This window comes from Arachis duranensis, chromosome 4 (assembly GCF_000817695.3).
Source record: "Arachis duranensis cultivar V14167 chromosome 4, aradu.V14167.gnm2.J7QH, whole genome shotgun sequence".
In the NCBI taxonomy this organism is placed as follows: Eukaryota; Viridiplantae; Streptophyta; class Magnoliopsida; order Fabales; family Fabaceae; genus Arachis; species Arachis duranensis.
The window spans coordinates 11,786,393-11,858,481 of record NC_029775.3 but is presented as its reverse complement, the minus strand read 5'-3'; the positions used below and the strand labels follow the sequence as shown (position 1 = coordinate 11,858,481).

Genomic DNA, 72,089 nt, shown 5'->3' with positions numbered 1-72,089 from the left:
GTTGAACCTGTGCCAATTTAACCTATCAAACTCTACCATGGTGTATACATCAACCAAATATTGTTAGAAAAGTATTCTCGACTTCAAAAGAATAGGAGACTCATGAATTCGATGTTGAATTTTGTAAGCAAAGAACCGTCGCATGGATATGTCATCGTCTTCAGGATTTCTTCTACCTGGCACCTTACGTGAGAGAGGAATCCCTTTCCTAAAATCATCTTCTCCATATGAAAAAAGTAAAGGATACTAAAGAGCCAAATATTGTGGATGTAGGACATCTATCCTTTGTAGTCTTTTCGTCTTTGTCTCAATAACTATGTATGTATCTTGTGCCAGTTGTTCAACATCACCCACAATTAGTGCAGTAACCTCAGAAGAAGTTGGCAAATCGTATTTCCTGCCAGCTCAATTTTGCCTAACTTCAACTTTAAATATGGTATTCTTCCATTACCATACCTGTCTCTTGCGTACCTAAATGTCCGTGCCAAATGTTGTGAGAGTCCATCATTTGCTTTATTTGTGTGACTATTTTAGTATCATCCGAATTGATTTCATTCATGTTCTTGTTTCAAAAAGCATATATCATAATGAGATATTGAAAATTTATCAAACATAGAATGGGATGATGTACTGTATATAAAGAATAATACCTTATAGTTGATAGTCTATTATTGATCTCATTTTCTGTATTATATATATACAACTATGCAAATCTTTGCTTACGATTTTTCGGTGGCAATAAACTTCCAATTAAATGGTAATTCTCACCACCCAACTTGAAAACAGGGAGTGTTGTTCCCCTATTAATCTGATGATCTACTTTTCTAGCCATAGACGTGAAGTTGAACATTGCATTAAATGACCTAATGTTCTTCAAAAAGTGTTGACTTATAATATCTTTACCACTATGGAGTTGTGCCAATTCTGGTGGTGGATGTCGTAATTGTGGAAGCTCCACTTTTTTCTCCATACAACATAAAACAAACTTCGGTTGTCTGTACTTATTCGTTTTGGCCAACTGTTCATCCGACCACATTCGTGCTTTACAAGATGAACACTCTAAATCAGGATCTTCAATGTCAAAAGCTGTAAGTATAAATTTAAACATATTTATTGTAGTATATTGTCATATTAATTATAATTGTTAACTTATCAAGTAGTATGAATTTTAACCAAAACTTATTTTGCATTGAAACAGCGCCAAGAACACCTGAGTAGAAAAATAATTTTGTTGAATGAATACATACATGGACTAGCTACTTTGGTAAATTTACAAATTTCATGGTATAATGTCGAATAAATGACTAACAAATTAATAGAAGTGATTATTAATATGCATACCAGTAATTTTATCATTATCATTGAGTGCATTATTATCGATATCTTTATCCAAATTAGAATCATCATAGCCATTAACACCTATAGTCAATAACGGATGGTGTTAGTACATTGTTATAGCCACATGGTCGCTGAACAAATACAAAAATAATACATGTTACATTCGTAATCAATTAATCAATCATAAACATGATTTCTATGCACTTCCATAGATGTGGTAATGAGTCGATAATTTTCATCGCACACACTTTTACCAACCTGTGATAAATGAGCTCCCATGGTATTCACTGTTGTGGATGATCTGACATCACGCACTACCAAAAATGGTCTGTCGATGGTAAATGAAACACGAAGTAATTTATAATGCAATAAATTTGAATACACTCTAAATTGAAAATATTTTGGCCAACATGTATCTCATTTGTATGTTTATCTGATATAATCTCCACGTAAATATCAATCAGTAAATGTCAAAAATATAAATTCAAATATTATCAAAGGTATTGTTTAGAAAAGTCTCATAGGTTAAAAAGACCCCTCTTTCAAGTTGCATAGGTTGAGTAGTTGAACCGTCTTGATGATTGTAAAACCCGGTTAATTAACGGCTAATTAACTCATAAATGAGAATTTGTTCTAGGAAGCCCAAAATATGATTTTTATGGCTAAAAGTGATAGAGGAGATTGAGACGACAATTTTGGTACCAATTTTATAGAATTCGGACCAAGATTGGACCGAACGGGCCAAACCGGGCCAACCGGACCCAAAATGGGCCCTTGGCCCAACATAACTAAACCAAAATCCTAGTTTTCAGCATTCTCTCTCCTCATTAAACACATACACACGCTGAAATGGTGGAGAGGAAGGGAAGAACACTCTCTCAAGTTCTCTCCCTTGGTTGATCTTCAAACCACCATAACTTTTGATCTAGAGCTCCGATTGCCGCACCGTTTGCGGCCACGCATTCACCGTAGAGAGCTCTACAAAACCCATAAAATCAATCTTGAGGTAAACCACGTTTTTCTCTTCGAATTTCCAGCCTTATTTTCGAGTTTCATGAGCAAAAATGTTGAGATTTTAGGCTCTTTGATATTATAGGACCCAACTCTCTTGAAGGAGAAGGTTAATCTTATCTCCTTGGACCTTGGGTGTGGTTAGATTCTCAACCCTAGTGTAATTTGTTGTTCTATGATGTTTGGGTATTGAGATGTTGTGTATGGGTATGATGATTGTGGCTTAGGTTGTGTATGTGTGAATATTGGAGCTTGATTGGTGATTTTGAAAAGCTTGAAAAAGGGATTTGGTGGTGAAAAATCTGTTCTTGGAGGTTTTGAGGCCTTGAGAGCTTGAGGAAAAGTGGTTTGGACGTACTCCAGGTTGAGACTCGAAGCTCTTTTGACCCTATGTCGTAAGGGTGGCCGGGCACTGTGAAAGCCCCAGATTTGCTCGCCCCCGTAAATATTCACCAGTGAAGGTGATGGATATAGATCATGATTATGATCAAGTTTATGATGAGTATAACTCGAGTTGGGGATGCGCGACAGAGGGACAGTCCAATGGTTAGCTACCAGGACTTATCGGGTTGGCTTTATAACCGACAGATGATATCATCAGCCACTAAGGACAGGCATTCATCATATGCATACTATATGAATTGTTTGAGATTACCTAATTGACTGCATATTATTTGCTAATTGTCTAAATGCCTTAATTGTTCCTATTTGTATATTTCTTGTTTGATATAATTGTGTTTGCTACATTATACTCCTGCTGGTGGTTGGGAGGTTTGAAGAAATTGGAAAGGGAAGTATTAGTTAGACTGAAGAATCTTTAGTCAGTTGCCATATATGGTTTAGCTTGTTTATAAGCTTTGATATTATCTAGAGGAAGTTCTAGGATTGCCTTTGGCTTTCCTCTATTATTATGTATTATATATGTGGAAGCTGTTACCATGCTGGGGACCTCTGGTTCTCACCTATGTGGATTTTGTGATTTTCAGATGTAGGACGTGAGGTTTCCCACTGAGGCATGTTGGAGACTTCTAGATTTGTGAAGATCCTTTGTTCTCGGGACTCTGTTTTAGTCTATATGTTTTGCTTAGATACCTTTATCTCCATTAAATAATACAAACTGTGATGGCTCCTCTTATAGGAGATTTTGGAGAATAGGTTTTATGTATTTGTGTCCCTTTGGGTTTCCTTTGGGGTTTTCCTTATTTTATCATATGTATATATTGCTATGCTCGGACCGGTTATCTTCGCAGCCGGATTTTGAGTCTTGATATTCCTGTTTTTGACACTCTTTTGTATATATATAATCTCGCATTTGTTATCCTTGTTCGTTACGTTATCGATCGATGTGTTGTGCTTTCGAGTTGCGATTTTTGTTTACCCTTTTTTCTATAAAGGCTCCTAGTTATAATCAATCATTCATACTACTATACGTACTAAATTTTTATTTTAGAGGTCGTAATACCTTGCCATCTCTGAATTATGACTTAAGCATAAGACTCTGTATGGTAGGGTGTTATATTATGGTATCAGAGCAGTTCGTTCCTATAGAGCCTGAGGGACGGACTGACTATGCTTCTGTGCATTCTCTGTATGTGTGTTATGTGCTATTAGTATATCTGCTTGATATAATTGGCATAAACATTCATGAGCATGCATTTGGGACCTTGAAGTACTAGACTTCCGATATTGAGACTGATCAACTTAATATCGATTGTTTGGTGTGTATGGGAACCAGATGGGGCCTCGTGGACACGGTAGAGGTCGTACTAATGCTCGTGCGCCAGAGAATAACCCTAATGATCCGGTGAACTTTATGACTGCGTTGGAGAATATGGCTGCTGCTATGCAAGCCACTGCTGAGGCTCTTGGTCAACATATGAACAACCATGGTAATGATGGAGGTGGAGTTCAGGCCCCGATGACACTGGCAAACTTTTTAAAGGTTAATCCACCTAAGTTCAAGGGAACTACTAGCCTGACTAAGGCCGATACATGATTTCAGGCTATAGAGCGAGCACTGCAAGCACAAGTGGTACCTGAAGGACAGCGTGTCGAGTTTGCTACCTATATGCTCACCGGTGAAGCGTCGCATTGGTGGCAAGGTATCCGACGTCTTCTGCAGCAGGGTGATGACTATATCACCTGGAATGTCTTCCAAGAGGAGTTCTATAAGAAGTACTTTCCGACTTCTGCTAAGACGGCCAAGGAGCTTGAATTATTACAGCTGAAGCAGGGTACTATGTCCGTATCTGAGTATACTAACAAGTTTGAAGAGCTGTTCAAGTTCTCTCGTATGTGTCAAGAGACTCCGGTGGAATATGAGGAATGGAAGTGTGTTAAGTATGAAAGAGGACTCCGGAGCGATATCTTCAGCTCAGTGGGACCAATGGAGATCAGAACTTTCTCCGAATTGATGAACAAGTGTAGGGTTGCTGAAGAGTGTGTAAAAAGGGCAATCGTTGAGAAAGGGAGTCACAAAGGATCATTCCCACAGAACCGAGGGAAGAGCTTTGCACCTAGAGGTCCGCCTTTTAAGAGGAGAGGTTCTTTTAGGAGGCACAACAACAACAACTCCCAAGGAAAGAAGTTTGGGAAGCAGCCTCAGAATGATCAAGCTTGTACTAGATGTGGGAGTCACCATCTGGGAGCACCATGCAAGGCCGGATGGGGCTTGTGCTACAATTGTGGAAAAGTGGGGCATAAAGCCGCAAGCTGTCCAGAGAAGCAGAAACAAGGTGCTGGGAAAGTAGAACAGACTGGTCAGGTGTTCACCACCTCAGCTATAGGTGCCGAGGGATCCGAGACACTCATTCGAGGTAACTGTGAAATGGCTGGTCAAACTTTAAATGCTTTATTTGATTCGGGAGCATCACATTCATTCATTGCATTTAAGAAAGCCCATGAGTTAGGATTGAAGATCGTAACCTTAGGTTATGACCTAAAAGTGTATAATGCTACCCATGAAGCCATGGTAACTAGGCTAGGATGCCCGAAAGTTTCGCTTTGGTTCAAGCAGCGTGATTTTGTCCATAATTTAATCTGCTTACCGATGATCGGTCTTGATCTTATCTTGGGATTGGACTGGTTATCTAAGAACCATCCTGCTTGATTGTTCTACAAAGTCAGTGTACTTTATGCCGGAAGATACAGAAGGGCCGGTCGTGATGAATAATTATTACTTGAATTCGATGATGGTGAACTATTCCGGAACCGAATGTCAGGGTATCCTGTTGTTAACCGCGGGTGTTTCGGGTGATGATCAAAGGCTGGAACAGATTCCGGTAGTGTGTGAGTTTTCGGAAGTGTTTCCCGATGATATTGATGAGTTTCCACCTAACCGAGAGGTTGAGTTTGCTATTGAATTAGTGCATGGGGCTGGACCAATCTCAAGTGCTCCTTATAGGATGTCACCGTTAGAGATGGACGAGCTAAAGTCTCAGTTAGAGGATTTGTTGGGTAAGAATTTTATACGATCAAGTGTCTCTCCATGGGGTGCGCCAATGCTACTGGTAAAGAAGAAGGATGGGAGTATGCTGCTCTGTGTGGATTACAGGCAGCTGAACAAGGTTACAATAAAGAATAAGTACCCATTGCCGAGAATTGATGATCTCATGGATCAGTTATAAGGAGCTAGAGTTTTCTCCAAGATCGATTTGCGATCCGGTTATCACCAGATAGGGTGAGGGGTGAGGATATCCCTAAGACCGCTTTCAGGACTCGTTATGGTCATTACGAGTACACTGTGATGTCTTTTGGATTGACGAATGCTCCTGCCGTGTTTATGGATTACATGAATAGAGTGTTCCGTCCGTTTCTGGATGAATTTGTTGTTGTCTTCATTGATGACATACTGATTTACTCCAAGACTAAAGAAGAGCATGCGGAACACTTGAGGACCGTGTTGCAGATTCTAAAGGAGAAGAAACTCTATGCAAAACTGTCTAAGTGTGAGTTTTGGAAGAGTGATGTGAAGTTTTTGGGCCACGTGGTGAGTAAGAAGGGAATAGCCGTAGATCCAACTAAGGTGGAGGCTGTGATGGATTGGAAGCAACCAACCACCGTAACGGAGATAAGGAGTTTTCTGGGCTTAGCTGGCTATTACCGAAGGTTTATCAAGGGCTTTTCACAAATAGCCTTGCCAATGACAAAGTTAACCCGCAAAGACACTCCGTTTGTTTGGACCCCTGAGTGCGAGGAGAGCTTTCAGGCATTGAAGAAAAAGTTGACCACTGGACCTGTGTTAGTGTTACCTGCACCGAACGAGCCTTTTAAGGTGTACTGTGATGCCTCATTAAAGGGTCTAGGGTGCGTGCTGATGCAGCATCATAATGTGGTGGCATATGCCTCACGACAGTTGAGACCTCATGAAGTTAGTTACCCTACGCACGATTTGGAACTCGCTGCGATTGTGTTTGCCTTGAAGGTGGGAGGCATTATCTCTATGGGGTTAAGTTCCAAGTTTTCTTCGATCACAAAAGTTTGAAATATCTTTTTGATCAGAAAGAGCTTAATATGAGGCAGAGGAGGTGGATGGAATTATTGAAGGACTACGACTTTGAGTTGCATTACCATCCGGGAAAGGCGAATGTAGTGGCAGATGCGTTAAGTCGGAAGTCATTATATGCGGCTTGGATGATGCTTCAAGAGGAGAAGTTACTCAAGGGATTCGAGAGTCTGAAAATTGGTGCTCGAGAAGTATCCGGAACTTTGTGTTTGAGCCGATTAGAAATCTCAAGTGATTTTAAGTCCGAACTCCTAAAGGCTCATCAAAATGATGAAGCGTTATGGAAGGTGTTACCGGCTATTGAGCAAGGGAAACAGTGGAGAGTGTCGGAAGAAAAAGATGGGTTATGGAGATTTAAAGGTAGGATCATTGTGCCAGATGTTGGCACTTTGAGGCAGGATATCTTAAAGCAGGCACACAAAAGCGGATTCTCCATTCACCCGGGAAGTACTAAGATGTAGCATGATTTAAAGGCGATGTTTTGGTGGCCGGATATGAAGAATGATGTAGTGGAATATGTTTCAAAGTGCTTAACTTGTCAAAAGGTAAAGATTAAACATCAAAGACCTTCCGGGATGTTGCAACCTTTAGAGATTCCACAATGGGAGTGGGAAAGTATTGCAATGGACTTCGTGTCAGGATTGCCAAGGACTAGGGCTGGTTTTGATGCTATTTGGGTGATTGTGGACCGACTGACGAAGTCAGCTCACTTTTTGCCCATTTGTATGACCTACACCCTTGAGGAGCTAGCGCGGTTGTACATAAAGGAGATTGTGAGACTTCATGGTGTACCTGCTACTATAATCTCTGATAGAGATCCTCGTTTCACTTCAAGGTTTTGAGGTGCATTTTAGAAAGCTTTTGGAACCCGATTAAGCTTGAGCACGGCTTACCATCCTCAAACAGATGGTCAATCCGAGAGGACGATCCAAATACTAGAGGATATGTTGAGAGCTTGTGTTTTGGACCAACCGACGAGTTGGGATCGGTATATGCCATTAGTGGAGTTTGCATACAATAATAGTTATCATGCGAGCATCGGAATGGCTCCGTATGAGGCCTTGTATGGGAAGAAATGTCAATCTCCACTATGTTGGTATGAAGCTGGGGAGAAAGGGTTGTTGGGGCCGGAGATGATAGCTAAGACCACTGAACAAGTTAAGAAAATCCGAGATAGGATGCTTACGGCGCAGAGTCGTCAAAAGAGTTACGCCGATCAGAGGCGAAAGCCCTTAGAATTTGAGGAAGGAGACCATGTTTTCCTCAAGGTTACTCCGACTACGGGAGTAGGTAGGGCGATTAAAGTAAAGAAGTTGAATCCTCGATACATTGGTCCATTTCAAATCTTGGAGAGGGTTGGACCGGTGGCGTATCGGATGGCTCTACCACCTCATCTTTCAAACCTGCACGACGTGTTTCACGTGTCGCAGCTTCGGAAGTACAATCCTGATACTAGCCATGTGTTGGAACCTGAATCGGTTCAGTTAAGAGAAGATTTGACGCTTCCAGTGGCTCCGGTCAGAATTGATGATACTAGTATCAAACGGTTGCGTAGAAAGGAGGTTTCATTAGTCAAAGTAGCATGGAGTCGAGGTTGTGTTGAGAAACACACTTGGGAACTTGAGTCGGAGATGCGAACGGATTATCTGCATTTATTCTCAGGTAATTGCATTTGAATTTTGTGGGCAAAATTCCCAATTAGGTGGGTAAAATGTAAAATCCGGTTAATTAATGACTAATTAACCCATAAATGAGAATTTGTTCTAGGAAGCCCAAAATGTGATTTTTATGGCTAAAAGTGATAGAGGAGATTGAGATGAGAATTTTGGTATTTCATAGAATTCGGACCAAGATTGGATCGAACATGCCAAACCAGGCCAACCGGACCCAAAGTGGGCCCTTGGCCCAACATAACTAAACCAAAATCCTAATTTTCAGCATTCTCTCTCCTCATTAAACACACACACACACACTGAAATGGTGGAGCTTGGTTGATCTTCAAACCACCATAACTTTTGATCTAGAGCTCCGATTGCCGCACCGTTTGCGGCCACGCATTCACCGTAGAGAGCTCTACAAAACCCATAAAATCAATCTTGAGGTAAGCCACGTTTTTCTCTTCGAATTTCCAGCCTTGTTTTCGAGTTTCATGAGCAAAAATGTTGAGATTTTGGGCTCTTTGATGTTATAGGACCCAACTCTCTTGAAAGAGAAGGTTAATCTTATCTCCTTGGACCTTGGGTGTGATAAGATTCTCAACCCTAGTGTAATTTGTTGTTCTATGATGTTTGGGTATTGAGATGTTGTGTATGGGTATGATGATTGTGGCTTAGGTTGTGTATGTGTAAATATTGGAGCTTGATTAGTGATATTAAAAAGCTTGAAAAGAGATTTGGTGGTGAAAAATCTGTTCTTGGAGGTGTTGAGGTCTTGAGAGCTTGAGGAAAAGTGGTTTGGAAGTGCTCCGGTTGACCTTGGGAAGTCGGCTAAGGTATGGTCTCGGTTTCTCGTATCTAATATGTAATGTGGTAGGAAATACTTAGGCTAGAGGCCCTAAGATAGGCATTGAATTGTTGATGTTGTTGAATAGTTGAAATATATGATGTGGTCATATATGTGATGATGATTATTGATGCCTTAATGGTATGATGTATGAGAAATATGCATATTTTGATATATGCTTAATGATTGATTATGGTTGAATTGTGGGTGGAACCATGTTGATGGTGAGTATGATATTGATTGTGTACAATGATGATTTATTGGAATTGGTGTTGTTGAAAATTGGCATGAGGAAGAGTATATGATATGTCAATGTGTTTGAGTTTGAGCCACTTGGGTGAAGTGGGTTAAAATGATGGGATAGTGATTTTGGTAATTTGTGGTAAAGTGTCAATGTGTGAGTTGAGGAGGCTTGATGTTGAATTTGATATATTTTGATTGATTTCAAAGAAAAGGGATGAAATTGGCATGTTTTGATTGATTTTGAAAAGAGTTGAAAATGGCTTATTTTGCAAATGGCACTTTGTGATTTTGTATGAAAAACATGATTTTTGGGCATACTTTGACGGGACATAACTTGGACTATGGATCTCCGTTTCGTGCCAAATCTGTTTAGAAATGAAATTGGATCTGTGATGTCCATTCCGTTCGACAAACGGGTGAAAAACGATTTAAAATGAGAAAATTATGTCCGTTGGAAGATTGGGGTTTGAATATGTGAATTCTGCAACTTTTAACTTAGAAAATTTTTAGCAGAATGACCCCTCGCGCGTAGGCGCACTTGGCATGTACGCACCGTTCTTCCAGAAAATGCCATCCAGGCATGCGCATGGTGTGCGCGGGCGCGCCGATGTGCTGCACCCAATGCCCAGCCATTTTCCAAAGAGTTGTGCCAGAACTGTGCCAGGTTTGTGCCTGGGGCACGAGAGCACCCACGCGTACGTGTGGCTGACGCGTGCGCGTCGCTTGGCTATTTTTCAATCCACGTGTTAGCGTGCATGACGCATACGCGTCGATGAATTTTGTGGCCATCCACGCGTACGCGTGGAGTGCGCGTACGCGTGGCTCTGTTTTCATCCCAAAGTTGATTTTTGAGTTTTAAAAGCCAAATCTCATACTTCTAAGCCTCCGATCTCACCACTTATGTCTTAAATCATTATGATATGTCTAGCTATGAGAAAAAGGGCTAGTGAATGTGGTAACTTGCGAGTAAAGCAAGGGAAAAATGAATGATCAATGAGGATCAAAGATGATTACGTGAGATGCAGAGAATGGTGGTGGAAGTGCTTGTTATGCCATGGGCTGAAGGGTCGTACTTGTTAATGAATTGGTTGGTTATGGATTTAACCGTGAGTCGGATGGCTAGATTATTGTCGTGTTACGGTGGAGCCATGATTATGGCTAAGTATAAATGCATATATGCTGTTGAATGAATTGTGAATATTGCACTTCCACTGTTGGAGATGAGAGTTTCCCTGGAAGGAAGCAGTGGCTAGCCACCACGTGCTCCAGGTTGAGACTCGAAGCTCTTTTGACCCTATGTCGTAAGGGTGGCCGGCCACTGTGAAAGCCCCGGATGAGCTCGCCCCCGTAAATATTCACCAGTGAAGGTGATGGATATAGATCATGATTATGATCAAGTTTATGATGAGTATAACTCGAGTTGGGGATGCGCGACAGAGGGACAGTCCAATGGTTAGCTACCAGGACTTGTCGGGTTGGCCTATAACCGACAGATGATATCATCAGCCATTAGGGACATGCATTCATCATATGCATACTATATGAATTATTTGAGATTGCCTAATTGACTGCATATTATTTGCTAATTGTCTAAATGCCTTAATTGTTCCTATTTGTATATTTCTTGTTTGATATAATTGTGTTTGCTACATTATACTCTTGCTGGTGGTTGGAAGGTTTGAAGGAATTGGAAAGGGAAGTATTAGTTAGACTGAAGAATCTTTAGTCAGTCACCACATATGGTTTAGCTTGTTTATAAGCTTTGATATTATCTGGAGGAAGTTCTAGGATTGCCTTTGGCTTTCCTCTTTTATTATGTATTATATATGTGGAAGCCGTTACCATGCTGGGGACCTCTGGTTCTCACCCATGCGGATTTTGTGGTTTTCAGATGCAAGATGTGAGGTTTCCCGCTGAGGCATGCTGGAGACTTCTAGATTTGCGAAGATCCTTTGTTCTCGGGACTCTGTTTTAGTCTATATGTTTTGCTTAGATACCTTTATCTCCATTAAATAATACAAACTGTGATGGATCCTCTTATAGGAGATTTTGGAGAATAGGTTTTATGTATTTGTGTCCCTTTGGGTTTCCTTTGGGGTTTTCCTTATTTTATCATATGTATATATTGCTATGCTCGGACCGGTTATCTTCGCAGCCGGATTTTGAGTCTTGATATTCCTGTTTTTGACACTTCTTTGTATATATATAATCTCGCGTTGGTTATCCTTGTTCGTGACGTTATCGATCGGAGTGTTGCACTTTCGAGTTGCGATTTTTGTTTACCCCTTTTTCTATAAAGGCTCCTAGTTATAATCAATCATTCATACTACTATACGTACTAAATTTTTATTTTAGAGATCGTAATACCTTGCCATCTCTGAATTATGACTTAAACATAAGACTCTGTATGATAGAGTGTTACAATGATCATTGACCTCTACATTTGAGAATAGGATCATAGGATTTCTTACTACCATTTTTACTATGCGAGCTCCTTGAATCACGTTTTTTCCAGGCATAATTTTGTTGCTGTTTTTGAAAGTAAAATGTCAAATGCAAATATATTTGTTAGAATATTGAAACAATTGAAATAAAACACACATTTATATATAAGTCATTACTGACTTAAAAATTCCATCTTTTGGATCACATATAACCTTCTTTTGATATCTAAATCCTTTGAATTGCCATTAATCACGGTGCTGCCAAAAGTTGACCTATCTCGTATGAAAGGTCCTAGGCAAATACTCCCTTACGATAGACCTATCATACAATTTTTGAAAGACCTCATATTTTATACACAAATAGATTTCCTCTTTTTTCTCATTTTTGTAGAACTTGATAGTTGGCTTAACATGAATAATGCCAAAGAAATTAAACACCAATTAATATCACATATCTTATAGGATATATAATTACTCACAATTGGTCTAAGTTGACAAAGGAGTCCTAATGGTAGCACCATGTCTCCCTGCAAGATCTTTGGACGTACAATGCAAAAAAATATTTTCACTTCATATCACTTTATGATTTATGATTCTTGTCAATACAACCAGTGCTATTCGAACAAACTATCACAAACAACATTAAATATATTAAAAAATAAAAAATAAACAACACATATGGATAATGTAGACTAAATCATGGTTTCTTATATGATATATCTAAGGGTTAAGTACTTTTTTCATCCTTAACGTCTTGTGTCAAAATTAAAATCGTCCCCGACCTTTTTTTCTTATTAAAATCATCCTCAATGTTACAAAACGTTATAAAATTATCCTTTAACAGAAATTTCAAATTAAACAATAATTCAACAATCATTAATTTCATATCCAAAATCAGCAACAACAGAAATTAAAAAATTAAAAAGAAAAAAATGATGTTTATATTCTTCAAAAATTGAAAAAACATAAAAAAAAGGAAGAACGAAACCCTTGCCAGCGACAATAAAGATAGAGCAGGTGTACAGCAATGATGGGGGAGCAACGAAACCCTTGCCCAACGACAACGGAGCAGTTGAAACTCTAACGATGGTGGCGCAGCAGAACATAGCGTGACAGGAGAGGAACCAGAGCCCAGGTCCCGCGATGGCGAAGAGAAAGCCCGCGGATGCATAGAGAAGATGAGGGGAGCAGTAAAGGGTTGGCCTAGTAGCGACGGAGCAGCTGAACCCCAGCATCGGCAACGATGGAAAACACCAGCGACGGCAGCGTGACAAGTCCCAGCAAAGAGAAAGAGAGATGAAGAATGACAAGGCCATCGCAACAAATCCTACAGCCATAATGCGACGGCGGCGGCCGCCCTCTTCCCTGCCGTCACCTCCCTCTTCTTCCTTTTCTTTTCTTTTCTTTCTTCTCCCTCTTTTGTTCCTTTTCTTCATTTTGATTTTTCTGTTTTAGGTAGAAAGGGGTGGGGGTAATGGGTGGGGTGGGGTGGGATGGGTAGTGATAATAGGAAAGGATTTTTATGTCATTTCAAAAATTATTATAGACAAAAGGATGTTTTTATAACGTTTTATAACGTTAAAAATAATTTTAATAAAAAAATAGGTCGGAGACAATTTTTATTTTTATCCAAAATGTTAAGGACGAAAAAAGTAGTTAATCTTATCTCTAATTTACTATTAGTTAAATCTAGCAAAGGTGTCCTAGTGGTAGCATCATTTCTCGCTGGTAGGGCATTCCGGCATGTGATACGGAGAAATATTTTCATTTCTCATGATTTTACCACTCTTATTATGAACAATGTTGCTCGAACAAACTATCCCAAACAACAACAAATATATTTAAAAAAATAAAAAAAAGAAACATATAATTATATTGTCGATTGAAAAGTTATAATTATTTCATTTCAAATGTAATATAATATTGTATTATTACATTTAAGCCGTGTTTATTTTCTTATTTGTTAAAATTTTTGTATACAGAGTCCTAATATTGGAAGATGAATTTATGATTTTTTTAATTACAAATAAATAAATATCTTTAATATTCTATCTTAATTTTAATAAATTTCAGTATTTTAGTCGAATTTGTATGTGATAAAAATTACCTATAACTAATACTGGAAATAAAAATATTGTTATGATTGAAATTAAATTTACTAAATATAAATGGTATCTCAATTTTCTAATTGTATCCATAGTTGTAACACTAAATTATATCATTATACCATGCTGATCAATTGGAGAGGTTTAGTAACCCGTAAACAATATTATGGATTGAAAAGATAATAATTAAAAAACGAATGCCTGGTTCAAGTTATTACGCAAACATCATACTTAGTTATATTATATTTAGAACCAATTTGAATTGATCAAATAGTCAATTTATTCATCTGTTTAAGTAAATGTTTAGAGTTTAAATCATTAGAAAATACTAAATATTTCAATTGAAATAATATCGGGATATGTATTTTTTGGCTCACCTACGTCACGATTTGCACGGAAAATTGTTAATCCTTTGTCAAGAATTCATCTGAAATGATCGTCCACATATATTGACGAAGACCAGTTGTCATCTCCAATTTGCTTATTTGGAGTTGCTGGTCATATATGATAGATTTTAATATTTTTAAATCTCAAAATAAAATGAAAAAAAAATTTAAGTATATAGAATTGTTTCAAATCTTTAGAATACATTAATGTGAAATTAGAATCCGATTTCCTCTTTCTTTTTCGTTCAATAATCAAATTTTTTTAACCATATTTAATTTGTTTAGGAGTAATACCCCAAATAGGTCCCCAAGAAATTGGCCGTACGACAGATTTATCTCCCAAGAAAATTAACTAAGTCCCCAGTCCCCAAAATTATTAAATATGTGCCATATATGTCTCTGCTCCAGGTTTAGCCGGTTAACTAAACACTCTCTCTCCTACGTGGAGGTGTTTAGTGTGACGTGTCAGGTTAAAGGCTTCCAGGACACGTTGGTCCCTGTACACGTGGCCAAAACGACGTCGTTTAAGGCCTTATCAAAATGACGTCGTTTTTAATTGGACAGATTAGTCCCCAAGCTTAATGAAATGAATGTGTTAAAACGCAGCGTTTGAATAGGGACAAGACATCGCTGTTTTAAAGGGAATGATCATGAAATTAGGTCTTCACTTTTTACCCACTGTGCCTCCAACCCATGTATGTTAATATGTGAGAGAGAGTTTTTGGCTTCGAAGAAGATGATGTCAGGGGAAGGCAGCACGTCAGTTGCAAGTCGGAGACGCGGTCGGAGAACTATGGATGATGTCTTCAGTGTTGACAGCGGTTCGACTGGCATCCGAAGGGGGCGACTTAGAAGAAGAGAACATCCTAAGTGTAAGTGCAAGACATATGCCATAATATCCAGGTCTCGCACAGCAGAAAACTCAAATAGGCTATTCTTTGGCTGTCCTCACTTCAAGGTACTTTAGAGTGGTGGATTTTTGTGGTGCTGTAGTTTTGATAATTGGGGACTAAGACTAATGTGATGATTTATGTTCTTTTATTCTGATTGCAGGAAAAGCAAGGATATTGTGATTTTTTTTGTATGGTTTGATGAGATCTTTGGGTATTTAATGGATGATGTAGTTGATAGGCGTAGATTGGCCTCTGTGGAGACATGCGTGGGTGAAGAATTTGGTACAGGTTTGGATTATTGCTTGGAGGAGAGAGTGAAACAATTGGAGGAGATGTTAATAAAGAGGAATGAAGATAGTTCGAAAGTCAAGAAGGACAGTGTTTTAAGCTTGTTTAGTAGTGTAATAATAGGTGCACTTGTAGTTGTGATTATGTTTTGTATTTATGTGGTGGTTATTTAAGCAATTGGCATTGTATCTTTGTTGGAAAAATATTGTATTTGAATGTCTCATTTTAGTTAAATGAATATTAGAAGTTGATAATGATGCTAACTTGAAGCTAGTCTATATCGAATTCAAAGTATGCAAAGTAATTTGGCAAAGTGCACTAAACCAAAAATAGTATATAATCCAGAGAGGATTATTCAAATAACATGCATCAGAATGTTAACATAAAGTAGCATCAACATAGAGGATGTACATAAGTTGTTTCAAAATGATAGCAAAATAAAGAAGGTCTATTTCCTTCTACACACACTGATGTAAAGTGGTGCTCAAAAGTATTATAAGTGCAAGTTTATTTTCTTCAAATAACAAGAGTAAACACTAGCAGGTCCATTTCACAATAAGTTTCTTCCAGAGCATCATTTCTTCTTAGAGTGGTTCATTCCAGGCGTTTGGAATGAATTTGAACATTCTGGAGGTTATGCCACTACTTGCAGCTACCATTGTCTCAACACTCACACTTTCCTGTCTCTTGGGCCTAATTATTGTCTGCTTTGGATGTCTACTAGGCTACTGAGGTTGAGTTTGTCTTCCCTGATTGAATTGTAAATTAAATAATTATGAGTATTCTAAAATAAGATATTAGTTAGTAATGTTTAGGAATTAATAATGAAACATATTATGAAGCATACTTACAGTTGCAGCATTCACATTCATTCCTATGTCTGGTATAGTATGATTTGTTGGTGCCTCAGACTGGGTAACCTCATAAGTAAGCAAATTTATTAGGACAATTAAACCCTTGACGATGTATTTTATAAGTCAAATAGGTCCTTTAGAAATGCTACTATAAGTCAAACAGGTTCCTAATAACTAATTTATATGTCAAGTTGGTCTCTATAACACAACAACTAATTCATGTCAAAAACCTGAATCCTAAGCATGTTATCACACATATTAAGCTGCACAATGTAATTCATTTAGCAGAAGAATGTAAGTATCATTCATGTATACCTCAGTTACTGGTGCCGATTGAGAAACCTGAACCTCTTCTTGTGTTGCAGTTGACTTTTCCTTGGATTTTCCTTTGACCTTTCCTTTAGGATTAGTTCCAACCTTAGGAGCTCCCTTGCAGGTCTTAGCATTGTGGCCAGTCTCTCCATATTTTCCGCATGTGACTCGGAAGGTCTTTTTTGCCTTATTACCCTCTGCTCCGTCTTCTACTGGATCTTATCTCCTTCTCTTTACTGGACGCCCTATTGGCCTCTTAATCTTGGGAGGGATTGAGCTTATTTCTCCAGACTTCTCCCAATACTCTTCACTGTTGACGGGGCTAATGGAATGACCATATGTTGCTCTGAAGGCATCCATCTTCAGCCACTTGTGCACATATGTGTCTGCTCTGTCTCCCCTCTTAGCAATAGCAGCCATGGCATGCACACATGAAATTCCTATAAGTGATTGTAAACAACAATTAGATATACAGTTTGTAAGAATATTAACTAAAAATGCATAAGTTGGAGTGTTATACCTGTAAGTTGCCACATGTTACATGTACATGTGTTATTACCTAAGTGCACCCCCAGCTTCTTCATGTGCATTTGCACCTCAAATACCTGTCTAGTATCGTCGCCAGTCCATTGAGCAGTCCAGTGCTTGGTGTCCTTCATAATGACTTCCATCCTTTTTTGTTGTACAGGAGCAACTACACTAGTGTACATGCTTAGGGCCTTTTTGTGTTGTGCCATCCTTCGCATAATGTAACATATGAGCTCCTCTAGCATTGTGAGTATAGGTTTTTTCCTATAGTGTACTATTTTGGCATTCCACACCTCTGTCATGTTATTGGTGATATTGTCCAATTTAGGGTAGTGGCTGAATTTTGACTTAGTCCAGCATCCTGGATCCAATTTTGCAAGGTAAGCCCACGCGTCCTCATTCATTCTCTTCAGCCTTTGCATATTATCATTAAACTCTGCAACGGTTGAACTTTTGGCACAAGCCCAGACCACATTCTTAAGTTGTGTATCCTTGTATTTGTTTGTGAAATTCTTCCAGATGTGCCTAACGCAGTTTCTGTGATGGGCGTTAGGCATAACCTCCTTCAGTGCTGGCAGAAGACCCTGCATTACAGTTCCAATAGACCAGAAAATAATAGGCATTAAAATGCTTGTTATGATAACAAAAAATATAGATAACAGTCATTAAACCATGAAGAATACAATGCATTTAGTTAGTTAACATAACAAACACTAACACATATTTAGGGATACCTTCTGTTAATCGCTGATGAAGTTCCAACCATCAGTAGTGCATTGCCCAAGATCATCTTGTAACAACTGCAGAAACCATTTTCAACTTGCCTTCGTCTCACTGTCAGCTACTGCATACGCAATCACATAAAAATGATTGTTTGCGTCTTGTCCTACAGCTGACAATAATTGTCCCCCATAAAAACCCTTCAGGAAGCATCCATCTAAACCTATCAAGGGGCGACATCCAGCCTTGAACCCCCTTTTACAGGCGTTTAAGCAAATATACAATTTATCAAATAATAGAGAAGATTGAGGTATAGGCTCCACTGCCAACAGTGCAGATGAACCTTCATTACGCCTGTGTAAACCAGAATTACACCAGAATTCACTAAGATCACTAACAATATTCTAATGTATTTTCATATCACAGCAAGTTATTTTATCAAACAAGAATTAACATAAAATATAAAAAAATATTATTCTTTATCAATTCACTAACAATATTTTAATGTTTGTCTTTGAAATAAAATAACCTCATACCGGTGTATCTCGTTCAGATAGTCACGCAGCTTGCCATATTGCGCCTTCTCGTTACCAACATACTTTTTCCTGGCCATTTGAAGTCCTCTGTACAGCATTTTATCACTGAGTATCACATTGTAATCAACCTTCATGTGATCCCATGCCTCTGCATGTGTCAACCATGGCTGACTCAACAATCTCTTTTCTAGCTTCCTTGCTACCCAATGTTGATCTGCCATATTGCTGCCAAACTCTCTTCCACAGGTGTGAGTTGGATTGTAGGTCTTTATTTGGTATCCACCTGATCGTGAGTTCTTTGCATAGTATATAAGTCAGGGACAGTCATGCTTCTCTGTTTCACCATTTTTCTCACCTTCATTTCCATATTTTGCATTTTCTGCTGCATTAGCTTGTGCTTCTACCTCATTGGTAGTATTTCCCTTATTGTTTTTCTCACCTTCAAGATGAGCCTCATTCATTTCCACCACCCCTTTAGCTTTCTCGCTTTCATTAGCTTCTTTAGCAGCCTGTACCTTTGCCTTTTCCTTAGCTGCTTTTCTTGCCTTTGCCTTGGCTTTTTGCACTTCTTTTTCAGGCATGAAGCTTCCATGTATACAAGCAGCTCTAACCCTTCTCTTATCATTCTTCATGTAAAATATCCTTCTACCCTCTGATATGGTAAAGTCCTTCAGAGCCTGCTTAAATTGTTCAAGTGACTCAAACTCCATGTTCAGCTGAAATTGGACCTCCCCAAATTCTGCACTCGGATTAAATTGAGGCCAATCAAACCCATCTCCTCCATCATCACTTGAGTCATTCGGGGTCAAAAATTGTTCAGACTCATACTCAAATTCAATGTCTGACTCAGGTAACAACTCCACACCAAGTTCTTCATCAAATGTAGCAGGTTTTTTGGACTTCGATGGTCCTTCATTGGCACTAGCAGGTGTAGTTTTGTTTTTGTTGCCACTAGAAGGCCCATTAACTACTTTGTCTTTTTCAGCAGGCCCATAATCACTCTTATTGGGCCTGCCAGGCCCACCATGACTCTTTCTCTGAATAGATACTCCAGCTACCTCTTCTCTTCCAATGGCTGCCCTTTTTGCTTGCCATTGCCCTTGCCAACTGGCCCATTAACAGGCTTACTAACTTTGGATTTCTTCTTCCCATTATTCTTTCCTTTCTTACCAGCTCCAACTAACTCTTCCTCTGAACTTGAATCCGAAAAACCATATCCTGAAGGTGGGGGCTTGTATAATGCATCTTCTGTTGACTCATACCCATCATCACTATCTGAACTCTCAACATCTGCATAATTGTCAACACCATCATCCTCAGCTCTAGCCTCTTGCACTTCCACTTCCTCAACACTATCACCATCATCATCAATGAACTCTGTATCTTCCATGATTGGATGGTCAAAGTAGATGTAGAATTCATCAGTGTCCTCATTTAGCATTTTATTCTTTTGAAGATCTCTGATCTCTTTGTCTCCATGAATTGGGTGAAGACCAGACTCCAGGTCAGTAGCAGTCGAATCATACCAAAACATTGCCTTATAGTCATGGTAACCCAAGTACAAAAATGTTTCTTCAGGTCAAAGAAACATATCAGATCAATGTCCATTGGGGGAAACTTCTTGACTTCTCCATTAACGTACACAAGTACTCCCTTGTTGTCTCTCACAAAGCTTCCACCGTGGTGAAATACGGGTATCACGTCTTCACTCATCTAAACTAACAAAATAAAAATCTATCACAACTTAAACAAGCAACGAAGCCATTACAAGAACATTAAAACAGAATTCAATTTTTTAACACATCAGCAATGTTACTATGAAACGTCACAGACTAAATCAATTTAGAACTCTGACTTAACCAACACTAACAAAACAATATCTTTAATCTACCCTACACATGACATGCATGTTCATCATACATGAATCTTCGCCTCTGAATTAATTCAGAAAAGAAATTAGAAGACTTACCTCCAACAATGGCGATATGCACGACAGTCCACCGCCACCACACAGTCGCCGTCAGCCTCGTCAAACGACTGTTACAGACTACAGTAAATGTTAACGGAGTTGAGGAAGATGAAAGGTTGCCTTGTAATATTTGGGTAAGGGTTTGGGGTTTCAGGTCATTTAACAGAGCCAAGGGAGAAGGACTTGCGTTTTTATCCTAGGTCCCTATTCAAACGCTGCGTTTTAACACATTCATTTCATTAAGCTTGGGGACTAATCTGTCCAATTAAAACGACGTCGTTTTGATAAGGCCTTAAACGACGTCGTTTTGGCCACGTGTACAGGGACCAACGTGTCCTGGAAGCCTTTAACCTGACACGTCACATTCAACACCTCCACGTAGGAGAGAGAGTGTTCAATTAACCGGCTAAACCTGGAGCAGGGACGTATATGGCACATATTTAATAATTTTGGGGACTGGGGACTTAGTTAATTTTTCTAGAAGACAAATCTGTCGTACGGCCAATTTCTTGGGGACCTATTTAGAGTATTACTCATTTGTTTAGTATCGTATCTAACTATCTATTTACGTCACTCATTATACTTCTAAAATTCTCTTGTAATACAGTTGGAGTTAATTCTTTATATAAACCAAAACAAAATTGAACAAATCAAAATATTATCTAACTCATAAATATATATAACCATTAATTATAAAATTTAAAATTTCCTATTTTATGCCCTGTAGTTATTTCCTTTTATATATAAATTTATATTCTTGAATTAATTATAATTTTTAAATTTTCATATTTTACACCTGTATGTAATTATATCCTATTTAATTTTAGCTTTGATGTTTATTTTCATACACGTTAGAATACATTTAATGATTATTTCTATACATTTTAGAAATATCTTTTATTCATATATATTTTATATTATTATAGTTAGACAACTATCATTAGCAAAAGGTAATTATAGATTTGTCTCAACCTATTATTTTATATTTACATATTTTTAAGACAATTTTTCAAATTTTAAAATCAAGCTTAAACCTATAAAACAAAACAAAAAAAAGTAAGGCTCAGTATATTTATAAAGTAAAAGAAGAATCGATAAAACGAAAGAAACCTGTTACGTCGGGTAACCAGAAATTAACGGGTTGGCCTTGTTAGGTTGGTCCAATCGTCTGAAGGAGGAAGTCTTCGACTAGGTTCGTGTTAGGGAGCCGTCATCCAACTTATGTGCGTGAAAGAATAGGAGGCGGTACCTACAAAGACACTCCGATGCCTAAGTCAGTAAGGGACTAAGCAGTTTTTGAGAGTATTGGAACTTAGAGATATCTGAGGGGTATCAGTGTATTTATAGTCGTGAACCAATAACCACCGTTGGAGTAGTTCCACCTTTTAAGGAGGATTTCTAAAAAAGCAAAACGTATTTTATAAAGGATTAAGATAACAATAATAAAAAATTAAAAATTAAAAATAAATTTGTAATTGTAACTGCTATAAATTTAAATCGATATCAATAATTAATTTTTATTTATTAAAAGCTATATATAGTGTTTCTTTTGTGATTTATGAGTCTAGATCTGAGAGCTAGAGTATTTTTTTAATTTGTTATTTTTCCTTGATTACTTCATAAAATAAGAATGTATTTTTCGTTTTTCATTGAAGTTGATCTTTTTAAGGTACAAGTTATAATTTTTTACGATGTTTTTTTATGTAGTTATTCTATTATATTATTCTTTTGATAATTTGATGATTGTTTTTACTCCAACTTATTCCTTTCGTCTAATGTTCCAGTGCTATTGTCTTTTACCGCAATTATTTACAATACACCACATCTATCAAATATCTTCTCGAGTTGTATTCACTGATTTGGGTTCCAATTATATAGATGTAGACGTTCAACCATCTTTCAGTAAAATAGAGTTTAGCGTCCCTTTGTTGAAGGCTTACATTCATGTAATTGGAACTCGAATCATAATATAACTCGAGATAGTATTTGATGGATGTGCTGCATTGTAAACGATTGCGACAAAAGACAATGGCGCTGGAACATTAGACGAAAGGAATAAGTTGGAGAAAGAACAATCATCAAATTATCAAAACAATAATATAATAGAATGACTACATAAAAAACACCATAAAAAATTGTAAATTGTACTTTAAAAGAATTAATTTTGATTAAAAACGAAAAATACATTCTTATTCTATGAAGTAGTCAAAAAAGAATAACAAATTAAAAAAAATATTTTGCCTCTGATATCAAAACTCACAAACCATAATAGAAACACTATATATAGCCTTTAGTAGATAAGAATTAATTATTGATATCACTTTAAATTTAAATTTATGGCAATTAGAATTACAACTTTGTTTAATTTTTTATTATTTTTATCTTAATCCTTTGTAAAATACGTTTTGCGTTTTAGAATATAATGTGTGCCGTCAAATTCTTTATTATTATTATTATTATTATTATTATTATTATTATTATTATTATTATTATTAATTTGTCATTCTTAATATTGTATTATTTTTAAATTCTTGTATAATGAATGAGAATTAGAATTATATCAATTAATATAATTAAAATGATTAAAAATATTCATGATTAAATTAGTATAATCATGTATTATTTACTAAATGTTAATTATAATATAATTATAATAAAAATATTTTTTAAAATAAATTTAGGAGAGATAAACATGCATACTGGCATTAGTATGTGTCACACCAGTATTTTTTGTGCCAAAATACTACATGTTGTAAAATATTATTATAATGACAATAATTGAAACATATTGAAATGTTAGGAGTAAAACTAAAACCAAATATTAAGGATAAAATTAAAATAAGGGAGTTAATGTTGCACTGGGCTCAAGATACCAGGTTCTAGACCAAATAGAGAACCAGGAGTTGACACAAATGGACTTGGTGGGTAGGCAGAATGAAGCTCATCTGGAGTCCAGGGTCATAAAACCTCAGCACAATAAAGCTGCTATGTTTGCAAAACCTGCCACAGTAGGAAAAAAAAATAAGAAACCATCTCAAAAGCCTCATACTAATCAGAATAAGGGGACAATAGTTAATACGAGTGTGTCTACTTGGAAGGGGAAGGAGATAGAAGGCTCTAGCTCTACAGATATCCACAATCGGAGAAAGGAGAATTATTGGGATTCTATTAATTTAATTAAACAAGCTCAAAGCATGGGAGGTAGTGACGGTTGGGAGAACGGGATGTTTCTTGGGGTTCAAACTCACTTACCCTCCATGGAAGCTTCTGCGATGGTGGAGCAGCTTCGCCTTAAACCTGGAGTGAGGAATTCGACAACAAATCCCCCTGATCCAGGAGCAAATCAGAACGTAAATGCTGGTAAGTCAGTTTCAGCTATATCCCATATTGGGGTGCTTTCAGATAACATGGTGGCAGATATCGCCACAGGTGCTACGCCAAATGAGCAATAATTTCTGGCCGGTTGGCCCCTCGACTCCTTTTTATTGTTGTTTATCATGAATATAATAAATTGGAACTGTAGAGGTGTGGGTGGTAAAGGTTTCTCCAGATTGGTGAAGGATCTGTGCAATAGATTTCATTCTGGTTTTCTTTGTTTACTTGAAACACATATCTCGGGGGCGAAAGCGGAGAAGGTGGCTCAAAAGTTTGGTTTTCCGAATTGGCATCTAGTGGAAGGATGTGGTTTCTCAGGCGGGATCTGACTTCTATGGAATGGCAGTCTCTGGGATGTTCATGTTATTGAGTCACATAGGCAATTTATTCATCTTAGAGTTTCTTTTTGTAATGAACAATACTGGTATCTGACGGTAGTCTATGGTTCACCTCATATTGGACCAAGATCTGAATTATGGGAAAATCTACAAAGATTAGGGAATCTGGTGCATGGTGATTGGTGTGTGGGAGGTGATTTCAATTGTGTTCTCTCATTGGCAGATACAGGGGGTACCTCAACTCTCTCCAGGGATCATGCTCGCTTCTCAAATTGTCTCTTTGAATGTGGTCTCCAAGACATTGGCTTCCAAGGACAACCATTTACTTGGCAGAGAGGTAGTATTCGAAGGAGATTAGACAGGTACGTTGCGAACACTTCTTGGGTTCAAAGATTTAATCATGCAGTAGTAAAGCACCTTCCAAAACTGAAATCTGATCATGCCCCGTTATTACTTGATTTGAGATCTTCCAAATATCCTGGCTCCTCTACTCGCCCATTTCGGTTTATTGCGGCTTGGATGACTCACAATGATTTTAATAACTTGCTAAGGAGTAGTTGGGATGTTGATAATCAGCTGGAGGTAAATATCTCCACCTTCATGGAGGCTGCTAAAATTTGGAATCGAGAGGTGTTTGGTGATCTAATTAAAAGGAAAAATTGGCTACTGGCGAGATTAAATGGTATTTCTGCTCATCTCAGTTTCACACCGAATCCTTTTCTTGATAATCTTCAAATCCAATTGTGGAAGGAATTGGAAAATTTGCTTATTCAGGAAGAAGTCTACTGGAAGCAATGTTCTAGGTGCAAATGGATTAATTATGGTGATAAGAATACTACTTATTTCCATAACACTGTATCTGCCAGGAGGAGAAGAAATAGAGTAACCATGATTAAAAATGCAGAAGGACAGTGGATCGATGATGTGCAACAAATTCAAAATATTGGAGCACAACACTTTCTTACTCTGTATACTGATGATGGAAATTGTGAGAAACTAAATGCTCCAGGCTTGTTTCCGACTCTATCATATGAGGAGCAAAATCAGCTAGGAAGAATGGTGACTATTGAAGAAATCCAATCTGCTATGTTTTCTATGGGAGCCTGGAAGGCGCCGGGGCCTGACGGCTTGCCTCCGATATTTTATCAAAGCAACTGGGAATCTGTTAAAACCTCGGTGGTAAATTGGGTTTTTCAGGTTTTCAACAATCATGAAGAAATTAAAGTGGCAAATAGCACTTATATATCGCTTATCCCGAAGATTGATGCCCCAGAAACTTTTAGCCACTTTCGGCCTATTGGGCTTTGTAATGTTTCGTATAAGCTCATTACAAAGATTATCTCTCATCGGCTGAAGCAGGTCATGCCCAAATTAATTGGCCCCTCCCAATCAAGTTTTGTCCCTGGCAGGCAGAGTGCCGATAATATTATCATAGCCCAAGAGGCCATCCATTCCATGAGGATCAAGAAAGGTGCTTGCGGTTATATGGCTATTAAGATAGATTTGGAGAAAGCCTATGATCTTTTGAACTGGGAGTTTATCAGGGATACTTTAATTGAAGCTAGACTGCCAGAGAATCTAGTTGACCTGATCTCTCATTGCTATTTGTCTGCGGAGATGAAAGTCCTGTGGAATGGTATCCCGTCCAATTCTTTCACTCCTTCCAGAGGTATTCGACAGGGTGATCCTATGTCACCATATCTCTTTGTTTTATGTATAGAAAGACTATCGCAGATTATCTCCTTTGCTGTTAATCAGAATTTTTGGGAGCCAATGGTCTTGAATAGAGGTGGGCCGAAACTCTCCCATCTTTGCTTTGCGGACGATATTGTTCTATTCGGGAAAGCTTCCATGGAGCAGGTTGAAGTTGTACGGGGCATTCTGGATTTGTTTTGTAAATGTTCGGGTCAAAAGGTAAATTATTTTAAATCCTGTGTTTACTTCTCTGAAAATATGTGCTTCGCTAGGAAAAAAGAACTGAGTGATGCTTTGGGAATGAGGCTAACAAACAATATGGGTAAATACCTTGGAGTCCCTCTCCTTCATGGTCATTCCAAGAAGGAGGACTTTCAATTCATATTAGATAGAATGGCTAATAGACTTAGTTCGTGGAAGGCTACAAATCTTTCTCTTGCGGGCAGAGTTACTCTCACTCAATCAGCACTGGCGTCTATTCCTTCCTATGTCATGCAGACCATAAAACTTCCTCTAAGAATTTGTGATAGCATTGATAAAATCTGCAGAATTTTTTGTGGGGAAGTGTTAGCTCGGGGAGGAAACCTCATCTCATAAGTTGGGAGAAAGTTTGCCTTCCCAAAAGCCAAGGTGGTTTGGGCCTCAGACCGGCTAGAGTGTTGAATAATGCAAATCTTATGAAGTTGGCCTGGAAGCTAATCCATAATAAGGATGCGCTATGGGTAAAGATAGTCCGCAGCAAGTATGGATGTGGAGATGACTCCCTGCCACTTATCACCAAACATCTATCTTCGTCTAATGCTTGGAAAGGTATCTTTCATATTTGGAAAAAGTTTGCTGACAATCTTGTTTGGAGACTTGGGTCCGGTGAAAATGTTAACTTCTGGAATGATCATTGGATGCCAGGGGTACACCACCTGATTGATTTTGCTCAGCCCGAGGTGTTTCCTAATATGTTGGAGGAACGGGTATGTGACTATGTATCAGACCGGAGGTGGGATCTCAATCGAATTGCAGTAGTCCTAGGCGACGATTGGATTCCCGTTTTCAGGTCGACGAAAACTCCTGAACCAGAGATGGGAGAAGATATTCTAGCCTGGCTGTTGACATCAGACGGTGCGTTTTCTATCAAGTCAGCTTGCTCTCTCTATCTAAGCCCTTCAGATAATTCTAAAGCTAAGCTGTTTTCGAAGATCTGGAAGCTTGAAGCTCCCCAAAGGCTGCATACTTTTTGTTGGCTTGTTGCAAATGAAGTGCTATTAACAAATGAGATTAGAGTCAAAAGAAATATGACCCATGATGGATCTTGTGTTAGTTGTGGTGAGGCAATTGAATCGATGTTCCATGTGATCCGAGACTGCAGAGTCGCGAGACAAACATGGATGAGCATTGATACCAGATTGAGATTTGGTAATTTTTTCAACACCCCCCTCCTCCCTTGGTTGTTGGAGAATTTATCATCCCAATCCCTCTTCAAAGGGGTTCACTGGCCCCTCCTTTTTGTATGCACAATGAATGCACTCTGGCTTCGTCGAAATAAGGTGATCTTTGATAGCGATGAGGCCGTAGCAGAGAATAGCATTCATTTTTTGGCCTTTCGCTTAGCGAAGGACTACTCTATGGCACAGCTCGAGCTTGCTCAGAGCAGGAAAAAGGTTTGCAATTTCATTGAAAGACAGATCAAATGGAAGCCACCAGATCACCCGTTTATTAAGCTCAACTCAGATGGCTCTGTGTTAGATGGAGGAAGAGCAGCTTGTGGTGGGATCCTAAGGGACTCTGATGGAAGATTTATATCTTGCTTTAGTGCGAATTTGGACGGTGGAACAGTGACGACAGCAGAGCTTTTGGGAATTTTACTAGGCCTGGAGCTAGCCTTGAATATTGGTTGCTCTCATCTGATTATTGAAGCAGATTCCCTTGTTGCAATGAAGCTTTGTCTCCAGAAGGAAATTGACTTACATGCTACTAGATCTTTAGTCTTGGCTATCAGAAACAGATGCAGCAGGCTTACTAGCTGGAATATTCATCACCAATTTCGGGAAGCAAATACTTGTGCTGATAGGTTGGCTCACTTTGGTCATAGTCTCCCATCTGGCTGTCATATTTTCTTCACTCTGCCCTCTTGTATTTCCTTAGCTTTTCATGCTGATTCTATAGGTATTGCTCTCCCTAGAGTAGTCTCTATTTAGTTTTCTTGTTTTTTGGGCGTTTCTGCCCCGATGTTCATCAAAAAAAATTAAAATAAAATATAAACTTTGAAAACAAAAATAGGATATATTATTCAATAATTTTTTTAAAATAAAATTATACTTTTTAAAATAATTTTTCATAATTTTGATTTTTAATAAAAATAATTATTATATCAAAGTGAGTCTCAAATAAAAGGAATATAGTTTAAAGTTATTCCTAAACTATTTTTATTATAATTATATTATAATTAGTATTTAATGAATAATGCATGATTATACTAATTTAAAAAATATTTTTATTATAATTATATAAGATTAATATCTAATGTATTGTTATATTAATTATCAATCATAAATATTTTTAATCATTCTAATTATATTAATTGATATAATTTTAATTTTCATTTATTATACAAGAATTTAAAAATAATACACACATTAAGAATGACAAATAAATTGGATAGGTATGCACACTAGCATTAGAATGTGTCAGACCAGTATTTTTTGTGCCAAAATACTCTCTGTTGTAGAATATTATTATAATGATAATAATTGAAACATATTGAAATGTTAAGAGTAAAACTAAAATCAAACATTAAGGATAAAATTAAAATAAAATAAATTTTGAAGACAAAAATATGATATATTATTCAATAATTTTTTCTAAAATAAAATTGTATTGATAATAACTTTATTAAACTATATTCCTTTTACTTGAGACTCACTTTGATATAATAATTATTTTTATTAAAAATAAAAATTATAAAAAATTATTTTAAAAAATATATTTTTTATTATATAAAAATAAATTAAATATCTCTAAAAATATCTTTAGTAATATTTTTAATAATTACTAACAAACATACGCGATTATGGCAAGTAATTAAGCATTATATATTTTTATAAGTGAAATTATATAAAGATTTTTAAAGTGAGTCTCAATAAAATGACATATATATTTTAAGAGTATTTTTAATATGATTTTTATAGCCCGTTATTTTGGAACAACTACTTAATTTTGGCACAATAATATATTTTTAGTCTATGTCATGAAGATTCAATTAAGATTTTATATTGATTGTCAAAAATTTAACACAACTATTTTTCTTAATTTTATTTTGAGATAGACTATGTAACATAATAGAGTTGGTGGTCTTGCTCACATATAAATATAACTTTAAATTTTTATATTTGATGATGATAATAAATTCATAAACAAGTGAGCAAATATCATATAGAAGTAAATAACAATATTAAGAGAGGAATTTAGTTAATTAATATTATTTAGTTTCTCATTTTAACAATATTAAATATTTCACAAAAAAAATATTTAATATTTTATCTTAATCTTTATTATATAATATTTTACAACAGGTAGTATTCTAGCGTCAAAAATATTGATGTGATATATTTTGTCTATTTTATATATCTGTCTCTTCTAAATTTATTTTAGAAAAATATCTTTATTATAATTATATTACAATAAACATTTAATGAATAATGCACGATTATATTAATTTAGAAAAAATCTTTATTATAATCATATAAAATCAATAATTAATACATAATTATATTAATTTTCAATCATAAATATTTTTAATCATTTTAATTATACTAATTGATATAATTCTAATTCTCATTTATCAGAAAAGAATTTAAAAATAATACACACGTTAAGGATGACAAATTCATATTGATAATAATAATAATAATAATAATAATAATAATAATAATAATAATAATAATAATAATAATAATAATTTGATGACACACACATTATATTCTAAAAAGGCAAAACGTATTTTACAAATGATTAAGATAACAATTAAAAAAAATTAAAAATTAAACATAAAATTGTAATTCTAATTGCAATAAATTTAAGTTGATATCAATAATTAATTCTTATCTACTAAAGGTTATATATAATATTTTTTTATGTTTTATGAGTCTAAATTTGAGAGTGAAAGTATTTTTTTAATTTGTTATTTTTTTTTACTAATTTATAGAATAAGAATGTATTCTTTATTTTTTATTGAAGTTGATCATTTTAAAATACAATTATAATTTTTTATAGTGTTTTTTTATGTCACTACAAGACACATGAGAAATTGCAGCGATTTTTAACCGCTGTAAAACAGCATACCAGCGGTTCGGTAACCGTTGCGGGTTAGGTCATGGAGATTTAATTTTGCGGCGATTCTAATGAACCGCTGGCACAATCGCCACAAAATAGGATTAGTTTTTTGTGCAGTTTCAATTTGGCTAACAGGTATTTTTAAAAAAATTTGTATATTGTAAAGGTTTATAACCCCCACAATTTCCACATTTATATTAAAACAAACGCCAGCAATTTTTACATTTTTTTCCTTTTATATTGAACTTCATCCTTTGCTCTATTCTTCTCACACCGACACCATCACACAAGAGACATACTAAGTCATAATAGGAACTTTGCCAATCTGTCCTTAGTTTATTTAAGGTCTTGTAAAAATTTCAGGGTCTTTTTGGCTTTGATCATGTGAGAACTTCATCACCAACTCAAATTTTCTAATGCAACCCAGAAAAACTCAAGAGGACTTAAATCCTAAACCACGATTCATGCAGCAATTCACTCTCCAATTGGAATTGTCTGTGTTACAAATCGTATCACATCAGTCAACACAAAGCACAAACCACAAGATTTCTACAATTATGAAATATAATGCTAAGTTCTAATTTTGTAGTGCAAGTTTAGACCAACTCAACCAGCATTAGTTTTAAAATCACAAATAAGTTCGAGGTTATAAAGCAGAATAACCCTTTGTGCGAAATTTTATTACTTCTAGTCAAACTCGACTCTTCCCACACCAAAAGTAATTTTTACAGTGACCAAGCATGCAATAAGATTCAAATCTCACTAAATCAGTACCTTGCAAAAATATCCAGCAAGTAAATTTCCATGAGAGTGATCTGGCTTCAAAAAGGAGATCAACTTACTCATCAATTGCCAAAAAAAAGAATAAGATCTTCTCAAAAATAGTGAGAAAAAATATTTAGATATTATTCGTGTCTTCATGTGCCAAACGGGTCGGGTTGGTAAGATGAGCGAAATAGAAAAAGTCTGGACCTGGCTGCTGACGATCGAATGGATCTCCCGGGCTCGCATTAGAGAGTGGAAGGCTGGGATCTTACGGCCTCGCAGACTGTGGTGTTAGAGAAGGGGAGCCACCTGCAAAAAGGACTTCGACAATCAAGTTAGAATCCGTACAGATGGCAGTAAAGTGAGTAATAGTGACGTACCTCGGGGAAGGGTAGGGCCCTCCCCCTATATACCCTGTACTTAGGGTGGGTCCCACGGGAGCAGACCCACCTTGCAGGAAGCTTCCTTTTCCCCCAACTGTCAGATGTTGTGCTGGAGGGGTGGAGTTGCCAGGTCGGCTTCCCGATTCGGGTTCAGTGACCTTACTAGGCCAGCCGCCCAGATCAGGGTTTAATGCTAACTGGGCTGGGCTGAAACAGTGCCCCCATCACGCCAGCTAGGGATGTGAGTGCCGTTGTTGGCGCATTTTAAAGTTGCTTCACCGCCTGGTCGGCCACTCGTGATTAGGGCGTGCCTCCTACGCGGGAGTAGGCTGTACCGTTTCGAGAAAGCGTTGCTTGTCGCCTCGTTCTTCGCGCTTGCAATCAAATACATTTATGACTGATTTGAAAGCATAGAGGGAGAGGTCCATTTTACCCTTGACCTTCGCGCTTCTCCATGGCAGTTACACTTTTGTTTTTTGGTTTTCTTCTTCTCTCTCACTATCAGTTCCTCTCCATGTTTCCATTCTATTCTTGCACTGCATCCTCTATTCCCCCTTAAGTTTTCTAGATTTTGCTTTATTGGTTTGCTTCCCATCCATCTGTAATATCCTTCCTTCAGATTTTCTTACTACTCCTTTGCAAGAAATCTCTCTGGTAAGCACATCTCTTTCACTGAACATTTTCGCTTCTTTAGATTGGATGATTACCATTGTTTCTTCTTCTTGTGTGTTGAGTAGTTCTTAGGTGGTTTGTGCGTGTTGTTTCATACTGCCATTAGTTAGGTTTTAGAGGGTGTTACCATTTAGATTTCTGGTAGTTTAGACTTTATCTTGGTTGTAGGTAGGCTTTACTGTGGCACTTAGTATTAGTTCCCTGCGTTTGTTGCATTAGTTTTAGTTTTCCCGACTTCCCGGCCTTGTAGCCTGACGTTGTGGTGCCCCCACTGAAGGGCTTGCGTGGCACGGGCTTGTTCTACATTTTGGGTGAAATTGTGTTAGGGTTAGTGCGGGGCTGCGTGGAATCGACGTTAATACAAATTGATTATGCGTTGTAACACCCTACCATACAAAGTCTTATGCTTAAGTCATAATTCAGAGATAGCAAGGTATTACAACCTCTAAAATGAAAATTTAGTACGAATAGTATTGTGAAAAATGATTATAACTATGAACCTTTTTAAGAAAAAGGGGTAAACAAAAATTCGTAACTCGAAAGCGCAACACTTCGATCGATAACGCAACAAACAAGGATAAACCAACGCGAGATTATATATACATACAAATGAATGTCAAAAACAGGAATATCAAAACTCAAAATCCAGTTGCGAAGATAACCGGTCCGAGCATAGCAACATATATATACAAGTAAATAAAATAAGGAAACCCCAAGGAAACCCAAAGGGACACAAAGACAGAGAACCTATTCTCCAAAATCTCCTATAAGAGGAGTCATCGCAGTTTGTATTATTCAATAGAGAAAAGTATCTAAGAGAAATCATAAAATCAAAACAGAGTCCCGAGAACAAAGGATCTTTGCTAATCCAGAAGTCTCCAGCATGCTTCAACGAGAAGCCTCACGTCCTGCATCTGAAAACCACAAAATCCGCATGAGTGAGAACCAGAGGTTCCCAGCATGGTAACAACTTTCACATATATAATATATAATAATAGAGGAAAGCCGAAGACAATCCTAGAACTTCCTCTAGATAAAATTAGAGCTTATAAACAAGCTAAACCATAAAGGGCATCTGACTAAAGATCCTTCAGTCTAACTAATACTTCCCTTTCCCATTCCTTCAGACCTCCCAACCACCAGCAGGAGTATAATATAGCAAACACAGTTATATCAGACAAGAGATATGCAAATAGGAACAAATAAGGCATTTAGACAAATAGCAAGTAATATGCAGTCAAATAGGCAATCTCAATCAATTCACATAGTATGCATATGATGAATGCCTGTCCCTAATGGCTGATGATATCATCTGTCGGTTATAGAGCCAACCCGACAAGTCCTGGTAGCTAAGCATTGGATTGTCCCTCTGTCGTGTCTCCCCAACTCGAGTTATACTCAATATAAACTTGATCATAATCATGATCCATATCCATCACCCTCACTGGTGAATATTTATGGGGGTGAGCTCATCCGAGGCTTTCACAGTGCCCGACCACCCTGACGATATAGGGTCAAAAGAGCTTCGAGTCTTAACTTGGAGCACGTGGTGGCTAGCCACTGCTTCCTCCCAGGGAACTCTCATCTCCGATAGTGGAAGTGGAAATATTCACAATTCATTCAACAGCATATATGCATTTATACTTAACCATAATCATGGCTCCGCCGTAACACGGCAATAATCCAGCCATCCGGCTCACGGTTAAATCCATAACCAGCCAATAAATTTACAATTACGGCCCTTCGGCCCATGGCATAACAAGCACTTCCACCGCCATCCTCCGTATCTCACATAATCATCTTTGATCCTCATTGATCATTCATTTTTCCCTTGCTTCACTCGTAAGTTACCACATTCACTAGCTCCTTTCCTCATTGCTAGGCATATCATAATGATTTAAGACACAAATGGTGATATCGGAGGCTGAGAAGTGTGAAATTTGGCTTTTAAAACTCAAAAATTAACTTTGGGATGAAAACAGGGCCACGCGTACACGCACTTCACCCGCACGCGTGGATGGCCACAAAACTCATCGACGTGCAAGCGTCATACACGCGGACACGTGGGTTGAAAAATAGCCAAACAACGCATACACGTCAGCCACGCGTACGCGTGGGTGTACTTGCGCCCCAGGCACAAAACTAGCACAACTCTCTGGAAAATGGATGGGCAATTGGTGCAGCACATCGACGCGCCCGCGCACAGCACGCGCACGCGTAGATGGTGCTTTCTTGAAGATCGGTGCGTACGCGCCAAGTGCGCCTACGCGCGGAGGGTCATTCTGCTAAAAATTTTCTAAGTTAAAAGCTGCAGAATTCACAGATTCAACCCCCAATATTCCGACGGACTTAACTTTCTCATTTTAAATCGTTTTCCGCCCGTTCTTCTAACGGCATGGACATCCCGGATCCAATTTCATTTCTAAATAAGTTTGGTACAAAACGGGGATCCATAGTCCAAGTTATGTCCCATCAAAGTTTGCCCAAAAAACCATGTTTTCATACAAAACCACAAAGTGCCATTTTCAAAACAAACCAATTTCACCCCCTTTCAAAATTAACCAAAACATGCCAATTTCAACCATTTTTGAAATCAATCAAAATGTACCAAAATCAACATCAAGCCTCCTCAACTCACACATTAACACTTTACCACAATTCACAAAACATCATCCCACCATTTTAACACTTCTCAATCAAATGGCTAAGAGACAAACACATAAACATGTCACACATACTTTTTCATCCCAATTCTCAATAATACCATTTCCAATCGACCATCATTACACATACTCAATATCATACTCACCATCAACATGGTGTCACCCACAATTCAACCTCAATTACTCATCAAGCATATATCACAACATGCATAATTCTCATACATCATACCATCAAGGCATCAATAATCATTATCACATATATGACCACATCATATATCTCAACCATTCAACAACATCAACAATTCAATGCCTATCTTAGGGCCTCTAGCCTAAGTATTTTCCACTACATTACATTTAGATACGAGAAACCGAGACCATACCTTAGCCGATTTTCCAAGCTCAACCGGAGTACTTCTAAACCATTTTTTCTCAAGCTCTCAAGGTATCAACACCTCCAAGAACAGATTTTTGCATACAAAACCCTCTTTCAAGCTTTCCAAAATCACCAAATCAAGCTCCAATATTCACATATACACAACCTAAGCCACAATCATCATACCCATACACAACATCTCAATACTCAAACTTCATAGAACAACAAATTATACTAGGGTTGAGAATCTTACCACACCCAAGGTCTAAGGAGACAAGATTAATCTTCTCTTTCAAGAGAGTTGGATCCTATAACATCAAAGAGCCTAAAATCTCAACATTTTGTCCATGAAACTCGAAAAAAAGGGTTGGAATTTTGAAGAGAAAAACATAGCTTATCTCAAAATTGGTTGTATGGGTTTTATAGAGCTCTCCGCGGTGAATGCGTCACCGCAAACGGTGCGACAATCGGAGCTCTAAATCAAAAGTTATGGTGGTTTGAAGATCAAGTGAGAGATATAAGTTTGAGAGAGTGTTCTTCCTCTCCCTTACTCCATTTCAGCGTGTGAGTATCTCAAATGAGGAGAGAGAGTGCTGAAAAATAGGATTTTGGTTTAGTTTAGTTGGGCCAAGGGCCCACTTTGGGTCTGGTTGGCCCAGTTTAGCCCGTTCGGTCCAATCTTGGTCCGATTTCTATAAAATTGTTACCGAAATTCTTGTCTCAATCTTTTCTATCATATTAAGCCATAAAAATCACATTTTTGGCTTTCTAGAATAAATTCTCATTTATGAGTTAATTAGCCGTTAATTAATTGGGTCTTACATGCGTCACATTGAAGAGATTGGATGCCAATCACAGCTATCTTGGCAAATTGCAGCAGATGGAGAAACCACAGGTAATTTGATGTCGCTATCTTCCGTGTTTTTTTTAGTGTGTAGTCATTCTATTATATTATTCTTTTGATGATTGTTCTTACTTCAATTTATTTCTTTCGTCTAATATTTTAGTACGAATGTCTTTTACCGCAATCATTTATAATGTATCACATCCATCAAATATCATCTCGAATTGTATTAACTGATTCGAGTTCCAATTACATAGATGTAAGCATTCAACCATCCTTCAGTAAAATAGAATTTAGTATCCATTCGTTGAACGCTTACATCCATGTATTAGAACCCGAATCAGTAAATACAACTCAAGATCGTATTTGATGGATGTGGTGCATTGTAAATGTTTGTGACAAAAGACAATCGCACTGGAACATTAGACGAAAGGAAGAAGTTAGAGTAAGAACAATCATCAAATTATCAAAAGAATAATATAATAGAATGATTACATAAAAAACATTATAAAAAATTGCAACTTGTACCTTAAAAGGATCAACTTCGATGAAAAATAAAGAATACATTCTTATTCTATGAAGTAGTCAAGGAAGAATAACAAATTAAAAAAATACTTTGGTTCTCAGATCTAAACTCATAATAAACTACAAAAAATAAAAATTAAATGCTATTTTTTGTGACTAAACATAACATAAAAAAAAAAGGACCTAAGAGAAAGAGTAGCACTCCTTTCTGATAATAATGTCTAAATTATTAGGGAGCAATAACCACTCTCACTACAAGAAACATCGTTAAAATCGACGACCAAATCGATGGCTAGGCCATCGATAATATTAAAAATCGATGCCAAAATAGACGGCGGTAATGGTCGCTATTAAACTTGTCGATTTTTTAAATTTTAATAAAATTGACGGTATATCAAACCGTCGATATATTTTAAATAAAATCGACAATTCTGATGTCGATAATATGAGTTTAAGTTTTTCCCATATTAAGTAAAAGCGACCCGTCTGTCGTCGATTATATTAAATAAAATCGACACACCAACTGTCAATTTTGGATTTATTAAAATGGACAAAGAAACCGTCAATTTTGGACTTACTAAAATGGACAAGGAAATTGTCAATTTTTAACTTATTAAAATGGGCAAGTGAGCCGTCAATAAAATTATAGAAAGACAAACAAGTTCTCCATTTATTTTTTATTTTCTTTTGTCTATTTTGAATTTAAAAATCGACATTACTGCCGTCGATTTTAATAGCTACAGATTTTTTTATTTGTAAAATAATAGTCAATTAAATATTAAATAATGAGACAAATACACTTTTAAATACAAAAATAAAATTTATAATAAATATTAAATAATGAGTTTACATACTTGTCAAAACAATAATAAATAATCCTCTAATTTAAAGATTTAAAACAAGGGGTGGAGGACGGTGGTGGAGAGTGGGTGAACAGAAGGAGTGAGTGAAGGAGAGAAGAAAAGGAGGTTCACGGGAGAAGAAGAAGAAGGGGTAACCGTGACGGAGGAACGACGACAGTGGAGAATGATGGCAGCGCAACCGTAAATTTGGGGTAGAACAAGGGGCAATTGTGTTTCTGGTGATTGGAAAATTTGGGGATGAAATGGAAAATTTGGGGAAAATGAGTTCTGAACTTTGGACGCAGGAAGTGGACACGGGTATTTGTGATTTTAGTGATAAAAATCGACGAAAAATTTGTCGATTTTAATTTAAGAAAAAGCAACACTCTAGACGTCTATTTTATACCTTAAATCTACATCGTTTGCTTAATTTCAAAAAGCAATCTAGATCGTTTATATTTATCGACGTAAGTGTTGTCAATATTTTAAATAACAAAATCGACGCCATGTTCGTCGATTTTAAAATAAAAGTATTTTCCCTTACTCGTTCGTCGGCAATGTGACGATAATGGTGCTAAGTGTTAATTCATTATAAAAATATCGACGGTTTGGCTGTCGATTCTAATATTTTTCTTTTAATTACGTTTTTTTAACAATATCGACAGTAAACTATCAAAAAATATCAAAGACAGAAATAGCCGTCGATTTTTGGCATAGAAAAAAAAAGTTTTTTCATGTAGTGTCTAAATACCTGCTTGTTTAAAACAGCAGTTTTAGCCATTAAAAAAATTAAATGCTATATGTAGTCTGTAATAGATAAGAATTAATTATTGATATTAATTTAAATTTATGGCAATTAAAATTACAAATTTATTTTAATTTTTAATTTTTTATTATTTTTATCTTAATCCTTTGTAAACGTTTTGCTTTTTTAGAATATAATGTGTGTCTCGTTTATTATTATTATTATTATTATTATTATTATTATTATTATTATTATTATTTGATATCAATATGAATTTGTCATCCATAACGTGTGTATTATTTTTAAATTCTTGCATAATAAATAAAAATTAGAATTATATCAATTAATATAATTAAAATAATTAAAAATATTCATAATTGACAGTTAATATAATTTATATTAAATATTAATTTTATATAATTATAATGAAGGAAATATTAGGAATAAAATTAAAATCAAACATTAAGGATAAAATTAAAATAAAATATAAACATCGAAGACAAAAATATGATATATTATTCAATAAATTTTTTCTAAAATAAAATTATATTGATAATAACTTTAAACTATATTCCTTTTATTTGAGACTCACTTTGATATAATAATTTTTTTATTAAAAATAAAAATTGTGAAAATTTATTTTTAAAAAATATGATTTTTATTATATAAAAATAACTTAGATATCTCTAAAAATATCTTTAGTAATATCTTTAATAATTACTAACAAATATATGATTATGACAAGTAATTAAGTATTATATATTTTTAATTTTATAAATAAAATTATATAAATATTTTTAAAATGAGTCTTAATAAAAAGGATATATATATTTTAAGAATAATTTTAAAATGATTTTTATAGCGCGTTACTTTGGAACACCTACCTAATTTTAGCACAATAATATATATCTTTAGTCTATGTTATGATGATTCGATTAAATTTTTATACTGATCGTCAAAGATCTAACGCAATTATCTTTCTTAATTTTATTCGAACTTGAAACAGATTATGTAACATAATGGAGTTGGTGGTCTTGCTCATATATAAATATAACATTAACCTTTTATATTTGATGCTAATAAATTCATAAACAAGTGGCCAAATATCATACAGAAGTAAATAACAATATTAAGAGAGGAATTAGTTAATTAATATTATTTAATTTCCAATGCAGCATAATATTTCACACACATATATATATATAAACTTTAAAGATAAAAATAAGACATTATTTCGAATTTTAGGTCTAGAACAGTAATATTTTATTATCCTTTTACTTATATGTAAATATACACACATTGATTTTTTTTTTCCCCATAATAAATCGAGTACAATATATAACAAATGGCAATTATTTATTCATTAGATGAGAATTTATATATTTATACGATATGAGACATATTTGTTGTATACTTTTTTTACCCCAGAAAAGGCATTAAAGCCGCCATAGCTTTAATTACGTTCCAAGTAAGATTTAGCTATGGTACCATTAGCTCCCATAGGGTAGAATCCACCAGGAACATGTTCATCACCTGTTCCATACACTATTCTCAATATCTCTTTTGGAGTTCTAGGATATGAAAGTGAATAATCGTTAGCTGAAAGAACATTCCCTGTGACTTCACCTTCAGCACCAAGCTCTTTAGGTACCACAAGGCCTTCATCTTTAATACCTTCCCTCCCTAATTTGTTTCTAAGGTTTGAGATGCGATTTGTGAACTCAGTCACACTCACTTTATATGGGATTACTATCTCATCTCGCCGTTCGTATAACAAACCTCGGATTATTGCATCCTGACCAGACTCCACACCTAAAAGTCCTGCAACAAGCTGTGCATGCAATATCGCACCATATGTTTAGATATTAAATCAACCACTTTCAAAAGTTCATGAAAAAGTTTAAAATTTAAAATTCTGTTAGGTTGTTAATAAATCTTAAAAAAACACTTATGTTAAAAAGGACAAAGTATATAATATGAAAGAGTTAAATGTTTTTTTAATTAGATTTTAGGTTAAAATGTTGTACCTGATTGAATATTTTATTTGTTTTTTACTTAATTTATTTTTGCATAATTAGTTTGAATGCATGATATAAATTCCATTTTTAGCACAGTTAATTTATGCAATTCATGAAAGCATATATATATTAACTTCAATTAAATTTTATAAGCTCATTTTTACTGACTTTCTTTTTTAAAAAATCTCTGAAACCAATAATTTTCTATTCAAAAGAAAATAACTATTTTACATTCATCTTGAAAATTTATTTATAAATGCAAATAATAATAATAATAATAGATTTTTGCTAAACTTAAATTATTTTAAAATTAATTCTATAAGAATATAAATCATACATCAATAATGCACGTGAGTAATTTTTCTAATAAAAAGGACAAAAATATTTTTCAATAAAATACAGTAGAATTGGGCAATAGAAATGTGACACATGGATGAACCACCAAAAATGGATGAATCAATAAAAAAGTAAACAATTTTGTCTTAAATAATGAAACAACAAGTTTTTTAAGAATAAAGGTCAAAATAGATTAAATTATTAATGAAAAAAACCAAGAAACCTTTAATTAATGAAATAAATAAAAACCCCAAATTGTACTATTTCCCTTTGTGAATATTTTGAATCATTGTCCCACACGTATGTATTATATAATAAGTGAATTGATTTTTCATTATTTTTCGACCATATTAATTACTTGATCCACCGAATTAGTTTGGAGGTTTTAATTACCGCTTTGGCAGTGGCACTGAGCAGAAGTGGGTTGGCACCAACATAGCCATTGAGACCAACATAAGGAATCACATAAGATGCAATTAAATAGTTTATGTCATTAGCATAGGGATCAAATGGTGGCTTCAGCCTTTTACCAAAGGCATTATTTATTATTTGTCCAAATATTTCTGAGCTTATATTCAGCAATGGCCTTGAAAATCCTCTCACTGTGCTCTTTATTGCCCTGCAACAGTACAACCAAACTTAATTAAGTACTTTTATTTTTTTTTAAATACTGATTAAATTTTAATAAAAATACTAGTCCCAACCTAAAACTTTTTCTAATTTAATTACTCTCAGGTAGTATTTTATAATAATTAATAATTGAATCAAGAATATTTTCCTCTTTACTGTATGAACAAATTTTAACCATATATTTACGATTGTTTTTCTTTTTATTTTGCAAAACTTGATTTATAAATTCAAATATGTTTTACTCTAGAATGAATGCAATACTCACAATAATTAACAAGAATAAAGACACAATAATCACAGTTTATACAAAATAACGAATTAAATTTTTCTGATATATTAATAGGAAAATGATTGAGAATGAATTAATTTTATTTACCTAAATTAAAATTAGATTTTTTTTTAATTTTCTCTTTCCTTCCCTGTTACAAAAATCCAAAATTCAAACCTTTAATTTTTATTCATCTAGTTGGCTGATTGATAGTTAAAAAATAAGTTTTTTTTTTAAATAAAACCATGATGATTAACATATACACAAGCAAAAATGTCTTACAATAAGAGAAATGATTAATGAAAATCTAGACTATAAATAAATAAAAACAAGAATGAACCTCAAATGTCCAACTTCTTGGAGACCAAATTGAAAGATAATATCCTTAATAAGGGGACTAAGATCGGCAATTTTGCCACCAATGGGAGAGGGTCCTCCTTCTGTTAAGTTAGGGTTAACCACATCCAAACCATAACCCTCGGCTCCAAACAAAAAAAATTCAGCTTCCAAGTACTCCAAGTTCAGAGCTAATTCAATCATATCAATATCAGATTTTGGAATAGTATCCCATGATCTAACAAAAATTTTATTAGGAGAATAAAAGAGAAACACTAGTAAAAACACAACAAAGGAACTCATGGGATTGAAAATAATGTTAAGTGCCATGTGGATTTTTTTTTTCCAGAGAAGATGATGTGTGATGCATGCATATAGGTTTAAACATGCGTCTATATATAATACCGAAATGGAAATATTTGCAAATAAGTCCTCTAATTTTTGTTTAGTGTTAGAAGACAAAGACATAAATCATTTTAAAATATGTGATTTAGCAATCCTAAATTGCTAAAGAATAATGATACCAATAAAAGACCCATTTTAGAAGAAAATTTAACAAAACATATTTTTTATTTATACTATTAAACAGCTTTAAAATGTAAAAGTTACATATTTTAAAAACGATTTTGTTAAATGAAAAAAATGAAGAGGAAAAAAATTAAAAGCAAAAATATTAATTGATTATATTATCAAAAGGTGTCCGACACACAAATATAATAACTCAGCGAATACTTCGTCCTTTTATAATTTTTGAGCAATTTTTTTTTTGTTTTTCTGTATTCTTTCAACGAATAAGAAAGTGAAAATTTTTTATTTAAATTATTTAAATATAATATTTATAAAAATAGGTAAACAAAGTATATTTATTGATATGCATCATATCCAGGATAAATTTAGAGCACACAAATATAAATATTATATTTAAATAATTTAAATAAAAAACCCAAGAAAGTGCTATGTGCCAAAAGGATAGTCGGGCAAGTACTTGTTAGGGATATATTGGTTAAATTTTAACAAAAATATTGATGTACTTTAAAATTCAATCAGTTAGTATATTTGTAATTTTAATTTTTTAATTAAATAATTAAACACTAAAATAATTAAATTTGTTATAGTAAAATTACTAAATTTAAAGTAAATGAATAATTAAACTTGTTTATATATAATCTAATTTATATAGTAATATAATACATTTTGAAAAAGTATACGTTATCAAGAGAGAGTCTGCCAACTATTACCAACACAAATTAAAAAAAATTAAAATAAATTTATATGGCTAAATTAGGTTTAATGTGGGGTCCATGAAAAACATTTTGAAAAAATAAGGAAAGGATAAACGTGGATCAGGTTAACATCAAACCAGAGAAACCCAATATTCCAACCCTTTCACGCAACCACTTTTCTAAGAAACCATCGCCGAACGTCTCTCTCGTACAATTGGCCAAAATTTTCAGTCACCGGGACGCCGCCGTGCCCAGTCCGCCAGTGACCGTCTCTCCCCCCGATTCCAATTAGATACACCAACAGCCTCGTGGAAGATAGATGCGACGTACGTCCATGGTGGTGTCGTGAAACCGTTGTGCCGTGAACTATACTAGGTAATATCTCCGTCCCAATGTTAGTAACATCGGTAAGAATCTGCAATAACCTTTCCATTTGTGACACAGACCCTTCCTCGAGCACCAATTTTCAGTGTATGTGTCTGTGTTGAAGACGAGTGCATCACAATATGTCAATGGATACACCAATTTTTGAAGAAGCATTGTACGGCAGTGCGTATGACACGAGGGAGAATTCTAATTCAACCGACATTAATGTTCCGTGTTTGAGTGAAGATGACACACCACATGTAGAACAGGTAATTCTTCTTTTAGTAGCATCTTTGCTTAGGCCTTCCAACAACTTTTTTTTAATGTTTTAAATCATGGGTTATTAACAGGGATTCAGATGTGTCTTGTTTATTTTTTTTATTTCTTTTTTTTTTGACTTAATTTGCTTAATGTGACTTTTTCATAGTGACTTAATGTGTATTGTAGTGAGTTTTCTTGTGATATACATAGCAATAAATTCAGTTGAGAATGACAATATATTTTGAGCAATGCATTGAGATCCATGTGTTTTGTATTAGATATTTGCGGTTTTAGGAATGGTTAAATGAGTTTTATATTAGCAAATTAAATTTGTATTTTTTGGCTCTAGAATTTTAATTTGGGAGTACACCAACTTATTCTTGCATGTGTCTTGTTCATTTTAGATCATTCACTCCTTTTTTTTTTTTAGTTTAATTTGCTTAATGTGTGTTGTTCATGATAGGTTAATGTGTTTTTTGGTGAATTTTTCTGTGATACATGGAGCCATATATTTAAGTTGAGAATGAGTGTATATTTTAAGCATACATAGTCTTTCTTGTTTATTTGCCGCAATACTCTGTGATTTTTTTTTTCAACTTAATTTGCTTAACGTGAGTTTTTCATAGTGACTTAATGTGTCTTGTAGTGAATTTTTTTGTGATACACATAGCAATAAATTCAGTTGAGAATAACAATATATTTTGAGCAATGCATTGAGATCCATGTGTTTTTTATTAGATATTTGCTGTTTTAGGAATGGTTAAATGAGCTTTATATTAACAAATTCAATTTGTATTTTCTGGATCTATAATTTTTATTTGGGAGTACAACAACTTATCCTGGCATGTGTCTTGTTCATTTTAGTATCATTCACTCCTATTTTTTTTTCTCAGTTTAATTTGCTTAATGTGTGTTGTTCATTGTAGGTTAATGTGTTATTTTTTTCTCAACTTAATTTGCTTAATGTGACTTTTTCATGGTGACTTAATGTGTCTTATAGTGAATTTTCTTGTGATACACACAGCAATAAATTCAGTTGAGAATGACAATATATTTTGAGCAATGCATTGAGATCCATGTGTTTCTTATTAGATATTTGCTGTTTTAGGAATGGTTAAATGAGCTTTATATTAGCAAATTTAATTTGTATTTTTTGGATCTATAATTTTTATTTGGGAGTACACCAACTTATCCTTGCATGTGTCTTGTTCATTTTAGTATAATTCAGTCCAATTTTTTTCATCAGTTTAATTTGCTTAATATGTGTTTTTCATGGTAGGTTAATATGTTTATTACAAGAAAAATATAGTAATTTTTTATATCAATTTAGTTTGGTTTGTCCATTAGTAGGTATTATCAAAAATTAGTAGGGATACACTTTGTTGCATGAATTGTGTTTTACAATTTCTTAGTTTAGCATGTGGAGATGATGTTTTCAGCTTTGAGTTTTTTTTATTTTTTTTAAATTTTTTTTATGGCTTTGATCATCGATAGTAAGTATTTACACCAGTTTAGTTTGGGTTGTCAATTAGTAGGTATTTTCTGTTTGTTGGTAAAGTTTTTATTAGTGTTGAATGGTCGATGTGTATCTTGTTTGGTGATATGTCCTCGTGTATCGATTTTAGGAAAAAGAATCTGAAGACGCTATTCAGAAAAAGGATGATGCTACGGTAAGCAATAATGAGGTGTGAAATATATTTTATTCTTCTCGCAAAATTAGTGACATATTGAAAATTGTTTAGATTAATGTGGTTTGTGTTGAATGATGCATTTTCTGTATGGATTTGCAGGTCCCGGATCACACTGGAATTCCAATGGAGGAAATTCCGTACGTAGGATTGAGATTTGATTCGTTACAGCAGGCACAAGAGTTCTATTCTAATTATGCGAAGAAGGTTGGGTTTGTGACGAGGATTAGGAATACAAACTTTGACAAGACTAGGAAGGAATTAAAGGTACCTATTAATCAATCGATACACTACAGTCATGAAGGTTATCAGGAGTCTCGAGTGAAGGCAGCAATGCAGGTAAAGAGAATAACAACAGCTGGGTGCAAAGCAAGGATGTACGTGATGCTTGATAGGCATAATGATAATTGGTTGGTGACCAAATTAGAATTGAAGCACACCCACGCGTGTTCTGCCGAGCAAGCTGTGCATTACAGTGAGTACAGGAAACTGACCATGCATGCCAAGTGCGTGATTCAGAACAACGATGAGGCTGGCATACGGCCTAACAAGACTTATCTTGCACTGGCGAACGAGATTGGTGGGTCATCAAAGTTGGGTTACTCAGAAAAGGATGTTAGGAACTTTATAACAAGGAATTTGCGTTGTGCTGACGTAAACAAAGATGTGAAGGAAATGATTAGATATTTCATGCGAATGAGAGACATAAACCCGAATTTCTTCTTTGCAGTTGATGTGGACGAAAATAACAAGTTTAAGAGTACGATATGGGTAGATGCAAGATGCAGGGCATCATATGAATATTTTGGAGATGTGGTATCGTTTGATACAACGTACAGAAGGAACAAGTATGTTTATGTTTTTGTCTCCATTATAAGGGTTTAAATTTTTCCAACAATATTGTGATTTAGTAATTTCTGGCTGTCTTTATTGCAGGCATGGACTTCCGTTTGCATCTTTCGTTGGTGTCAACCATCACGGCAAGTCCACACTACTCGGATGTGCTTTGTTGGGTAATGAGGAAATTCCTAGCTTTGAGTGGGTCTTTAAGAACTGGTTAAATTGCATGGGAAGTCCCCCACATGCCATCATCACAGACCAGTGCAAATCCATATTTGGCGCAATTAAGAATGTTTTTCCAAATACTAGACACCGATGGTGTATATGGCACATAATGAAGAAGATACCACATAAGCTCGGAGGATATGCTAAATACAGGGAAATAGATGATAAAATGCATGGCACGGTTTGGAATGCCCGTTCTGAAGAGTCTTTTGAGAAAGATTGGTGTGCATTCGTTAATGACTTTAACCTACACAAAAATAAATGGCTATCAGGTTTGTGCTTTATAGTGCTCTTGTATTATTTTTTGATGGTAGGTATGCTTGGAAGGTTCGGTCTTTATTTTACTAGAATTCAGCCCCCGTTGTCATTGGATGATTGCAAACCAATTTGGATACTTTTATGGAATATTTTTATTTGAGACGTAGATGTACAGTTGGTTAACTAAGTCTTTAGTGGTGTACTGTGATGTAGCTATTTATTCATGATGATGATTCCCGATTTGATATGTATGTTTTGGTTTTGTAGACCTTTATGAAGATCGTCGAATGTGGGTTCCAATATATTTCCAAGGTGAATTTTGGGCTGGTATGAGAAGTACCCAACGGAGTGAGAGTATGCACGCCTTTTTCGATGGTTACCTGCATTGTAAAAGTGGACTGGTTCAGCTCGTGCATGAGTATGACAATGTGCTTAGAAACAAAGAGCAAAAAGAACTGGAGGATGATGCTGCGGACTCTAAAGGAGTTGTCCCATGTTCATCGAGCTCTACAATTGAAAGACAATTTCAGCGTGAGTACACAACTTCTAAGTTTAGAGAAGTCCAACAGCAATTCAGTAAAAGAGGGGATTGTTTAGTCCGTGGGGTACTCAAGAGGGTGATTTGTTTCGGGTGACCGTGAACGAGCAATACCTATTGTATGGGGAGCCTAGGTCTTGGAAGTACAGTGTTGAGTTTGACCCTAAGACACACAAGGTTCGGTGTGAATGCAACATGTTTGGCTCAAGAGGTATTATTTGTTGCCACTGTCTTGCTGTGTTGTTTTATTACGGAGTAGACACAGTACCATCTTTCTATGTTATCCCTCGATGGAGCAAGAATGTACAGCAAAAACACACTTTCATCAAGAGCAGCCATGACGAGAAGCGATCGGACGAAAGCCACAACTTATTTAGACGACTGTGTTCACACTTCTACAATGTAGCACAAGATTTTGTGACATGTGAAGAGGAAGCGGCCATGTTACATTTGGGTCTTGATCAGTTAAGGTCAAAGTTGCTTGATTGTCGTGTGAACTTGGTGTCTAGGCGTGTTCCAAGTTCACAAAACATCATGGTCACACAGGGAGACCCCCATCTTGGTGAATCTGACATCCAAGGTCCTTCAAAGGTTTCAACGAAGGGTCGGCCGAGAATGAAGAGGCTTGGATCTGAACTCGACGCCTCAATCAAGAACTCTATGCGAAGAAAGAAGAAGAATCCACCGCTGGTATGCGTTTCCTTTTTCCATAGTTTCAAACCACTTGATAACTTGACTAAATGGATAAAGTTGTTAGTGTTATTCACTCTTTGTCTATACATGTTTATTTTTTTAAGGATGTTCATCAAGCATTGAATCAAGATGTAGTGTGTTGTTCTGCTAGGAGAGCGAATGGATCACAGGAACATGGCGGGTTCTTGTCGTTGTTAAACTCATTTCAGCCTACTTAAAAGATTTTTTATTATAGATTTGTATGGAGATATCCCTTTATTAAGAGTAACTTTTTTACTCTAATCATAGCCATTTTATTCAGTTTGTTAAATAAATAAACATTGTTAACAACGATATATCATTATTTATTGAGTTTATGTTCATTGATTAATATTGTTAACTCCTGATGAGTTTGTTAACGTTAAAATTTGCTAAGCATTGAAGGTTATGTGATATTGATTAACAAACACGTAAGACACATCTCGTGGAAGACACATCCAGATGAATATACCTAATAAAAAGTCATAACCACAAAAGACAGATCTAGCATAATACACTAAAGACACATCTCGTGAAAGTCACATATCGTAGAAGACACATCCCTATGGAGAGATTTCCTAGAAAGTTACATATAGAAGACACTTCCTGGAACAAGACACATCCATATGAAGACACATTCGTAAAAGACACATCATGTAGAAGACACATCCCTACGAATACATATCATAGAAACTCACCTCTAAAGACACTTCTTGGAAAAAGACACATCCCTATAAATACACCTCGTAAAAAGTGACTGGTAGAGGACACTTCTTGAAAAAGACTCATCCATATCTAGCCACTAGCAACAAGTCATTTACGGCTAAAACAGACACATAAATTAGAATTTACACCTCCACCAGAATAGAGTTATGTTTTCAGTCACCTGTGTGCAAAATGTGAGTAACAATGCATGACTAAAATAAGTAGAGACATCCAAAGACATGTAGGAACCTCAACATGTGTATCCATTGACAACAATTACACTTAAAGAATGCATTAGTGATCGAGCCTGTGCACAAAATTATCTCAAACCAAGGTGCAAAAGACAAAATCCATATAAACATGAAATGCATTATCGTTGAATTAACCAACAAAGTTTGTCAAGGTATATAGTGCAACTACCTATAAACAACCTAACAATCCAAAATAAATAGTCCCATTGTGTAGCGAAAGTAATTTGTCTAGTCCCAACAAAATATAGCATAGGATGTGAGGATATTCCCTCCATATGTAAACAAGGAGTTATCTAGAGCCTTCATCTTCCCATATGTTAGATCCTTTTGGTGGACTTTTTCTTCGGCTTTCCTCCAACCCGCCGAAGTATGCTCTTTGTATCAGGAGCTGTGAATGGAGTTCTAACCTCCATACGTTTATTCCTTGGTTGGTTGCGGCGCACAGAAGGTTGAGCACGACTGTCAAGTGCATTCAAGGCAGCTCCAATGGATATATTCTTGTGACATAGGATGATGTCCAATATTATTTCTTGCTTGTATAACTTGACCACGTCCTGTATATAAAAATCAATGTAAAAGAAATGCTTATCGGTACAGACATTGACATGTGAATACAAAATATGGTAATAACGTATATAGGTTAGCGAGCTCACATATTCCCAGTCATTTAGTTTCTTGTCTTCGGTCCAGAACTCCATGTATTTTATTGTATACATACCACAGTCAAATCTAAGCGAACGAAAAAAATGCAATTTTGTTAGTGGAACAACCCAATGTAACTAAACAATTAATACATTGCGAAATCTTGGAGAGAAGAGTCACCCATTTGGCTGAATTGGCACAGAGGCATAAGTGCAAGGCAGTCCTTTTTGTGTGGGCCTATAAGTTGGGATGACCACCTGTGCAATGTCTTCAATGATCCTCGCCTAAGACACAAACAACTAAACTTAAACGGAATACTAGAAAAATGGTTAAATAGAGCTTAATAGGGATGGGTTGGTGATGTACCGCATATGAATCTAGCCTGCTCCGTGCTGTATCAGGTTTACTGTATATGCTATCTAGTACAAACAGCCTTTTTCCGGATACATCAAATGCATACACCCACCAGTGACGGGTGATACATACAGGGAAAAACCACTGCACAACCAACTATTGTAACTAGGTATATTACTTGCATTTACAAAGAAAAACAAATATCTTTTGTGATAGTTCTACGAGTATAGTGAGTTATTGCACTGCAAACATACGTACCCAATTTCTGTTTGCAGCGATTTCCTTGTCGAAACAACTAGTATCAGCCCCAAAGTTTTGACCCAATCCGACATACGTTGGATTCGGTCCATCATGATAGTTTTCCAGATTCTTTGGGACCAAAACCATTTCCTGTACAAGTACGAATTATCAAAAAAACATAAACTGTATTGTAAATAAATGATTAATATTGACGTTTTCTTACCAGAATCTCCGGACACACACAATAAAAGTCACGCGTGAATCTTTTGAGACCTGAATCATTGAATGCGCAACACATCCAGTGTACAACCTACATAACCGATTTGTAAACTAATCAATATCGACAACACGTGAGCAACAAACAAACTACAGAAACATGATTTTTCGTTACATACCTTGTTATTTAGCCATGCACGTGGTCTCAGTGTGCACACATCCTCCCTTGATAGCACTAGGAGTGGTCTACCCTCATATGCGCCAAAGTTTCGTGGCTATCAAGAGAAGTGTTCACAGCCCATCCTCTGATTCTTTGTTCTTCCCGCTCGGTGATTTTCCGACCCCGAAGTAATGGATGAATAGGTCGGGGAGGAGATGGTGAGGGTGATTTAAAGAGTTGCGTCAGACCAAGAGAGAAAGAGGGGCGTTGTGGACTTGGAGTGCAGTAGGGAGAACCTCTAGGAATGATTGCCTGGATCGGGTCTATGCTAACGGGTCTCGATGGGTAAATGCCTTTTTCTATATTTGCCCAAATCATTTCGCACTCCGGATCCCGCTGAGATAAGATGGCAGGATGCCTGTTTGGAATTAAAAATAACTGTAGTGGTCAACCATAGGAATTGTTTGGGAGGCTATTTAAACAAAAAACATTTTATACTACTACCAAAAACAATGTTACGTAGTAATAACTTGCCTGTCAAAGAATTCAGAAGAATATTCCTCAACCCCTGAAAACTCAACCAATTCTGTTGATGGTGTTTTTGGTTCAGGAGCAACTGTCACATTTGGTTGATTAGTTGATTGTGACTGCATGCTTGTGATGATTTTCCCTTCTACCATACCGCGCTGAGGTGACCTCCTTTGAAGAGTCTTGATGCGGATTCTGATGCCAATGGGCTGGTCATCGTCGTCATCATCTTCTGAAGTCCCTGTTTGATGGGTTGTGCGCAATGATGCCCTTCTAAATCCCCCCTTCAGGGTGGATCTCTGAAACCACAATATCAAACTAGTTTTTCACAAACTCCTCAAAGTGGTTTCATAGTATACACAGAACCCAATGCTAAATGACAGAGCATTACACTAAGTTTTATTAAATAATGGCACAACCAATAACTAGTTTAACAATAACTTTAACCATTGCAGATGTTCCAAACTGCATAGCTGCAAGTAACAAATACTAACAAGGAACAACTTGCTCACCTTATGGTCCCTTTTTCCTTTGTCTTATCAGTCATGCTTGCATGCTCAACCCTCATAGATGATTGAAGTGTCATCCTTGATACAGATCTCCGGCGCAATCTCTTTGCAATTGGCTCGTCGTCATCGTCATCACCGTCCGACGCAACTGCATGTGTATCCGAGTCATTGGAAACCTCTCTAACTCCATCCAGGCGAGAAGATTCCTTAAATCACATCAACAACACAACTCCAACGTAAATTAAAGGTAAACATAGGCCTGACAGTTTACACGATCTACGATTAACCACGAAAAAAAATACTAAGCATATGTTAATCCTAACTCACTTTTCTATGGTCCACGTCTACTTGTTCAGTGCTTGGGTCACTAGTTTCCTCTATAGCAGCATCCTCCTTGCCATCATCTTCATTCCGGCCAGGTTCACCGCAATCCTGTTGTTGCCCATTAACTAGTAAGAAGACACATACATCTAACGGAGCATTTATCAAATATGGACATAATAAATGACACAACCGTTAGCGACATCTTCCATTGCTTAATAATAAATTGCAAAGCCATGATATTCATTCACTCAAAAAAATCCATTTTGCAGTCAACCGCATCATAAATCGAGCTATGAGTTAAAAGTTGACTTTTTTAACACATAAGCAACAAATTGATTACCTCCGGTTGAATAGTTTCTGCCATAGCGCTAAGTTCCTTGGCAGTCCATGCGGAAAGCCACGGCTCAGGTTCTTGACAACCCTCGAGTTCACCGTGCTTTAGCTTCTGAAAGTACAACACCTGTAGATATTGAAAGAAGATGTCAGCTTCAGGGATGCACATCTTACTCACATTACATTGAATTTTAAATTAATAGCATTACCAGCAACCCAAGCATGCAGCCCTCACAGGATTTGTTCTTTTTATGTTGGTACTTCTTAATTGCCTATTCTAGAGAATTAAAAATATGCAATGGCCAACGATATCTCGCCGGATCAGATACATCAAGGACTGTGTCGATGTGCCACGGGGAGATTACATGTTGCACGGTCGGACATAAAAACATCTTCAGCACCAGTAGAATGAAGTGTCTCCTGAACTCCATCCTGTCATCTTCGGTATCCATTGGACAATACCTGACAAAATGCCTCAGCTGCACAGTTTTCAATCGATGATACCTTGTTTTAATTGACACATGAGCAGCATTGCTACTCTCGAACGGTGGAAAGTCATCAACTGCACCATGGATATGTAAAAGATAGGGCAAGATGGATACAGTCATACGTAGATACTAGCAATGAACATGAAGACCGAAACAACACTAACCAATTCAGTGGTATGTAATAAGTAAAGGTATACTCACCCCCGGGAGGGATTCCAAAAAGACGCTAAAATTGCTCCGGCACAATGCGGATGTTCCCATTTTCTAGCTTGAGGGTGCTCGTTTCAGTGTCATAGGCTTTGGCCAACATCAGCATTATGCCTTGCCTCACTTGCCACTTCGGAACAAGCTTCAGGAAACCAAAACCAATTTCTTCAATCTCATCAAGCTTTGCTTGATCCTCATTGGTTTCCAGTTCTTTGAACAAGTCGGCGATGTAACATGGTGAGCATCTTGTCTCTAGTAATTTCTAGAAAACATACGACGGAACTGTCAGAATACAAAAAATTTATATGAACTATAACAAGAACAGAAAATTGTGTATGAGTTGTTATCGGCTTCCCCATGTATATAAGTTGGTCTCTGCGTAAATAGCAGCGATTGATTCCAATTATAATCTTCACTTGTGTTATCCAAAGTCAACTACTGTAACATTACAGAAATTAATAATGAGAAAAGCATTTATTTAACCTACTCATAATCATAGTACACTAGTCTAATGTACAAGACACATCTGAAATAAAGTACGAACACTCTCTACGGTAAATTATTATACACACCAATTATACTCTTATTTTGCTAAAAAAAAACCCCTAGAAATATTTAAAAAAATCAGCTACGTGTTAAAAGAAGCCTCAACCATTGTAAAATCATTGTGGGCCATTGCTCTTGTTGCACAGTGAATCATGAAGAAACTAAAGATGTACAGAAACACTTGTTGATCACAACGGATTTCGTAAAAAAAAATTACAGCATCTTGTCAACGTAATTATATAATCATATGCCCAATTTCAGTAAGGAAAAAATTTTTATTGCTATGTGTATCACAAGAAAACTCACTACAAGACACATTCATTCAATAGGAAAAAGTCACATTAAGCAAATTGTTATGGCCCAGCCCAAACGGCTCGCGGGTCAACTCGACCCGATGGAGACCCGACCCGACCGACCGGATGCCAACGGATCACAACACGACCCGGACACGCGTCCCTGATGAGCTTCCCGCTACAGCTGTGAGGAAGCTTCGAGGAAGGTGGGCATGCCCCCGTAGGGCCCACCTTTGACACGATATAAATAGGGAAGGACATGCCCTTCCCTCGAGGTATGTCACATCCTTTCACCTAACTATTCTGCCCGCCTGTACCTCACTGACTTGAGCGTCGGAGTGTCTTTACAGGTGGCACCCCCCCTTTCCTCTCTCCAAGTGCTCGGCTACTCGGCAGGTCCATCTCCAATACGATAAAAGCAAGGGCGTCCCTATTCCCTCTCCTACATACCCGATCTGTCCAGAAACCGATTACCGAACATTGGCGCCGTCTGTGGGGACTCCCTGCCTAAATGGAAGTCGTGCTGGGTCCCGGAGACCAAGCTCGAGCAGCCGGAGCGGAGGGGGCAGCCTCCGTCGCCTCGCTAAGGGGGCGGCGGAGGTCCCCCCAACAACACACGAGAACACGACCATTCGGGGGAACGGGCGGCGATAGCGCCATAATAATGCAGGAGCTACGCCACAGGGTCCAGAACCTAGAACGACAGCTGGCCGACCGAGAGCGGGATGGACGGACTACCGATCCCAGCTATACCCCGTCTCCCGGGAGCGAGGAGGAAGACTCTCACCGAAGCCGCCCGCGGCGTACATCCGCATCCCGAACGGAAGCGGAGAGCACGCAGGAGGAGTCACCCATACTGAGAAGACGAAATGACACGATCATCTACTCCCGCGGCAGACTTACCCGCCGAGCGGCAAGAGGTCGCGCAGACGGGGAAGGGAGATCCGAGAGAACACGACAACCTGTGATAATGGGCGTCACCCCGTTCCACCGATCCATCCTCGAGGTCCGGTTGCCGAAACACTTCGACAAACCAACGGACATGAGGTATGACGGAACTCAAGACCCTCTAGAACACCTCACGGCCTTCGAGGCCAGGATGAATCTGGAGGGAGTGAGGGACGAAGTAAGGTGCCGCGCCTTCCCGGTAACCTTAGCAGGGCCAGCGATCAGATGGTTTAATGGCCTCCCACAAGGTTCCATCTACAGTTTCTCGGATATCAGCTGTGCATTCCTGGCCCAATTTACAACGCGGATAGCAAAGGCCAAGCACCCGATCAACCTTTTGGGGATAACACAAAGACAAGGAGAACCGACCCGAAAGTACCTGGATCGGTTCAACGACGAATGCTTGGAAATCGACAGCTTAACCGACTCGGTGGCCAGCCTTTGCTTGACGAACGGCCTCCTCAACGAAAACTTTCGAAAGCACCTTACCACGAAACCAGTTTGGACGATGCACGAGATCCAGACGGTAGCCAAGGAGTATATAAACGACGAGGAAGTCAGCCGAGTCGTGGCTGCCAATAAACGGCAGTCCGGTTACAGCCAAGCTCGGCAACCAGGTAACGGGGAAAGAGCAAAGGAACAAGCCAGGGAGGAGGCATCAAACAAGGCATCTAGACCGTTCCCTCGGGTCGGGAAATTTACTAACTACACTCCACTCACTCTCCCCATCGTGGAAGTCTATCAGCAAATAGCTGAGAAGGGAATTTTACCAAAGCCCCGACCACTTAAGGACCGTACGGGAGGAAACAAGAACCTCTATTGTGATTATCACAAGGGTTATGGCCATCAAACGCAGGACTGTTTTGACCTGAAGGATGCACTAGAACAAGCGATAAGGGAAGGAAAGCTAGCAGCGTTCTCCCATCTTATCAGGGAGCCGAGAAGACGTTATCGCGACCAAGACGAGGAAGGCAAAACCCGTTCGGCCAAGCGGCGACAAGAGCCCGAAGACAGAGATCACGGCCTCACTGTGATAAATGTGGTAACGGCCAAAAACGCCGCACCAAAATCCCGGTCGGCACACAGGAAAGACGCTAAGGTTTTGACGATCTCATTCCCGCCGGTGCAAAACTCTAAGAAGCCTCCCTCCATTTCTTTCGGCCCGGAAGACCAATGGTTCAACGACGCCCCTGAAAACCCCCCATGGTCATTACGGCTAGAGTGGGAACCGGCCTCGTCAAACGGATCCTTGTCGACACAGGAGCCGATTCAAATATCATGTTCTGCAACGTGTTCGACGCACTAGGGCTAAAGGATGCCGACCTAACGACTCACCAGCACGAGGTTATCGGGTTAGGCGACCACTTTATCAAACCGGACGGAGTTATATCCCTACCGATCTCGGTGGGGCAAGCCCAAGGCCGAAGATCGGCGATGGCCGAGTTCGTAATCCTCCGAGATTCCACTGCCTATAACATCATCTTGGGAAGAAAAACAATCAACGACTTCGAAGCCATAATCAACACAGAGCTGCTAGTCATGAAGTTCGTTACCGATGATGGATCCATAGGGACCATAAGGGGAGACCTTGAGACGGCGGTCGCTTGTGACAACGCCAGTCTCTCCCTTAGAAAGAAGTCCAAGGAAGCATCCGGTGTGTTCCTAGCCGACCTAGATGCCAGAGTGGACGACAAGCCGAGGCCAGAACCAGAAGGGGATCTGGAGAAGTTTAGAATCGGTGACGAAGTGGAAAAGTTCACATTCGTTAACAAGAACCTCCCACATGAGTTGAAGGAGCCTCTGATCGAAATGATAAGAGCCAACAGGGACTTGTTCGCCTGGACTCCAGCCGACATGCCGGGCATAAACCCAAAAATCATCTCGCATCACCTAGCCGTCAAGGCGGAAGCACGCCCGGTGGCCCAACGGAGGAGAAAGATGTCAGCGGAAAGAGCAGAGGAGGTGGCCAGGCAGACGGCCAGCCTCCTAAAAGCAGGCTTCATACGGGAAGTGGACTACTCGACATGGCTCTCGAATGTGGTATTGGTGAGAAAACACAACGGCAAGTGGAGAATGTGCGTAGACTATTCTGACCTTAACAAAGCATGCCCCAAAGATTGCTTCCCCCTCCCTAACATAGATGCACTCGTCGACGCCGCGGCGGGATATCGGTATCTAAGTTTCATGGACGCCTACTCCGGTTACAATCAAATACCGATGCACCGCCCAGACGAAGACAAGACAGCGTTCATAACACCAGGAGGAACTTTCTGCTATAAGGTAATGCCATTCGGCCTGAAAAATGCGGGGGCAACATATCAAAGGCTGATGAACAGGATATTCCACGACCTCATAGGGAAAACAGTTGAAGTCTACGTGGACGACATCCTGGCAAAAACAACACGACCTGACGACCTCTTGAACGACCTGGCGAGTGTATTCGCGTCCCTCCGTCAACACGGTATGAGGTTGAATCCCCTCAAGTGCGCCTTCGCCATGGAAGCCGGCAAGTTCTTGGGATTCATGATAACTCAGAGAGGGGTAGAAGCCAACCCGGAGAAATGCCAGGCAATACTCCAGATGAAGAGCCCGGGTTGCATCAAGGACGTCCAAAGGCTGGCAGGGCGGTTGACCTCATTATCCCGGTTTCTCGGAGCTTCGGCAACAAAGGCCCTGCCATTCTTTAACCTTATGAAGAAAGGGATGGCGTTTGAGTGGACGCCCGCATGTGAAGAGGCCTTTCGGCACTTCAAGGAAATCCTGGCGGCACCACCCGTCCTCGGGAAGCCAAAGGACGGGGAACCACTATACCTGTACCTCGCCATAACGGGTGAAGCCCTGGCCGCAGTTCTGGTACGGGAGGACGGAAAAGCTCAACAGCCAGTCTATTTCATAAGCAGGGCCTTGCAAGGGGCAGAATTAAGGTACAGCAAGTTGGAAAAGCTAGCCCTAGCACTTCTGACTTCCTCACGAAGGTTAAAGCAGTACTTCCAGAGTCACCAGGTTGTCGTCAGAACGGACCAAGGGATCCGGCAAGTACTTCAAAAACCCGATCTGGCGGGAAGGATGATGACTTGGTCCATCAAACTCTCCCAGTATGACATACGATACGAACCCCGGCAAGCCATCAAGGCGCAGGCGATGGCAGATTTCCTAGTAGAAGTAACGGGGGATCCAAGCGAAGAAGTGAGTACACGGTGGAAGCTCCATGTGGACGGAGCCTCCAACCAGACCTTTGGAGGTGCCGGGATCATTCTGGAAAGCCCGATTGGGGTTGTATACGAACAATCGGTCAGATTCGAGTTTCCCATCTCGAACAACCAGGCAGAATATGAAGCCCTTATAGGAGGCTTAACCCTAGCAGCGGAAGTCGGCGCAAGAAGACTAGAAATATGCAGCGATTCCCAAGTCGTCACCTCCCAAGTAAACGGTAGCTACCAAGCCAAAGACCCTTTGTTACAAAAGTACTTGGAAAAAGTTAAAAGCTTGAGCCAAAAGTTTGAAGAGGTCACGATCCACCACGTACCTAGAGAAAGGAACACACGGGCAGACCTCCTATCAAAGTTGGCCAGCACGAAGCCGGGAGAAGGCAACCGGTCTCTCATCCAAGGCATGACGAGAGAACCAGCGATCACACTGCACATGACAAGCCTAGGTTCTTCTTGGCTCGACCCCATCACCAACTTCCTAGAACACGGCAAACTCCCTAGTGACGAAAAGGACGCGGCGAAATTGAGAAGGGAAGCGGCCAAATACGCCGTCATCCAAGGACAGCTGTTCAGGAAAGGGCTCAACCAACCCCTACTGAAGTGCCTACACCCCGACCAGACGACCTACGTCCTCAAGGAAGTCCATGAGGGCTGCTGTGGGCACCACATCGGAGGCAAGGCCCTAGCGAGGAAACTAATCCGAGCCGGATACTATTGGCCGTCAATGATGGCGGACTCCAAAGAGTTTGTCAAAAAATGCGTAAAGTGCCAACAGAACGCCAACTTTGCCAGGGCGCCGGCCTCCGAGTTAAGCTTGCTAACGACCTCCCGGCCATTTTCTCAATGGGGAGTCGACCTCTTAGGGCCCTTCCCAGTCGGCCCTGGACAAGTCAAGTACCTCATAGTCGCAATTGACTACTACACCAAATGGATAGAAGCCGAACCACTAGCTAGCATATCCTCGTCCAATTGCAGGAAATTCATGTGGAGGCAGGTGATAACGCGATTCGGGATACCGGAAGTCGTCATCTCAGACAACGGCACACAATTTGCAAACAAAAAGTTCACGGAATTTCTCAACGGCCTGGGTATAAGGCAAAGGTTCTCTTCGGTAGAACACCCTCAGACGAACGGACAAGTGGAGTCCGCCAACAAGATTATCCTTTCAGGGCTAAAAAAGAGGTTGGACAATAAAAAGGGTGCTTGGGCCGACGAACTGGCAGCGGTTCTCTGGTCCTACCGAACAACCGAACAATCCTCCACTAAGGAAACTCCTTTCCGGCTAACGTATGGGGTGGACGCAGTAATACCCGTAGAAATCGGTGAGCCGAGCCCGCGGTTACTTTTGAAAGGAGTAGAGGAAACCGTAGGAAAGGACCTGATAGATGAAGCCAGGGAAATGGCCCATTTGACAGAAACAGCGCTAAAACAAAGAATGGCTCTGCGCTACAACACCAAAGTGCTCAAGAGGGAATTCGAACCAAACGACCTCGTCCTAAGGCGAAACGATATCGGCCTACCGACCCCGGGAGAAGGCAAGCTAGCGGCAAACTGGGAAGGCCCCTACAGAGTCAAAAAAGTGATGGGAAAAGGTGCCTTCAAGTTAGAAAGGCTTGACGGCAAAGAAGTCCCGAGGACATGGAACGCAAACAACCTAAGAAGATTCTACTCCTAGAGGATGGCCCGACAAGCCGACCAATCTAGCTAAGTAGTTAATTTGCAAATTTAAATTTTGAACTTTTCATAGCGACCTACGAGTCCTTTATACGATTACCGAATAAGATATACTTGTGCAAATTTTCTCTTCTGTTTTGTCCCCCAATTCTCCAGATAAACCACCCTGTCACGACCAACGACGACGCACGACCCCGGGACTGATCACCCTGGGAGCCCGTCAACCGCCACTTGTAACAAACGACTACGCGAAAGGCCACGAGCCGTTGATATAAATGACGTCTATAAACCAAAAACGGTTAATAGAAATGATAACACGACCAGACGAATAAGAAAAAGTTTACCACGCCAACACGAGCAAACGACTAAAAAGGTCAAATTGTTCATAAGCCAAAATAAAACGGCTAAACTCAAATTGTTCATAAGCCAAAATAAAACGGCTAAACAAAAACTTTAAACAGAGGATTCATTTCTTGGGGACGTCGACAACTTTGCCATCCTGAATGACTTTGAGAACACCAATCGCCGACGTGTCGAACTCGGGAGCAATGACTTTGACCTGAGCCTTAAGAGCCTCCTCGGTCGCCAAAATCGCACCCTTCCCCTGCTTCACGACATCTTTATACTTAGCCTTCCACGTTGCCAATTCGGCCTCCACGGCCTGCTTTTCCTTCTCTATCTCGGCCACCCGTTTCTGCGCCGCGCCGACCTGGCTCTCCAAAGTCATTTCACGTTCGACAAGACGAGAAACCGTGGCATCCGAGTCTTTTAACTTTTCCTCAACAGTGGCAGCTTTCTTCTCGGCAGCCGTAGCCTTCTTCTCGGCGGCGTCAAGTTTCTCATTCGATTGGGTCAACTGCTCCCGGAGAGTCTCGACTTCACTCTTCAGCTCGTTGTTAGCCTTCCCACTAGATTCCAACCTTCTACGGAGGGACTCCATCCCGGATAGCTCAAATTCGGCCTTCCGGGCTATCACGGCGCCCCGCAAAAGGGTACGATACATCCACCTCGCCTGCCCGGCAAGGGAAGACTCATGGAAATGCTCCTCAGTACCAGGGATCAGCTGGGAATCTATAAAGTTCCCGGCATCAAAATTCCTCTCCATGACGGTAAGAACCCCCTCAGGACTGGAGGACGTCTTCCTCTTCCTCTTAAGGCTAGGGACCTCTTCCACCCCTTCATCAACATCCGGGTTAGACGTCGAACCCCCGGTGCCTATCACCTCGCGGAAGGGGGAAGCGTGAACCGTTTTGTCGCCCTCGACCTCGGCAGCTTGGGTCGAGGTCCCGGTTCCGTCAACCGCGGCTTCTTGCTCGGAAGTAGCCTTGTCCTCCGGAGGAACTGCAGACTTCTCGGCAGCAAATTTTTCATTATCCCCTTCGTCGTCACTGGCGCAGGGGAAAGTTTGGAGTAAGTTGGGAAGACCCGTCACCGACGCAGACATCTCCACTGCAGGAAAGCAAAGAAGGTCGGTTAATCGCCACAAATTATTAATAAAAGCAAAAGGTAAAAACAAGTAAAAGTTTCTCACAAATGTAATTACGACCGGCCTCCCGATCACCCATGAGGAGATGAGGATTTACTTGATTCCTCCCAAAAACTGCCATCAACACCTCGGCAATCTTCCTATCCACCGCCGACATGCCTCTATAGGTTACCTTAATAAAGGCGTTTGACCCTGCTCCAAAACTCCAATAGGTCGGAATAAGGCGTACCCCCTCTAATGACAGCCAAAAGGGATGACGACCTTTGGCAGGGCGGACTTTGAAATATTTGTCCTTAAACCCATGATAAGAATCTTCAAACAAACCAAAAATTCTCCGACCTTGGGCAGACCGGAAAGACATGAATCCTTTTTTATGTTTCCCCTCCTTCGAAGGGTTAGTAAGGTTGAAGAAGAAAAGGAAGACATCCACAGACACCGGGAGCTCAAGATACTCACAAACCATCTCGAAACAGCGGATTGAAGCCCAGCTGTTCGGATGCAACTGCGACGGCGCCACGGACACACGACTCAAGAGCGCCATTTGAAAGGCGGAAAAAGGGATACGGACCCCAACTTGAGTAAACATGGACTTGTAGAACCAAATCCAGTCGGCTACTCGGGGGTGATGGAGATTGATCTCGTAAACCGCTCGTGAGGAGCCGGGACGAAGACGTCGTAATTGGCTTCTTCATCAGTCCCTCCGCACAAGTACTCGGCTTGCCGGAACTCTGTAAGTTCGTCCTCACCCATTTGATTAGGCGAATCCTTCACGTCAGAAATGACCCAAGCATAGGGATCGTACGCAGCGGGAGAAGGGGAAGCCCGGGAGACCGTACGAGCCATACCTACACGGGGGGACCATCCAGTCAGTCTAAGAGATCGGTAGATCGGTTGCTCAGGCCGAGCACACCGCTACTCCCCAACTAAGGATAAAACACTAGAAGTGGACAGGGAAAAGTCTACCCTGGAATGACTTCCCCCCCTAACGCGTATAACCACCATTGAAAGGCCACACAACAGCAACAAAAACCAGACCAGAAACATGCAAAAACGAAGCAAAGAAGAAAAGGATTTAAAAAATTACCTGAATTGATGGAAAGGAGATGATGTTGCAAGTCTGGGAAAAGGCAAGGAGGATGAATGAAGGCACTGCAGCAACACTCTGAAATCTTGTAACAAAGGAAAAGAAGGAGAGAAATAGGAAGTATGAAGAAGTGCAGAGGCCTAAAACTGATCGTTTAAAAACTGCTTCCCCAAAAGCGCGAAACGCCTGGGGGCAAAATGGTCTTTGCAGGGAGGGTTTTCCACCCCATTATGGGCATTAAATGCTTCGCACAGGGAACGATGCGGCAAAACGGTTGTTTATGCAAACCAGGGGACACGCGCGCTGAGGGTGTATCCTCCCCACGTGTGGCCGAGTTGACGAGAACAAACGAAATAGGAGACCCACGACTACCACTGGCGCGTGGGGGCACTGTTATGGCCCAGCCCAAATGGCTCGCGGGTCAACTCGACCCGACCGACCGGATGCCAACGGATCACAACACGACCCGGACACGCGTCCCTGATGAGCTTCCCGCTACAGCTGTGATGAAGCTTCGAGGAAGGTGGGCCTGCCCCCGTAGGGCCCACCTCTGACACGATATAAATAGGGAAGGACATGCCCTTCCCTCGAGGTATGTCACATCCTTTCACCTAACTATTCTGCCCGCCTGTACCTCACTGACTTGAGCGTCGGAGTGTCTTTGCAGGTGGCACCCCCCCTTTCCTCTCTCCAAGTGCTCGGCTACTCGGCAGGTCCATCTCCAATACGATAAAAGCAAGGGCGTCCCTATTCCCTCTCCTACATACCCGATCTGTCCGGAAACCGATTACCGAACACAAATTAAGTTGAAAAAAAATACAGAGTATTGCTAAAAATAAATAAAAAAGAAAATTTATGCTTAAAATATACACTCATTCTCAACTTAAATATGTGACTCCATCTATCACAGAAAAATTTTCCAGAAGACAGATTAACCTACCATGCACAACACACATTAAGCAAATTAAACTGAGAAAAAAATTAGGAGTGAATGATACTAAAATGAACAAGACGCATGCAACGATAAGTTGGTGTACTCCCAAATAAAAATTATAGAGCCAAAAAAATACAAATTCAATTTGCTAATATAAAGCTCATTTAACCATTCCTAAAACCGTAAATATCTAATAAAAAACACATGGATATGAATGCATTGCTCACAATATATTGTCATTCTCAACTAAATTTATTCCTATGTGTATCACAAGAAAACTCACTACAAGACACATTCAGGTCAATATGAAAAAGTCATATTAAACAAATTACGTTGAGAAAAAAAAACACAGAGTATTGCTAAAAATAAAAAAGAAAGACTATGTATGCTTAAAACATACACTCATTCTCAACTTAAATATATGGCTCCAAGTATCACAGGAAAATTCTCCAACAGACACATTAACCTATCATGAACAACACACATTAAGCAAATTAAACTGAGAAAAAAAATGAGTGGATGATCTAAAATGAACAAGACACATGCAATGATAAGTTGGTGTACTCCCAAATTAAAATTATAGAGCCAAAAAATACAAACTCAATTTGCTAATATAAAGCTCATTTAACCATTCCTAAAACCGCAAATATCTAATAAAAAACTCATGGATCTCAATGCATTGCTTAAAATATATTGTCATTCTCAACTGAATTTATTACTATGTATATCACAAAAAAACTCACTACAGGACACATTAAGTCACTATGAAAAAGTCACATTAAGCAAATTAAGTTAAAAAAAAAGAGTAATGCTAAAAATAAACAAGAAAGACTATGTATGCTTAAAATATACACTCAATCTCAACTTAAATATATGGCTCCATGTATCACTGGAAAATTTTCTAAAAGACACATTAACCTATCATGAACAACACACATTAAGCAAATTAAACTAAAAAAAATCAGTGAATGATCTAAAATGAACAAGACACATGCAATGATAAGTTGGTGTACTCCCAAATTAAAATTATAGAGCCAAAAAATACAAATTTAATTTGCTAATATAAAGCTCATTTAACCATTCCTAAAACCGCAAATATCTAATAAAAAAGTCATGAATCTCAATGCATTGCACAAAATATATTGTCATTCTCAACTGAATTTATTGCTATGTATATCACAAGAAAACTCACCACAGGACAGATTAAGTCACTATGAAAAAGTCACATTAAGCAAATTAGGGTGAAAAAAAAAAGGAAAAATAAACAAGACACATTTGAGGTTAATTTCTTGTACTCTCAAACGAAAAATTATAGACGCAAAAAATACAACATCAATTTTGAAACAAAAAGGTTATATACACTTTTACTTCCATAAGAGCAACATGTTAAAACAGACCACACCAATCACATAAACAATTTGCACCACTGTAACTCAGTGGATCAGGAAACGCAAACCATTTAAAATAAAACAATTGGATCTCATTTCACTTTCAAACACAATCAGCGAGTACATCAATTATTTAGCCTAATTTTAAAATAGCATTACCATCTTGAGAACGAAAATACACACATCAAAATGGCAAACAGATCCACAAAATAATCTCAATTTTTAATAAAGACACATCTGAATAATTCATATTACTAAAATATGTTACTCTTAATAAATTATATTATAACATGCTTTCATCGTACATAACTTATATCAATAAAGTGCCTGCAACAATTTAAAATATCAAAACTGATGAAAAAGTACTAAATAATTGACAACGACAACAACTTCGTCAATGAGGGTGACCACAGCGACACTACACTAATCAATGTTTTTCTGTCTGCAAATAACACAACATAAACATACGGAATAAGCTACAAATAACCACGACAAAAAAAAATTTGAATAACTGATCACTCCATTTTCATCAAAGAACTCATACAACACAGTATAAGCAACCTCTTTTGTATAGTAACAAGATCACCAAAAAAACACTTCAATACACCAACACCCAAGTTCGTTCACAGCCAAGAGACACAGACACATGTTTAATCCGTCTCAATTCAAAAAATATAATACTCAGATTTACACACCTATACAAGCACCTAATTTAAATCTCAAATACCCACTAACCTCGTAGTGTCGCGGTGGTGCCCTATGGAATACACGCTTCTTTTCGGGCTCTTCTGCCAGTGAACGAGTTGCTCTTGGTGGCAATAGCGACTAAAGAAAGCCACGAAATTACTATCGAACCCACACAGGCCTACAAATTGTGCCGCTGCCTGAGGAGAGAAGCGCTGGGTTGTTGCGCCTTGTACAAGGGCAGACACCCAGATGCGTCTTCAAGGCTCCGCTGATTAGGACACGTAACAGACCAAACCTCTTCGCAGCGAATATCGGACCGTAGCCTAGACGTGATGGTCTAGTGGTCCGCCGAAATTGACTTTCCCTTGACGGCGGAGACTGACGGAGACGGCAACAAAGGAACTTACTTGGCCCTGGATGCGGATAAGGAAGGTTGGGAGACACGGTCCACCGTCAGTCAATTTGGGGCTATGGTAATTTAGGTTAACGTGGTAAATTAAGATTAAACCATGGTTAATTTAGATGTGTCTTTATTTAGTGGATGGGCTTCATGTCCAGCCCAACTCAAGTTGGCAGATTTTGGCAGATAAAAAGTTGGTAACGTAGCACTACTGATACATTTTTTATGAGATGTCAAAACGTATTTAATTGCTAATTACACTACAACGCCAAAGAAAACACATGATTTTTGAAACCGCGACTAAATAAAAGGATAGTAGCGATTATGGAGCAGTTTGAGATTGCATCACACGCGAGAAATTATTAGGGATCCGTCATTTTTAGTATTTTTGTTATTATTTAATTGGTATAAATATTAAATTATTTTTAATAAACAAATTTTATTAATTTATGTGTATAAATTTTAAAATTATAAATGTAAATTATATTAATTTATGTGTGTAAAATTCTAATAAATATATATGTAAATTATATATTTGATGTGAACAAAATGTTTGTAAATATGAATGTAAATTATTGTTAGTCAATTACTGAAAAAAAATAATAATATTTATTGATCATGTAGTATGTTCCTTGTAAAATTGCATAATTTAGCAGCAATTTTAAGTCTAAGTTAATTACTACAAATTCCTAATAAAATTGCGTTATTTTGTGTGTTTCTTGTAATATTGATAGGTATTTGTTATTTTGTGTATTTCTTGTAATATTGATAGATATTTTTTAATATACACGTAATATTATAAGAGTTTAATTTTGATGTACTGATAGTTTAAAGCGTTTTATATTGTCGTGCAATTACATCCATTATTTTAGATAACTATTCATGCGGTTAATGTAAAAGATAGTTATTTTTACTAATAATGTGACGTTAGGCCTCGTTTGGTTCATGTCCATGTCCACTAGAGACATAGACACGGTGAAACGTGTACACTTTTTGTTTGTTAAGACTTGAGACACAATTTTGATAGACACGTGTACTCGTTTGGTTCAAGTTTTTTTTAGATCTCTGTTTTAATTTTTTATATATAAAAAATTATTGATTTGATTATTGGATTAAAGATTTTGATGATATTTCATAGTTATTTAGATTGAGGTTGAAAAATTAATGGTAGTGATAGTGGAAAGCAATGATAGTGGTATTGTAGTGATAGAAGTAAATACGATATTTGGTTGAGATCAATGTGTCTTGTACATCATTACCAAATATAGCAAAAAAAATTGTGTATTTTGTGTCTATATATTTATATCTCAAAGACACTATCTAAACACTGCCTTACATTATTAGATACACGTATAAAACTATTTTACACTGATAGTGTATTAAAATTAAATTCATATTATTATAGTTAAGAAAATTATAGATAATAAAATAGAGTGCATAAGAAAGTTTTAGGGAAAAAAACTTTACAAACAAATAACACCGGCATAAAACAGCACAACAAAAGAAAAAGCATAACCTATCTAACTGGTAAAATATTATATCACGAAATCATTTGTATAAAAACTTAAATTGTTAAATATATAGTATATATATAATTTAATAAAAAATACACAACTTGGCAGAAAGTTGGAACCTAAAAACGAAAACAAAAATAAATAAAAATGGAACACAAAATACTAGCTACTCGTCAGAGGAAGACGAGGGGATATATGATAAATTATACCAATCGGCTCCTCTTCTAATTAAGTATTATTATTATTATACCTATGATCTATGATTTATTTATTTTATAAAAATATATATGTACTATTTTGCTTAATATTTAGGATAAATGATACTTATTAGTGTCCCTTATTCATCACCTAATTTCTTTAGATAACTTCGTACGTTATTAAAGCTTCCTTTTTGGTCGTTGTAATGCTGTCTATTCTATTCATACGGATTACAAACCATGGATTAAACAGATAAAAGTTACAATAATTAGTTGTTTAAATTGACATGGGAATCGAAAGGAAAACAATGACCCTTTCTCATGCAATGATTTTTAGCTAAGTTTCAAGTCCACGCATGCATGGAAGCTCTAAGCACTAAGCAATTTCCATAATAAGTAATAATGATCCAAATTGCACATATATAGAAGATGTGCATTTAATTAACACGCAAATATCTATAAATATAACAATGATACTGATGCTTTCTTTTATCTAATTTTGGATTTGGATTGGCATTTGGAAGAGTCGATTATTATTTATTAGCTACACTAGGTTAATTAAAATTTAATTAACTTTAGATTTTGGTAAACATATCGATCAATATTTATAGAAATTGGATAAAGAGTACTCTAAGAATATTGGTTAAAAAAAATTAAAATAAAAAGTTTTAACTCGTAAAAAGTTTACATTTTCAATTAAAAGTTTTATGTATCGTAAAGTGATCTTAAACGTATCAGATAATTTTTTATTATAATAAAAACTTTTTAAATGAAAGTAAAAAACAATTATATAACCAATATATCTGACCTTTAATGATATCCAACTTTTTGAAAAATTATTGAAAAAATAATTTATAGAATATGTGATTATTACAATTCACCTTAATATACCGTTTAGTTTTTTATTTTTCTTGGAACATCGTTCTTTTTTTTTTGGTGTGTTTCTTTAATTTCTAAATTTCAATAAAATGATTTTACAATGCAAGTTGGCTTTTCATAATCATAATTGACACACCCATCAAAACGCTTATTATGTTATTAGGTTCCGGTTTTATCTGATGCAGCTTCTAACTAAGACATATACACAGTGTCATTACTACATCATCAAATAAAGGAAAGTTTGCGCTTCAAATCAGTGGGTAGTTTATTTAAACAAACCAAATGGAGTTGAATACTATCAAATTGTCTTAAATTTTAAAAGATAATATTTTTTCTTCAAATTTTTTATAGAATAAAGTACGGTTTTAGTCTTTAAAATTTGAGATAAATTTTATTTTGTTTTTTAACATTTTAATCTTCTTATTTTATCTTAAAACGTTTAAAATTATATCAATATTATTTTACTATCAAATTCCTTATTAAAAATTAACAAAATTGATATCCTGTTAATAATGTTTTTGTTAAAGTTACATTTGTTTAACTCCTTTCTCTCATTCCTCTCAACAAACTCAAACTTCATTCTCCTATTCTCTTCCTTTTTTTTTTCTCTTTTACACTATTAATTCTCTAAGAGGGATTTAACAAGAAAAAAATAAGAAAGTAGTAAAATGGAATTTGAGCTTGTTAAAAAAGTGAAAGTAAAATAGAAGGGTTGAACAAACACAGATTTAACAAAAGTATTTGAAGATTCTTGATAGTTTAGAGAAGGGGCTTGAATCTATTACCTTCTTTAACACTTGATTAATAAAGCCTTAAACCAAAGCTTTTAAGTTTGCTTCTGTTTAGTCTTCGTATATGATTATGCAGGAGACAATTTCGTTTTGTCTCATAAATCGTGAATAACAAAATCAAAGCAAAGAGGAAGAAGATGACACAGCTATGTATCTTGGTTCAGTTGTCTAGTGCAATGCAACCTACATACAGTCTTCACCACAACATTGGTGGAATTTTTACCATCTTTTCAAGTATTACATACACCAATTTCTTAGAACTTAACATAATCCTATCTAGGTCACACAAGCTTCAACATAAACTTGACTTGGCTATGTAACTACCTAAACTCAACATACTAGGTGCTTATCCAACTTACTAAGGGATATCAATTAGATACATGACACAAAATAGAAATGCAACCAAAAGAAATCTGAAATCACTCTTAGCTTTAATTTTCTCTCTAAGTGTTTCTCTCAGCCTTTTTCTTTTAATGGCTTTTTCTCAATACCTATTTTTCTTGTTTTTTACCTCTGAATGAATACAAAGAAAGATACAACATTGAAACAGATATACAAATAATAAACCATGAAGAAGATGATGATTCACAGTCTTGACGCTATAAGTTGAACTGAATTCACCTCTCTCTGATGAAACTCTCCATCTTGGCATAATGTTCCTTTAATGTAGAAACACTATCTAAAACGTTAAACTCTCACAGGGAATGAAGCTCTCTCTCAAACTCAGATTTTGGTTCTCTCTCCTTGTCTTCAGATAAAAATCAATTTTTCTTTTGTATCTACCTTGAGCCACGGTTAGAGTTTCTTTCTCAAAGATCAACTCCTTAGTCCTTGAACCAGCTGTAACCCTTTTTACTTTTTTTTTTTCATTCAGACCATAAAATTAGGGATTTGAAATCTAATTTTTTGGCTTAACCGAAGAAGTAGGTACAGCAGCAACTTACTTACTCAGTGAGAATTCTAAATTCAATCTTTTAAATTTGTATTTTGACTCTAAAAAATATTTTCAACCATTGATTCATAATAGAAAAATTTTGCCACCACTTTTTTTATTTTGTCTGAAATAGTGGTGTAAAAAAAAAAAGAAAATATGAAGCAATTAACTTGCATATTAAAAAAAACTAATTACCTTTAATTTTTGTGAACTCTGTTTAGCTTACTTTTGATTCACTTGATTTGACATTTTATTATTAGCTTTCCCTTTCTTCTACTTTGGTACGGTTTTGAATTGAAAAGTAAACTTCTCTTCCATGTCTGACCAACACCCGAAATAAACACACGCCACACTGAGACTTAGCTTAGGGTTGCTTTGCTTTTGTTTGAAGGCTGCTCATGAGTTGGGTTTGTGATTCATTTTTCATTCAGATGCTTCGGATCATTTGATTTTATAGATTTGGACTGCAATAAACAGTTTGGGCCTGCACACTAAATCAACATCATCAAATCTACTTGGATTATTAACTCAAATTCAATATGTTTGTCATTATCAGTTTTGTTATTTAAATTTTTAAACTTAATAGTATTATTAATAGTACATCAATTTCATTAAATATTAGTAAGAAATTTAATGGTAGAATAATATTAATATCATTTTAAATATTTTGAGATAAAAATAAGATAATTAAAACATTAAAGATCAAAATAAAATTTATTTCAAATATTAAAGACTGAAATAATACTTCAATTTTTTGTATATAAATAGTTGCTATCTTATTAGTTTTATAAAAAAAAAATAAAACCTAAAAAGAGACCACCATTTATGATTAACAAAAAGAGTAAATCATTGTTAATGTCCAGATTTTAAACAACACATAAACCAATTTCTTATACCACGATTTATGGCCAGAAAATCATGCACCCAAAGACCAAAGGATGAAATCACGATTTATTCGACCAGGAGATTAAACCTATATATATCCCACGATTTACTCGAGAAAAAGTCAAAACCGGAGAAAAGCCAACTATTTATGTTTTTTATAGAAAATAAGTCGAAGGTATAAATAGTTCGGACTAACGAACATGGAATGTTGTAGAGTGAAAAAATAGATGATAGTGATCGTTTTTTAGCGGAGAAATTAATATTCTTTTGGTAAATTTTTTTAAAGAATTGCATGTACTTTTTAAAAGATTTAAGCTTTTGTTTTGTATTTAATAGATTAAAAATTTATATATTTATTTGTATTTGTAATTTTTAAAAAATAAAAATATTTTTGAAAGCATTAAAAAAAATTAAAATTGGTTGATGCTTAAAAAAAATTAAAAAATTTAATATAACATCATATAATAATTAATATTTAAATTTAATTTTTATATTATTATCTATTATTATAATATTTTTAAATTTTAAAAATTATTTTATCAAATATATTTGTTATTGCTCGTACTTATTAAAAGCTATTTTTCGATCTTTAGTTAGATTGTTCGACCACAAAAGGAAAAGCAAAAGATAAGAGCTTAACGAAACAGATAAGTTGAGCTATCAAAACAACAAGTCTCGTCCTAACAAAAGACACAACAAAACACCCAACACAAACGAAAACCAAACAAATACACATCTCCTAATCTATTCAGACCAAAGACTCAAGCCCAACAACCTACAAAATAACCAAAACACCTTATGAAACACTATAGCACTAACACTAACTCTTCAAAAGATACCTTATATATATTACTCTGTATAAATGAAACTAGCTCTAGTTTTGTGCCGCTTTTCGCCTTTTTCTAGTTTTTTCTTTGATTGTACTATCAAGTATCAACCATATTAGTGACGAGTTTAAAAAATTTTGACAGTAGAATAAAATATATATAACATAATAATAATTTAAGTTTAGCTAATATGTGTCCTAAAGATACACGACAAATTTAGTATTAGTGAAAGATTTTAAATTTTTTCATTTAATAACTGCAAAATAAATATATTAAAAAGTTAAGTTTTTTGTATTTCCAATAAAAATATTCTCAATTTGTTATCTTAATATGTATTTTTAGGACACAAGATAAATAATTTTAATAATTTTTATAATAAAACTACTATACTGCATAAAAATCAACTATAAAGTTGTTCATTAACCATTATGTATTTGTGTGTAAATATATTTATTGTTTAATTCATTTTCAATATGTATTTTATATTTCAATATGTATTCTATACAAATAGTTACTTTTTATGTACATATACCATAATTATTGTTATAATTATTTTTATTATTGTAAAATAATAATAAT

General features: G+C 37.0%; 2 protein-coding genes across 2 annotated transcripts; both read right to left on the bottom strand.

Annotated features, from left to right (window-relative positions):
* Nucleotides 1-17,099: 17,099 nt before the first annotated feature.
* On the bottom strand, nt 17,100-18,885 carry LOC107483368 (uncharacterized). Its single transcript, XM_052260447.1, has 4 exons — nt 18,665-18,885; nt 18,233-18,482; nt 17,401-17,992; nt 17,100-17,320 (listed from the first exon to the last, which is right to left on the bottom strand). The coding sequence occupies exons 1-4, from the start codon at nt 18,883-18,885 to the stop codon at nt 17,100-17,102; spliced, it is 1,284 nt and encodes a 427-aa protein (XP_052116407.1).
* Nucleotides 18,886-39,558: 20,673 nt separating this feature from the next.
* On the bottom strand, nt 39,559-42,125 carry LOC107483385 (ferritin-like catalase Nec2). The gene is made up of 3 exons (XM_016104004.3): nt 41,772-42,125; nt 40,927-41,152; nt 39,559-40,010 (listed from the first exon to the last, which is right to left on the bottom strand). The coding sequence occupies exons 1-3, from the start codon at nt 42,095-42,097 to the stop codon at nt 39,633-39,635; spliced, it is 930 nt and encodes a 309-aa protein (XP_015959490.1). The 5' UTR covers nt 42,098-42,125; the 3' UTR covers nt 39,559-39,632.
* Between the last annotated feature and the right edge of the window lie 29,964 nt (nt 42,126-72,089).

Bases quoted from the DNA above. Each gene is read 5' to 3' on its own strand.
- LOC107483368 (XM_052260447.1), bottom strand. From the start codon at position 18,885: ATGGCAGATCAACATTGGGTAGCAAGGAAGCTAGAAAAGAGATTGTTG. The intron at 18,483-18,664 runs GTATGAGGTTAT...TGGTTTACACAG, and splicing joins TATCTGAACGAGATACACCG to GCGTAATGAAGGTTCATCTG. The intron at 17,993-18,232 runs GCAAGTTGAAAA...ACTGTAATGCAG, and splicing joins TAGCTGACAGTGAGACGAAG to GGTCTTCTGCCAGCACTGAA.
- LOC107483385 (XM_016104004.3), bottom strand. From the start codon at position 42,097: ATGGCACTTAACATTATTTTCAATCCCATGAGTTCCTTTGTTGTGTTT. The intron at 41,153-41,771 runs GTTCATTCTTGT...GTACTGTTGCAG, and splicing joins CAAGAAGTTGGACATTTGAG to GGCAATAAAGAGCACAGTGA. The intron at 40,011-40,926 runs GTAATTAAAACC...TTGCATGCACAG, and splicing joins TCAGTGCCACTGCCAAAGCG to CTTGTTGCAGGACTTTTAGG.